Consider the following 72,089-nt stretch of genomic DNA (forward strand, 5'->3'; position numbering starts at 1 on the left):
CTAGAAAAAACAAAACTTTTAGGTTAAAGTCAACTAGCAAAATGTGTAAGCATTGTTACTTAACTTTCTGTGGGTTGAGATACAAAAATGTTAAATTCTTCTTTCGATATCATAACTTAAGGAATATTTTTAAAGCACATGGGACATACAGATACCATGAATTTAAACTCAAACTAAAATGCTTCTAATATTGTCACCAAACAAATTCTCATTTGAAACATGTGCTACACAGTACAATGATCAATAAGTCAAATGAAGATGAAAGACAATTAGATATATAATGTGGAGACAAAAATACCCATATTAACAAATGTTACTGTGTTGCTGCTTTGTATATCTCAAAAAATTAATTATATGAAACTATGTACATTTTTCCTTCCCCAAACACAAATGTATAGATATAATTATTATGTGTGGATGCAAAAACTCTTTGGACGCTCATATTCTGGAATTGCTGAAAACTGTAAAACATAGCTGGTCAACACTTACCTTCAGGAGATGACATTCTTAGTACTGCATATGTAACAGGTGTACAAAATTGCGAATTTTGATCATTTTCAGCCTTCACTTCCATTGACAGCTACAGCTATAAACCACATGAAGGTGAGCAGAATGGGGTACTTTTGTTAAAGAAGTTTCTAGAGTTCGAACATGATTTTTCTTTTGTGCTCATTACAGATGATGATTGAGGGAGGAAGTAATACGTTGCCAGACTTCTTGGAATATATATTTTCAATTTTCAACAGTAAACCTCTGGTGCATGCTGCCTCATTTTTGGATTCTGCAACTAGATTTTGTTGGTATCTGTAAAACACTTCCACTTACTAAACTGTTCTAACACAAAACCCACCCCACTTTCTTGGATATTCGCCATCTCTTATGATGATAAAGCTGAGTGACAGTCCCAGACTAATGAGCAGTACTCAGTGACCGATCAAAGAATTCGTTTGTAATGAATTTCAGCATGGCATCTGCTTTTTCTACTTAAGTTAGTCTGCCAGTTCTCTTTATGACACTTCCGATTGTTACTCCACTATATTTCAGGTTCGCTTCTATTTTCAGTGTTTTACTGCTAATAGTGCAATCAAATATTGATGGATACCACTGCCTGTTTGTGTGAAATAAATTACTTTTATTTATGTTCAAAGTAAAGTGGTTGTACCTGCATTAATCATCAATCTTCTGCAGGTCTTTCCCCAGAGGGCTGGCCACTTTTAGGCAGGTTTGTGCTTGGCTACCATGAGGCCCCACCTTTGTGGCATCTTTTCCCTTTTTGTGCTGCATATCTATCCTCTTGTAATTCGTTTTCCCCTCCCTTGGGAAACATGTCTGGGATGTTTTCGGAAATGTGTTCTGCGTATTCAGTATCTGATATCAGAATAGTCTCTCCACTGTTTTTTGTTTCTTTTTCCTTCCTTCATTCCCCTTCTCCTATCCTTCCTCCACTTCAGAGTTTGATGTTCAACTTCCTCTTCTTCCTCCCTGTGCACTCCTGAAGGCCAGCCCACACATCTGGCACATAACAGGTGACTGGGTAATACATAATTGCCAGCCCCTTTTTGACCGGTAGGGTTGACACATACTCCCTGGTACAGGCCAGCCCCAGGGGGTTGCTATTTTTCCAAATTGCTGATTGGTCCCTCTGTCAGGTGTTTGGGAGGTGTGAAAAATCACCTAAGGCAGGTGCACCTCTTTCTGAGGGGAGGGGTGCACCATTGGAGACGCTGGCAATCGTGGAGGATTTTCTCACAATGAGCCAATAATCACTTTTACAGTCAATGTCTACCAAATGTAAATGGAGTGAGGCTAATGATTCAAAAACCCTCCCAGTTGCTCCAGAGGTCCTCGTGGTTTCACATACTGAAGACGATCAGTTCTTTGCCAGGGTAAATCCATTTATTATTCAGAAGTTAATGGTTCTGTGAAATCCAGCTCTCGTTTATGAAATGGCTTTTTGCTTTTGGAGACTACTTCTGATTCTCAAACGCAACTGCTTGCATTTTCGCTCTGCTGTGGCTGTACTGTTCATTTCAAGGAACATCAAATGCTGAATTCTTCCTGTGGTGTTATTTACGCTAGGCTGCTTGATGGTCTGATCGAAACACAAATCCAAATGTAACTCTCTGATCAGGGTGTAACTGCAGTCCATCTGGTGATTAAAAATGTAGATGCATCCTTAGTGCTGTCTCGCACTGTCTCGCACTGTCTCGCACTGTCTCGCACTGTCTCGCACTGTCTCGCACTGTCTCGCACTGTCTCGCACTGTCTCGCACTGTCTCGCACTGTCTCGCACTGTCTCGCACTGTCTCGCACTGTCTCGCACTGTCTCGCACTGTCTCGCACTGTCTCGCACTGTCTCGCACTGTCTCGCACTGTCTCGCACTGTCTCGCACTGTCTCGCACTGTCTCGCACTGTCTCGCACTGTCTCGCACTGTCTCGCACTGTCTCGCACTGTCTCGCACTGTCTCGCACTGTCTCGCACTGTGAAACTATCACAGTCTGTATTGTATATTCTGTACCTGTTGGAGTGCTACCAGTGACATCATTACAACCATGCTTGAATGTTATGTCAATACCCAGCCAAATGTGTACCTGTGGTAGGGATGCTCAGGAGGGTGACTGTCCACCTCCTCCTTCCCACTGTATCAGCTGCAGTGGTGACAATGCCGCCACCTCCTGAGATTGTCCCGTGTATCCTGATCATCAGGATGTCCAGGAGATCTGGGTGAAGGAAAAAGTTCCTTACCCGGTTGCTCACAAGTTGTCGGTGAGCGACCCTACATTCTACCATGTGGCACTTGCAGTACTGTTCTTGCTACATTTCGCTCCCCCAAAGACATGGACACGCAGGTATGTGACCTCAAATTCAGCATTGCAGTTGTGAAATCACCCAGTGCCATAGTAGCATCCCTGTCTCCTCCTCCAGCTGTGCTACAAGCCACCAATCGTTTGCCTCAAGGGGCGAGGTCACCTGCTACACAACCAGTCGGCTGGAAAGGACAGAAGGAATAGGAATGAATACTCCTGCATGGTTTCCTACATCTCTCCAGCCAAGAAACAACTGAGTCTTACTCTGCCATCTGGAAAGGCTCCAGAAAATCAACCAATGGCAAATGCTCTTCTCCTTCACTGTCTCGGAGATCCTCTTAAATGGTGTTGCCCTGTCTGGCCAACCTCCATGTTGCCTGTTTGAAGTTTTTTGCTCTTTTCACTATTCTTTTTAACGCTTTCCCTAACTTTTTTAGCTTTTTAAATTCTACTTTCCAAATTTTCCTGTAGTGCAGGCCATTTGGGGTAGGGAATCTTACTGTGGTGGACTACCTCTCCACTGTTTGCTGTTGTCTTTTGCAGCTACCAATGAACTGGCTCTACCTGTCCACCTGAAATAAAGTGTGGTAGCCAGTCCCTCATGGTGGGGTTGTCATATACCCTCCTGGTGGTAAATCCCTGACGCCATAGAGATTGAATTGCCAATGCCTCAGCTGTGACCTCCCGTGTCAGCCAAAGAGCAGCTGTCTGTCCACTTCAGGGTACCAGAGCTCCAGGCAACAGATACTGTGCCAGGTGGCTTTTGCGTCGGTGGGGTGGCGCCCATGGGGATAGCCTCTCACCAGTGTGAGTGGCACAGAGGCAGATCATCGACAATGAAACAGATCAAACCTAATGGTGGTCTTGCCAACACAGCTGTCTCATCAGTCAGGAACATTGACATGAAGACGTTTAAAAGCCTACGGCATTTCTGTCACAGAATGTGCCTTAAGACCAGAGCTAGGCAAGGAGAAATAGACGTGGACAGTTTACTGAGTTCTTTGTTTATTCCTGCACTGCCAGCGGCTCTTTAGATTCAACGAAGCCAATATTTATCGTTGAAAATATTTAAGATCAGTTTGGGGACGTTGCAGCAGTAGAGAAGATTAGTAATGGGTCTTTGCTGACCAAAATGTCACATGCTAACCAATCGGGGGCACTTCAGGGCTGTGTCAAAGTAGGTGATGTACCAATCACCATTTCTCATCATAACAAACTAATAGAGTTCAAGGTGTTATCTTCCATCAGGACCTAACACTACAAACTGATGAAGAGCTGTATACTAATATGGCATAGCATGCAGTCCATTTTGTTCACCACATCCAGGAGGGACGCAGGAGCTTTTATCCTAGCCTTCCACAGTAACATTTTGCCTGAAGAGGTTAACGTCACGATTTGTAGGTGTGATGTCAGCCTTATTTTCTCCCTATGATATGTTTCAGATCCCAAAGGTTTCGACACGTCCTCCCACTGTCCTGATGAGACTAATTGTATAGCACATGGGTGGGCGTCCCATCAGTGCAACCCTTGGACCAACCTCCTCAATGTCTCAACTGCTGGGAACCGCACCCTCCTCATTCACCACAATCCGCACAGTGTTTAAGAGGGAAAAGAAAACTTGAAAGTATAAAACACTTGACTGCCTGTCTTACCAAGATGCAAGGAAAAAGTTTGAAACACTTGATCTGACTAACATGGTCCGCACCTCATGCCATGACAATGTCTTGCACATCATCTCCAGGCCACTGCACTAGAAGCTGTGCCCGTTACTATCTACCTGTTACTTCGGATGACAATATGTAACGTTTATCTACCCCCAGAAGGACCCTTCCGTTACCACAAGCTGTTAGCGGCACAACTCCCTGCCCCTTGCCTCTTATGCCCATAATCCTCTGTGGGGAAGTAAAACTATGTGTAACAGAGGCTGAGTACTACAAAATCTCCTTGCAGGATTGGACATCTGCCTACTCAACATTGGAGCTCCAACACATTTCAGTGCAACTTTTCAGCTATTTGTCTCGCAGTTTGCACCCCAACTATCTTATCACTAATTCAGTGTCACGCCCATGGATATCTTTATGACAGCGACCATTTTCCTACTGTTCTTTCCCTTTCCATTCGCAGACAGCTAAGACATGCTCAAGATTGGTCACTTCAGAAAGCTGATTGGCAGGCTTCCTCCTCTGCAGCCACTTTCGCAGCTAGTCATGTAATGGATATCGACAAATTGGTACAGAATACTATTGGTACTATTACTCATGCTGCAGCAGCAATTATACCTAATTCTTCTGGCTGGTGCCGACGACTGTCAGTGCTGTGGTGGTCTGAAGATACAGTCACAGCTATCAGGGAACAGTGCAGGCTACCTCAATGGTACAAGTGCATTCCCTCTACGGATAATTCAATAGCATTCAAGAGACTCTGGGTAAAAACACTGTTTTTGGTAAAGAAAAGGAAGCATAGGCGTTGAGAGCAATATGTCATAACTATGCAATCCCATTCTGCATCATTGCCCGCACCCCATGGTCGTGCGGTAGCGTTCTCGCTTCCCACGCCCGGGTTCCCGGGTTCGATTCCTGGCGGGGTCAGCGATTTTCTCTGCCTTGTGATGGCTGCGTGTTGTGTGATGTCCTTAGGGTAGTTAGGTTTAAGTAGTTCTAAGTTCTAGGGGACTGATGACCTCAGATGTTAAGTCCCATAGTGCTCAGAGCCATTCTGCATCATCCCAAGTATTGATCTAAACTCCACTGCATTTGCCGCCATACACCACGCACGGCACTTCCTGGTATCCTTGTCAAAGATGACATCTGCACTGATCCTGTGGTACTTGCTGAATGTTTTGCAGCACACTTCAGTGAAGTGTCTGCTTGCAGTAATTTCCATCCTCATTTTCTGGCCTGGAGCCACCTTATTGAGTGCCACCTGCTATTTTTCCATGCACACAGCTTTCTATCATACAATGACTCTAATAGTCATTGGGAGATTTGCAGCACTTTGGCAGAGTGTCGCGATACAGCCCCTGAACCTGACAAAATCCTCAACCAAATGCTCAAACATTTTCGAGCCAACAGCATGTAACATATCCTATAATTTTTTTAACTGCAGTTGGCAGGAGGGAATATTTCCTTCTCAATGGCGAGAAGGTGGTATTATTCCTGTCTTGAAGCCATGAAAGGACTCAAATATTTCAACTAACTACTGGCCAATCTCTCTAACGAATGAGCTGTGTAAGCTATTTAAACGAATGGTCAACCACAATCTTTGTTGGTGCCTGGAAGCTGGAGGCTATACATCACGATTCCAAAGTGGCTTTCAAGCTTTCTGGTCCACCACATATCACACAGTTCGTTTGGAATCCACATTGCGCAATGATTTTGCTCATCACCATTATCTAATAGTTCTCTTCTTTGACCACAGAAGGCATATGATACCAACTGGCAACATCACATCCTCTCTACGCTACATGTGGAGTTTGCAGGGCAGTTCGCCCATTTTTATCCAGAATTTCCTCTCTCTCCGATTGTTTGGGTCTGAATAAATTTGACTCTCAGCGATGACTGTGTACAGGAAACTGGAGTCCCTCAGGGATCAGTTCTGAATGTAATGCTGTTTGCTGTCATCAATGGTATCGTAAATGCAGTGGGCCCCATAGTCTCTCCATTACTGTATGAGGATGATCCTTGCCTGTACTGTGCCTTTGCATCAGTGTGTACTGCTGAGTGCCAGCTTCAGGGGGCTGTCTGGAGAGTCCAAGACAGGGTCCTGAAAAATGGCTATCAATTTTCCCCCTGCAGAATCACGAGTTACAAATTTTTGATGACTCTGGGCTGTACATCCACACCCGAAATTTATCTTCATGACCAGGTACTTAGTCATTGAAACATTCCGATTTTACGTATTTTATTCAACCACAAGCTAACTTGGCTGCTGCATGTCTGCTGGTTCAAGGCAACACACACGAAGCTGAATGCTCTGTTTTTGTAGTCTCTCATCATGGGCCTTGGACCACACAGTTCTTCTGAGATTTTACAGACCATTGACTTTATCTTGCTTAGGCTATGGATGTGTTACCTATTGGTTGTCAGCAGCATCTGTACTGAGCGTGCTGGACCCCATTCACAACACTGGCGTACAGTTGGCAACAAGCACATTGTGTATGAGCCGTGTTGACAGCCTTCTGGTGGAAGCCCGTGTCCTACTGCTGTGGGTTAGACAGTTGCAGCTTCTGGCAAGTTGTGTAGTCACTCTACCAGATGCCTACCCACCCATGTCACTCAACTCTGTTCCGCAGCCAGCAGTTTAGACTGTTTGCACATGGCCCGAAACTGGGTAGACCGGCTAGAATCTGCTGTGATATTCTGCTGAAGGACGTCCAACAGCTCCTGTTTGTGTTTCTAGAGCTCCCTCTAGACACCCCTCTTGGGCTGTACTATGTCTTGTGATATGGATGGACCTCTACTGTGCTCCAAGAAGGCTACTAACCGTATCCTTCTCCAACACCTGTTTATTTCAATTCTCCACAATTAGTCTAACTCGTTATGCATCTACACAGACAGATGGATCGAAAGTCAACGACAGGGTGGATCATGCTTTCACGCACACAGGGGGACACAATAAGCACTTTCTGATGAGTGGCTGCAGTGTATACACTGCAGAGTTGGTTGGCATCTCTCAGGCTTTGCAGTATGTCAGATCCCAGGCTACGACGAACTTCCTGATCTGTATCGATTCGGTAAGTCGCTTAAAAGGCATAACTCTGTGCTATCCCAAAAATCTTCTGGTTGCAAACATTCAGGACCTACTGGCTGACATCTACAGCTCTGGAAAGGTGGTGACCTCCATTTGAAAACCGAGCCACATAGGCATTCCAGGAACTGAACTCACCAACTGTCTAGCTAAAGATGCAAATGCAGGAGATCAACTTGATGTCAGGATGGCGGGAGCAGACTTAAAATTTTAAGTCTGACACAATAGTTTGAGGCTCTGGGAATCAGCATGACAGCGATTAAAGGGTGTGGTCTAAAGCTTTCCAGTTCTTTCAGAAAGATGCCATTGCGTTGTGCAGACTATAAATTGGCTACACGAGATTCACCCACACGTTTCTTCTACATTGGGAGAATCCTCCTCATGGTAGCTGCGGTAGTCTACTGACGATAGGCCATATTGTTGTTGAGTGTGCCCTGCCAGCCAATCTGTGCCATGCTCTCAGTTTGCCTACCCCACTACCTCAGATGCTTGCAGGTGACGTGACGTGACGTGACTGCTACTGCCAAAGTGTTGTATTTCCTGAGAGAGCGCGGATTTTACTCTAGCCTATAATACTCTTCCACTTCCAGTGTTAGGGGCAGCTTTGGGGACGAGAGCCTCCCCCTCTAGCAGGTACCCACCAAGTGCCTGCAGATTACTTTCTCCCCCTCTTACTTGTTGTGCCTTTAATCCCCCCACCCCCACCCGCCCCCCTTGTGCAAGATGCTGCTTGGGTTATCTCTCTTCCTCTACTTATTGTGGTACAACTTCTGTCCACCCTTTTAAACTCTTTGACTTGCTTGTATGGTTTGAGTAGGCAAGTCCCAATTGTTTTCGCTTTTTACTATTTTGACGTGAGTCTCTCATGTTAAACGAGGGCTGATGACTCAATAGTTGAGTCCCTTAAACACAGTCACCACCACCACCACCACCACCACCACCACCACCACACCTGTATCAGCAGGTAGCCCGTGATGTAACTTCACCCAATGCAGAGCTGCTGACATATTTCCTTTGGTTTAGGATGAACAGAGTTTGACAGAGCAAACTTTTAAATCTGGTTTTGTTAAGTGCTTCAGTGGTCAAAGGAAATGTTCAATGCGGAACAATCCCTTAAAATATGTCAGATTCACATGACTATCTTATCTGTTGTATCTCAAACTTTGAATTCATGAGAAATTATCAAATATCTGTGAGCCACGTATCGACTCGTGCTACACCTTGTGTTTAGATTGCATTGGTTTTCCTTTTCTTCCCCTGACATGTTTGTTTGATATATTGTCTGTCATCTGCGATTTTGCTTCCGGGAAACTGCTATGGAGGAAGTGAGATCTTTGACCGGTTGTAACCTCGTGTGGTGGCGCGTAAGTAGGGGCGTTGCGCACAGTGTGTGGTGGACACGGGAGGGCAGGGTGGGTCTCCAGCGCGAAGCAGGCGTGGTCGGTTGTACCGAGTCGCCATGTGATGTATATCGGTTGTGTGTAACGAGTGGGTCGAGTTGACGGAAGAGCTCCCCTCGTTTTGGTTGTATACAGAATCGCCCCACGAGTAGTTGCCGTTCATTTCGCCTTGGTGGGACGTTAACAAGCTTCTTCAAATCCTCCGTTTCAACACTGGAGTTTAAAAGGAGACACCTAACATGAAGGAGCGATCACTACCCGTCAACGTTGCAGAGAAGACGTGAACTCTGGTGACAGAGCGTGTTGTCGCGTGACCGTGGCGTGTTGGGTACGTTGGCGACGCGTGCGCGATCGGATGTGTAGATCCTTGCCATCGGAGGTCGTGTACTGCCTGTTCGAGCATAATGGCAAGTTAAGTTCGTGGAAGGTTTTATCATTAAGAAATAATTTTGTGTACCCAGCGTCTCTTCTGCCTTGTGGCCTCCGGCGATCGGGCTTACTGTCCCTGGCACCGGTGTAATTCGAGACAGTGATCTTTCCTCCTCCTCCTCTCGTTACTGCCCGATGAGAGGTATAGTTTTAGCAGTTTAATTGTACCGCTATTCTGTCGTGGGTTATGAGTAAATTCATGCTTCTTGTTGGTTGATCATGTGGTTGCTCATTCAGGACTGTGTGGTGTAATGTTTCCTTGCACGAGGTTAGCTCTAATTCTGTCAGCAAGTTAAGCCATCGTATAACAAGTTTTCGCTGGCTAAAAGTCTGTGCAGTGACCAGCCAGAGAGTGGCAATTGTGTTTGCGGGCGTATTTGAATTGTTCAGTATTCTGTCTAGCCTGAGCATCCCTGAGTGGGTGATTTGTGGCCGCCTTACACGGGTCCATCACATCTGTTATGTTCTAATGATATTCCAAGACACCTTTGTTTAAAAAATTTTAAAATTCCTCCAAGTTTGTAAATTCCTTTTATTGCCACTAATCGTGTGTTTGCTGAGACCTGTTTAATTTTTTAATGGCGGTGTTGGTAGCTTCACTACCTCACCATACCTTATTAACAAAGTTCCGTATTTGCTTTAGTAGCCTGTTTACTAATGTTCAAGTTTTTTTAAATTGTTGTATTGCTATAAATTACTTGATTGCTGTTAGCGGCGTGTTTAAAAGTCTGTTTATTGCCGTACTGCTACTTTCTGTAAGATACGAATAAAACATTTGTGAAAATCTCAACTCGACAGTAAACTACTAGAAGTTGGGACCCGTTTCCCAACTTGTGGTGTGGCTGGTAGTAACATTAATCACTGTGTGTATCAATCTGTTCTGTCAGAATTAATTTTTGGTCCTGCTTACAAAGGCTCAACGTTTCTTGTCTCTGCGAGGCTTGATTGGTCTGTTCAGGTCACATCAGAAACTATATCTAAGGAGTCTTGGTTCTGTCGTAAGGGGTCATTAGCTTATCTTCAGTTATATTCATAACAAGATAGGACCTATGTTCTGACTTTGTTGTTTATTAACTACTTCTTTATTCTTATTGTGGAACTAAATACTTGGTAATCATTGTTTTATGTATATTTGCTTTGGTAAAATAAAAATTTCTTTCAACAGTGTGCTGTAATTTATATTCAGTATATACCGTGTCATTTGCCTCCACTGCAATTATAAACGTTGAACTATTTTTTCTCTTTCAGTTATGCATTTCCTTTTTACTCAACTGTTTCCTAGTTTCATTTTTGTCATTTTGAGCAGTTTCGTCATGGAGACTTTCTCACTACCTGTCGACCCCCTGTTTCTGTATTTGTTTCGGTCATAAATTTCTTGCTCATTTATGCCAATTTATTCTAGGACTGCATCCACTTTCCCAATCCAGCTCACAACTCTTTTGGTACTACGTGGTTGGTGCATAAGGCCCTTGCCCTTGTAGTACTCCTTCCTTTTCCGTACTGCATGCCTATCCACCAGCGATTCTGTCTCCCCTGCCATGGAGGGACAAGGTGTAAAATAAGGTAACCAAAACTTATGAAAGTAACGTTTTTGTCTTTCTCTCCTTTCTTGTTCTGAGTTCTGCCCTTCCTTCACTTCAGCATTTGAGATCTTCCTTTTCTAGGTTGAACTGCACATGGTGACTGGGTAATGCATAACTATCAGCACCTGGGTCGACAGGTAGGTCTCACGTACCCTCTGGTAAATGCCAGTCCCAGGGTGGGGTGACTGAGCTGTTACCTTCCCAACTGCCCATGAGTCCCTCTATCTGGAGGTTAGAAGGTGTGACCTGAGGTGTGAACAATCACCTAAGATGGGTGTGCTCCCCTGTGTGCAGGCTCCCAGAAGGAAGGAGCGCACCACTGAAAATGCTGGCAATCATGGGGGATTCAATCGCGATGAGTACATAAACTCCACTGATGCAGCCTCCTCCTAATAAACGGAAATGGAATGAGGCCAAAGACCTGACAAATCTCCCAGTTACACATTGCTACTGCACTGGAGGTGGTCAGAGCTTCTCTATAGTGAACTTGTTAGTCAATCATAAAGGTGTAGACAGATGTGGTCCCACTAAGGTACTGCACTCGGTTGTACAATGGAACTTTGCTTCTAGAGATTGGACCGTGTCTCTCAAGCCCAAACTGCTCAAAGTTACAGTCCTCCACAGATACCTTGTTCATATAGAGGCTCATCAAACATTGAATTCTTCAGTTGGTGTCATATACACTCCGTTGCTTGATTGTACGACCGAGGGAAATATACAAAGTTATCTGTCTGATCAGGGCATAACTGCAGTCTATTTGGTTATGAAGAGGGTTGATGGAAACTTTGTGCATACTCGCACACTTTTTTTAAAATTCGATTGAGCCATCAATGTCAGAGCCTAAATACTGAACCCAATGCGTTGCTACCAATGTCAACATTTTAATCGTACTTGCAAGTCCTGTAAAAAGGCAGCCAAATAGGCAACTTGTAACAAGGATGTTCATAAGGGAGATGGCTCACCACCTATTTCCTGCTGAATCATGTGTACTGACAAATGCCGTTTCATCCCACAAGTGAACCATGTACCTCTGTGATTGAGCCATTGAGGAGACCAAGGTGAAGGAAAAGGTATCCCTCAGTGTTAGTCTCAAAGTGTTAGCCAACTCAGGGGCTCAGCATTTGCTTGTTGAGTATGGGCTTGGCTACTCTGGGATTCCTAAGCTGGGACTGGTAAACGCCACCAATCTTCTGTCACTGTAAGCTCTGGTCATACTTGAGAGACCACCGTGTGGCGCAGTGGTGGAATGTTGTGTGTTTCGAAGAACCGGGGTCTTGGTTTCACTGCCTGGACTGTGAGGAAGGTACACACCACTATTAAAACACTCTCAACACCAAGGTGTGCTACGTGCTGAGGAGATGAATGGCTGTTGAGGTAAAACAGTTTGTAGCAGGCAACCTCTGGGGCACCTCAGTTGTATAAGGCTTGCTCAGGCATACAGGGCTCTGCCTCGGTCGATGGTTGTTTCCCTAGCATCTTGGGCAATCCATATGGAACTTCTTATGACACTACTGCTGCTGACAGGATGGGTGTACCTTCAGGCAGCACCTACACCCATTCATCAAAGAGAGCTCCAATGGTCAGTCCTCCCGAAAAGAAGTCTCAGAATCACAGTAACAGGGCATTAGTGTGCCATAACACTTTAGCTTTAATCGAGCCAACATGGGGAACCTTTGAGAAGGTATCCCCCCCTCTATCTTCACAAGGCATTGGACGATATTGCCACATCTCTGAAGAGTGTCAAACAACTTTGTAAAGGAACACTTTTAATTGACACTGCTAATTCCAATCAGATATCGAAGCCTCTGGTATGTCAGGCCGTAGGTGACTATCCAGTCGAGGCTGAGTTGCATGACACCCTCAACTTTAGTAAGGGCACGGTCACTTGCTCCGATGTAGCGGATGTAGACCCTATGAAGGGGCATCATGGATGTGCAGAATCATATGAAGGGAGTCAATGGTAAATTGGAGAAATCGGTAACTTTTATTCTAATGTGTAGTACTCCAGAATTGCCTGGACATATCATTGCAGGCTATATCCATCTTAAAGACGGCGGCAGCGACGACGACGGAGCTACAGCTGACCATTAAGAGGCTGAAAACCAAGACCTGGTCAACTGCTTTTCGGTCCTTATTAGAGAAGACTACATGTGTCAATTTTAACTGTGTTCACTGGAGCTTTAACCAACCAGTGCTTACAAACGGAACAATATTATATCTTTTCAAGACACTGTGCGCTTTTTGGGTTTATTATTTGACTCGAAATTAACTTGGCTCCCACATTTGAAAGACGTACAGACAAAGGGTTTCCAGTCATTGAACATTTTGAAATGCCTTGGCGGAAAAACATGGGGAGCTAACAGCTCCCGCCTCCTGTAGTTTTATAGGGCATTTTTTCGATCATGCTTAGACTATGGCAGCGTGGTCTATGGATCGACCCGTCCTTACTACCTCCAGCTGTTAGATTCTGTCCACCATGAGGGCATTCAGATATCGACTGGAGCCTTTCAGACAAGCCCCATTCAGAGTATGTGTACAGAGGCTGGTGAACCACCATTCTGGATTCGGCGACATATCCTTTTGGCTCGGCAGGCGCTTAAAATCACAGTGTCACCTCAGTCATGGTCATTAAGTTCAATGAGCCAACCCACCTTTGAACGACTGTTCAGGAACTGGTCCCAAGCAACCAAGCCATTTGGTGTACGTGCTACAGACTGCCTCAAGGATCTGGATCTCTCAGGAATGAAAATACACACTCAGGCATGGAACGCAGTGCCGTCTTGGTGTCTGCAGAGGCCCAAAGTGATTTTAAGCTTGATACAGTACAAGAAAACTTGCACTCCAGATTTTGTTTTTACAACTTTGTTTTCTTCTATTTTAAGTGCGTACCATAGTTTTATCGTTATTTACACAGATGGATACCAGCAGCAGAATGCTCTCGCTTGTTCTGCCGTTTTCCATGATTGGGTTTCTAAAGTGCGTCTTCCAGAACAATTTATAAATTATGATGCGGAATTATATGGCATTCTGATGGCATTGGAGAGGGTTCACAGACGTCACCATACAAGTTTTCTTGTCTGTCCCGACTCTTAGTGCACTGCAAGCATTTCACCAAATGTACCTGGCAGACCCACTGATTCAGCTCATCCATGAATCCTTACAGTGGCTCCAACATTGTGGCAAGGTGGTGGTATTTTGCTAGGTACCTGTCCACATTGGGATAGAGGGTACTGACATGTCCAACAAAGCTGCCATGGAAGCATGTTGTGATGGAACTGTCCATCAATGCCCCATTCCACTGCACACCATCATCACATTTTCTGACATGCATCATGCATCAGTAGGAGACTGAATGGTTGCTAGTGGCACAACAAACTGCAGTCGCTCTAATCGACCACAAAGGCTTGGTGGACTTAATGTTAGTCTAGCTGCTGGAAGGAGGTTTTGCTTACCAGACTGTGCCCTGGGCATAGCCCTTTCACACATTGCTTCCTCCTCCAGTGGGCGGATCCACCACTCTCTGAAGTTTGTGGTGTGCCGCTTTCAGTTCAGCATTTTGTGGCTATGTGTCCTATATACTGATATTAGGGCAGCCCTCATCCTTGCTGGAGATATCGACACTAGTGTTAAGAGTGGTGAAATTTTGTGAACTGTCGGGCCTCATCCTTAAATTGGTGGGGAAGGGCACTAGGCTTTAATACGTTATAAATTGCTCTGCGTGTGGGGACAGCCTTCGTCCCCACCCATGAGATTTGTGTGCTGACTTTCCGTCAGGGCGCTGATGATCATGATGTCCAGCTCCACATCATCATCAAAATGTTAGCTGGTTTGAAAGCCTTGCATACCACTAATTGATAGCTACAATATAATTGTAGCTATGTCATGGCTCAGGAAAGATATGGCCATGCAGATCTGTGCCCACCAGTTCAGCGCTACATTTATGAAATCACCTGGTGCTCAATACACCGAAAAACCTTCGCCCACACCAGTGAACTCACTTGTGATGCAATCAAAAGAATAGAAATTGAAAATGAAATACTCCTGAGATGACTTTTTGTGCCCATCACGTCTGCAAATGTCTGGATCTACATCTGACAAACGCAGAGTTACTAATAAGTCGAACAAGGACAAAACTTTCTTCCCCTTCTGCACCTCAAAGATCCTCTACAACAGTGACACTGTGGCACCTCCTTGCAGTTGACCTTCATTTCACCGGTGCAAATTACCAACTGATGCTTCACCCTGGAGTCAGCTGACCGATCCAGGTAGGTTATTGGTACTTCTGAAGAAAAATGGAACAGGATCCTCCAGACTCAGAACCCTGTAGTAGGATATAGCCAAAATCTGGCACTCAGCAGCCCCCAATAAGAGAAAGATCTAATATGGCTGTTCGCCAATGGAACATTAATGGTGTCAGACATCAAAGGGTCGACCTACATCTGCTGTTGCATTCGCAATGTCCAGTTGTTTTATGCCTCCAAGAAACTAAATTATGCCCTCAAGGCTGCTTTGACATCTTATATTTAACTCCACTGCATTTCGATCTTACGTTCAAGGAATGAATGCCAACTCACAGGGCAATCTCAATGATCATTTGGGACAACATATAGAGTCAAACCATTTCACTGAATACTCAGCTACAATCTGTTTCTGTCCATCTTTCTCTTCTCAGTTATACATTTTCTCTTTGGCACACATACTGCAGCTTACCTGTCAGCTCCCCCAACCCTTTCTGCTCTAAGAACCTGCCCAATAGGGTCTCTGCTGGCAGACATTCTCAGCCAGCTTACACTGTTCTCTAGATTCTGGTGAACCCACATTTCTTTCAGATTCTTCACACACTTTCTCACACATGGCCATTTTGTTCTGTACTGTACAGCTTGCCTGCTGTCTAGAATGGTCTGTTCTCTGACACATGTTCGAGCAACCATTTCCCATGTGAAGTTTGTCTAACTCATTTCCCGTCTGTGCGCAAGACCAACTGGCAGCTTTGTAAAGCTGATTGGAGGCTTCACTCTCCACTGGCAACCTTCTATAAAAAAAAAATTCACGATATGATGATCAGGTAGAATACCTTGTGAGTGGTAATCTTACTGCTGCAGAATGTTCCAACCCCCAAGTCTCTTGCCTACCATGATGTGCCCCAGTCTGCTGATGGACTGAGGAATCCTGCAATGTGTTAAAGCATCAAGACAAACTATACGTGTCTTTGAATACCATCACACGAAGGTGAACTGTGTTTATTGTAAGCAGTTTTACGCAAAGTGTAGTCCCATTATCAGAGATAGGGAAAAAGCTAGTTTTACCTCTTTTACTAATTCTTTCAACCATTTTGCTCTCTCTTCTGTTGTTTGGGATAGCCTATCTCGGATTTCTGGATAGGAGATACATCTCCCGATTCCTGGCCTGACTGTGGCAAATGATTTCATTGTGGACCCTATCAATATTTACAACATTCAGGTCGTTACTTTGAAGAGATCTCGAGCTCTGCCCATTACCATCACCCTTTTCCTCATAGGAAACGAGCAGAGGAGTCTCAGGAGATATCTTTTCCCCCTCTGGATAGTGAATCTTACGTCGCCGTTTTTACTGTAAGGAAGCTAGAGCATGCTCTAAAGTCATCATCATGCTCTGCTACAGGACCGGACGATATTAACATTCAGATGTTACAGTCCCTACCTCATGATGCAAATACTTGTTCGTTCATATGTATAACAACATATGGATGGATAGCATGTTTGCTGATCATTGGCATAAAGCCTCTGTAGTCACCATACTCAAGCACAGTATGGACAAACATCAACCATCCAGTTACTGCACGATTTCTCACTGGCTGTGTGCACAAGGTGATGGAACCCATGATCAGTGGTTAGCTGGTATGGTGGCTTGAGTCTCAGAACTTGCTAGAAAATGCACAATGTGGATTTCGTTAGCATGGTTCTGCAGTTGATCATCTTGTCACTCTGTCAACCCATAATCTGAACATTTTTCTGCGGAAAAGCCAGACTGTAGCTGTGTTTCTTCATTTGGAGAAGGATTATGATACCTACTGGAGGGCAGGCATCCTGCATACAATGAACATGTTGGGCCTCTGAGGCTGCATGCCCCATTCTATTCTCGAGTTTTAAAAAGACGACGTTTTCAAGGTACATGTGGTTTTGGCTTTGTCAAGAATTCATTCAGGAGAACGTGCTGCCTCAGGGCACTGTGCTGAGCGCATCACTGTTTGTCACAGCAATTACCCATATCATGGACTGTCTCCCACCAGGCATCTCAGGTTCTCTTTTTGTGGATGACACCATGAATAAAGATGGTCAAGATATCGCTGAAGTCATTGCTCAAGTAAAGTAGTTCATAGAGAGATGCGATTTACTGTAGCTCTCAACAGACTTTTTTAGTTAAGTGACGCCTTCTGAGATGTCTCAACTATATTTACTCGTGGAGTATCGTCAACAGCTTCCATTGTTGTTGTTGTTGTTGTTGTTGTTGTTGTCTACAGTCCTGAGACTGATTTGATGCAGCTCTCCATGCTACCCTATCCTGTGCAAGCTGTTTCATCTCCCAGTACCTACTGCAACCTACGTCCTTCTGAATCTGCTTAGTGTATTCATCTCTTGGTCTCCCTCTTCGAGTTTTACCCTCCACGCTGCCCCCCAATACTAAATTGGTGATCCCCTGATGCCTCAAAACATGTCCTACCAACCGATTCCTTCTTCTAGTCAAGTTGTGCCACAAACTCCTCCCCAATCCTATTAAATACTTCCTCATTAGTTATGTGATCTACCCATCTAATCTTCAGCATTCTTCTGTAGCACCACATTTCAAAAGCTTCTATTCTCTTAATGTCCAAACTATTTATCGTCCATGTTTCTCTTCCATACATGGCTACACTCCACACAAATACTTTCACAAATGTCTTCCTGACACTTAAATCTATACTCGATGTTAACAAATTTCTCTTCTTCAGAAACGCTTTCCTTGGCATTGCCAGTCTACATTTTATATCCTCTCTACTTCAACCATCATCAGTTATTTTGCTCCCCAAATAGCAAAACTCCTTTAATACTTTAAGTGTCTCATTTCCTAATCTAATACCCTCAACATCACCCGACTTAATTCGACTACATTCCATTATCCTCGTTTTGCTTTTGTTGATGTTCATCTTATACCCTCCTTTCAAGACACTATCCATTCCGTTCAACTGCTCTTCCAAGTCCTTTGCTGTCTCTGACAGAATTACAATGTCATTGGCGAACCTCAAAGTTTTTATTTCTTCTCCCTGGATTTTAATACCTATTCCAAATTTTTCTTTTGTTTCCTTCACTGCTTGCTCAATAAACAGATTAAATAACATCGGGGAGAGGCTACAACCCTGTCTCACTCCCTTCCTAACCAATGTTTCCCTTTCATGTCCCTCAACTCTTACAAATGCCATCTGGTTTCTGTAAAAATTGTAAATAGCCTTTCGCTCCCTGTATTTTACCCCTGCCACCTTTAGAATTAGAAAGAGAGTATTCCAGTCAACACTGTCAAAAGCTTTCTCTAAGTCTACAAATGCTAGAAACGTACGGTTGCCTTTCTGAATCTTTCGTCTAAGATAAGTCGTAAGGTCAATACTGCCTCACGTGTTCCAATATTTCTACGGTATCCAAACTGATCTTCCTCAAGGTCGGCTTCTACTAGTTTTTCCATTCGTCAGCTTCCATTTGTCCACTGAGAAAACTGTTTGGACTTCTGGAGGCAGAAGGAATTTCTTCCACCGTCCTTACAACTCGCTTCTATTGCTCTTCTGTTTGTTGAAACCACGAAATTCGTGGGCTCATGCTCAATAGGAAACTGTGTTGGCAGTGTGCTGTATCTGATGTCTAATTTTTCTACGTGTTTTAAACAGAACATAATGGGGCGCAGGTTAGAAAATCCACCCCTGCTTATATCAATCCCTGGTCTGATCAAAAATTGATTATGAGTGTCTCGTTTACTCATCTGCAGAACCATCTATTTTATGCCATCTCAATGCAGTCTACCATGGAGGCATAATTTTGGCCACTGGAGCTTTTGTACCTTAACCCATTGATGGATGTCTATGCAGATGCTACTGAACGGATGCTGTCATACAGTCATGACCTTCTTCTCAGCAGATATGTGTGCTGTCTGCCCGCTGTGTCCAACTGTCCATTCTGTGTGTCCTTTTCTGAGAACTCCCTTGTCTGCCAGTGAGATGTTGCCTCCCACAGTTACCTTTCATATAATGCTTTGGAAGCTTAAGCTTAAGTTACCAGTTAAATTTCCTTCGGCACCTTAGCTTTATGCAGAGATATGCATTCATCTTGGACTGTTTTCTTCCCTAGGACACTACTGTAAATTCAACCTATCACGGTTTCTCGAACTTTACATGTGTTTGAGACAGCACATTCATTTATACTGATGACTCCAGGACCGTTCACCACGTCAGATGTGCCCTTACCAATGGTAACGAACATTTGATACTAGCTTTTAGAACAGTGCTCAATTCTTACTGCACAGCTTTCCACCCAGTACATCTGATGGCAGAGGTTTCACCGTTATATATTCCAATTCACGTAGTGTCCCCAGCGCCTGTGTGTGCTATGCACATGCCACCCCTTAGTGCAATGAATCCCACAGATTCCTACATGCAGTTGCTAATGATGGGTCCCTGGTCATGTCGTGGTGTTAGGGAATGCAGCTGCCGATGCTACTGCCATGGCTGTTGCCTAAATACCTAGGTCTTTTAGCTATTCTGTCTCTTCAAATGATCATCTTTTTTGTAGCACACAGGAATAATGTGTCTCTCTGCCACGAACACTGGTGTTTTCTACATAAGTCTGGGAAATAAACACCTCCCAACAGCTCGGACGACTTCCTCTCTCCCCTCTAGCTAGGCTGCATGTTGGTACTGTTGTTGCATACACAGTAATTTAAGTGGAGATCCCTATAGCACTCTGTGCTAACTGCAGTCTTTGATAGCACGCCATTTTCTGACATCCGATTTTATAACCGTTTATGTTTCAATTTATGTTTACCATCTGAATTATCAGAAGTTTTAACACACACTGCATGAGCTGTAGACTGCGCTTTACTTTTTATTCGTCAAAGCACTATTGTGAAGGAGCGTCCTCCTCAAAGGGAAAGTGATCGTTTGTAGCTTTCCCTCTATGTTATCACACGGATGCTTCTACCACGACGACGACGACGACGACGACGACGACGACAGCCTAATGCAGCTGGGTTTCTGTTTTAATAGTTAGAAATGTTGTAAAATTTTTGGTTGTATGCTAATACTCATTCCTTATACATTCACATAGAACATTAGCCATTTTTCCCTAGTTTTGTCTCTTAATTATTCCACAAGTGTGTATACTTCCGTGTTGCTTCATAATTTACATTATTTATACTGTTGTTGCATTTCCTAATACCTTCCACCGTCTTCTTTTGATGTTTTCATTATCTTTAATTGATCCTAAAATCTGAGTTTCTGTTGCATATGCACATTATTGCCAAATGACTGCCTTGTCATGTTGAACTTATGCAGTTCTAGGGAATGAATTTTTTTTATTATACACTTAAAGTGATATGCAAAGTCAATTTTTAATAACTTGCTCTGGTACCGTCTTTCTCCCCTCCATTTGGCTGGATGACCTGTCCTAGATATTAAAATTTGTCTTGTTCTGATATTCCCATTCTCTGTGCTTCACGTTTTCGTGTTACCTCTGTTTCGTTGTGACAACTAATTATTGTTCTTGGTGATCACTTTTACAGATCCACATCTGAACAAGAATAGCGGTCATTAGCTTGCGTAATGCCTGTGGTAATTTCAAACGAGTGAGATATTATTGCATAATTTATACTTTAGATTCTGTGTTTGTTAGCGATTCTTTTTAAGGTCTCATGTGTTTCCGTGTGTATTTCAGGCACTTCAAAAATTTAGAATAAAGTGGGTCTGTTGTAGAGTCATACACCTTCTTAAAACTTGTAAATGTACATCAGTATTCTTCAGCTTTTTGATCCTGTATTGCAATGTTATTTTCAGATTATCGATTTTGTATACACATGATGTACTTCAACTGAATCCTGCTTGATACCTCTTGTATTTTAGAGTTTCTACTATTACATTATTTCCTTCTGGTGCTTAAAAGTGCTTTATGTGATTCCAAAATTCTGTTTGTCTTTCTTTACTGGAGGTTTGAATGTTTCTTTGATTACTTAAGGTTTGCTAAACTCCAGTATATCATTGCTTCCCCAAAGTTGAATAATGCATCTAAATATTTGGCTACAATCTTGCATTGTTTCTATCGATCATGCTAAAACAGGAATTGTTTGGCTGAAACGTTGGTAACTTCTTTATAAATAATTGATAACTGTCTACTAATTTTGTCCTTGAAGCAATAATCAAACGTAATTGCTATCTCATACTTTCTCTTAGCATTTCTGGTTATTTAATTTGTTTCCTTTTTGTTATTACTATATTCTTCAAATTCTTGATAGTTTTCATGTTTACTATTTTTTCATGCAATTAGTATTTATTTAGCTGCTTGGCCACACACTATTCTCCACCACTGGTGTTTTCTTATACTTTTCACTAGGATCACTTCTTCTACTGCACAGCTTAATTCTTCCCTTATTTCTTGCCAGTTTCATAAATATTTTTTTCTAGTAGGCTCTTCTTCAAAAATAAGTGTGTGTGTGTGTGGGGGGGGGGGGGGGGGGGGGGCGGGGCAGGTTTTTGCCCGCCATTCGTAAATGAACTGTGTGAATGCATAATCATTCCTTTTAAAAGGATACTATCCTCATAATAACTGTGTTTACATATTACATATGTGTAATAAGACAATGTCCTTCTCATATATTTGCCTATAAAGTGTAACAGATTCTATAAAATTCATATCTTACTGCACTCTTTGATTTCCAGTGTGCATGCTAGACATGTGACACATTGATGTAGTTCTGAGTGAATGGCAAAATGGCAGTGACTGGGCCAAATTACTCAAGAAATAAGCATCAAACGAAAAAACTACAAGGAACGAAGCTCGTGTAGCTTGGAGAGGGACACCAGATGGCTCTATGGTTGGCCCGTTAGATGGCGTTGCCATACGTCAAACGGATATCAACTGCGTTTTTTTTAAAAATAGGAACCCTCTTTATTTATTACATATTCGTGTAATACGCAAAGAAATATGAAGGTTTTGGTTGAACCACTTTCTTCGCTTTGCAATAGATGGCGCTGTAGTAGTCACAAACGTATAAGTACGTGGTATCACGTAACATTCCGCCAATGCGGACGGTATTTGCTTCGTGATACATTACCCGTGTTAAAATGGACTGCCTACCATTTGTGGAAAAGGTCCATATCGTGTTGATGCACGGCTGTTGTGATCAAAATGCCCAACGGACGTGTGCTGTGTGTGCTGCTCGGTACCCTGGACGACATCATCCAAGTATCCGGACCATTAGCCGGATAGTTACGTTATTTAAGGAAACAGGAAGTGTTTAGCCACATGTGAAACGTCAACCACGACCTGCAACAAATAATGATGACCAAGTAGGTGTTTTAGCTGCTGTCGCAGATAATCCGCACATCAGTAGCAGACAAATTGCGCGAGAATCGGGAATCTCAAAAACGTCGGTGTTAAGAAAGCTACATCATCATCGATTGCTCCCGTACTATATTTCTATGCTCCAGGAATTGCATGGCGACGACTTTGAACGTCGTGTACAGTTCTGCCACTGGGCACAAGAGAAATTACTGGACCATGACAACTTTTAGCACGCGTTCTATTTAGCGACGAAAAGTCATTCACCAACAGCGGTAACGTAAACGGGAATAAAATGCCCTATTGGGCAACGGAAAATCCACGATGGCTGCGACAAGTGGAACATAAGCGACCTTGACGGGTTAATGTATGGTGCGGCATTATGGGAGGAAGGATAATTGGCCCCCGTTTTATCGATGGTAATCTAGATGGTGCTATGTATGCTGATTTCCTACGTAATGTTCTACCGATGTTACTACAAGATGTTTCACTGCATGACAGAATGGCGATGTACTTCCAACATGATGGATGTCAGGCACATAGCTCGCGTGCGGTTGAAGCGGTATTGAATAGCATATTTCATGACAGGTGGATTGGTCGTCGAAGCACCACACCGTGGACCACACGTTCGCCGGATCTGACATCCCCGGATTTCTTTCTGCGAGGGAAGTTGAAGGATATTTGCTATCGTGATCCACCGACAACGCCTGACAACATGCGTCAGCGCATTGCCAATGCATGTGCGAACATTACGGAAGGCGAACTACTCGCTGTTGAGAGGAGTGTCGTTACAAGTATTGCCAAATGCATTGAGGTTGACGGACATCAAATTTGAGCATGTATTGCATTAATGTGCTATTTACAGGTAATCACGCTGTAATCGTATGCTTTCTCATAAATGATAAGTTCACAAAGGTACATGTATCACATTTGAACAACCGAAATAAAATGTTCAAACGTACCTATGTTCTGTATTTTAATTTAAAAAACCTACCTGTTACCAACAGTGCCCGCATCTCGTGGTCGTGCAGTAGCGTTCTCGCTTCCCACGCCCGCGTTCCCGGGTTCGATTCCCGGCGGGGTCAGGGATTTTCTCTGCCTCGTGATGGCTGGGTGTTGTGTGATGTCCTTAGGTTAGTTAGGTTTAAGTAGTTCTAAGTTCTAGGGGACTGATGACCTAAGATGTTAAGTCCCATAGTGCTCAGAGCCATGTGAACCATTTGTTACCACCAGTTCGTCTATAATTGAGCCATATTTTTGTGACTATTACAGCGCCATCTGTCACAAAGTGAAAAAAGTGGTCCAACTAAAACATTCGTATTTCTTTACCTACTACACGAATATGTAATATGAAATGGGGTTCCTATTTGGTTTGACCTATGGTAGCGCCATCTAGCGGGCAAACCATAGAGCTATCTGGTTTCCCCCTTCAAGTTAGATAAGTCTCGTTCTTTGTAGTTTTTTCGTTTGACGCTTATTTCGTCAGATATTTGGCCCTGTCACGATCAGTGGACCACCCTGCATATATTTATTAGCAGATCAGGCAAAAAATGTTGTCTTTACTAATCTGAATATGAAATCTCCTAATAAAATTGTTTGTATTCTGACACTTTGGATAAAACTTCTATACATTATCCTCTGAGTTGTTCTACTTTGTCTGTATTGTTCATTTTATCCTGATTTGTAAGTGTGTGTACGTTAATTATTAACTCACATTTACACATTGACTTATGAGGTGAGAGCCGTTCTAAAAATGGAGTTGAGTTGGTACTGAGTCTAGTATAGTTTTGTTAAATGAATTCAGTTCCTGGAGCCTACAATGATCTGAATGTGGTATTTTTTGTCTTTGAATCTGTTATTTTGTAAAACAAATATTTTAACCCAGCACTAGGACAATACTACTGAACAATGGTAAGGACAAAAACAGGCAGATGCCAAGTGTTTTACCAGAATACATATTTTAAGGATCAGATAATAACAAAAAATTAAGTGAAGACTATTTTCTAATATCCCTTATGTTTTCTGAAGACATTGTATCCTAATTTACGCCACTGAATGACTTGTGTGTAGCCACAGGACACACGCTACATAAACCAATAGGTGAAGTTCCCATAGAGTTTCAATGACAACAAAATCTGATGTATAATATTCCTTAATCTAAAGTTAACCTGTATGTATGTATTTCAGGATGCCACAACTGTGGTGAAACATGTTTGCGTGATAAAACAAAACAATTTATGTACCTGCAGAAAGACGGATCAGTCCTTATTTCATTATTATTTCTCAGTAGTTTGGGTTTGTCAACGTTTGTTAGTGCTTGTATGTTCACTGTTTACAGTCAGTACTTTATTCTGTGTTTCAACGTATTGTTTGGGCTCAGAAGACACTCAGACTTATCTTTGCATGTTGATTTGGACTTAACAGAATAGAACAGTCCAAATGCATCGCTTGTAATGGTGAACTAAAATGTTATGCTGGAGAACTTTTATGAGAGGCATACGATCATTACAGATGGATGATGTTTCTGGTCACTTTTCTTTTTGAAGTATTGAGTGCAGAGTGTGGTTACAGCTGAACCACTGGCTTGTATAGTTATTTACAGTACTAAAAACAGTGTTGACATGAAGTGTGAATTTTTGCTTTCATTATAATCTATAATATTTCATTATAATGTATAAGTGCTTCTATTGCTTTTTGCAAGCATTTCAAACATCTTTCAGAACAACCCATTGTTAATGGTTGGTTATAGAAGTGTACTTATTTACTGTGTCATCACTATTTAGTCACTGATATTTCCTTGAAATATTTCAGGTGGTAGCCTCATAAAGATATCCATCCGCTAGTACATGGTAAATTTTTATTACACACTGCACATTTTTTGAGCAGTATAATTATTTTGAAAGTACTTCAAATGTAAAACATTCTTTTGTAAGTGTTCATTATTGTCAATAAGCCACAATATTACAATGCAGTGTGGTCAGTAACGCATGCTGTATAACAGCTATTATGTGATTGTGTTCATTATTAATAAGTGAGAACTTGTACAATCCTTATAGAAAAACAGAAGCACATGAGGAATGACAGCAGTTGTATTGTGCTTACTGGAACTTTACATGTTAATCCCCGATATTCGTTTTGATAGGTACACGGTAATTTCATAATACTGTACAATGCATAACATGAAATGGTGATTGGTTATATATAAAAACAATGGGGAGAAGTGTCTGACCATTCAGACTTCTGAATAGTGTCCAACATCACTTTGATTGCTGTGCCACAATAATGGACTAGAAAGCACACAAGCTTGTAGTACTGTTTGTTTGCAGGCCACAATAAAAAGGTATCTTAACGTTCATAAGGCAACTGGAGACAACTTCAGAAAGGTTATGAATACTCAGCCAGTGAATTACCCTGTTTATAGAAACTGCAGTGCTAATTTTCTGTCAGATATTACTAACTGAGGACGCTTAGAATGGCTGTCTCCCAACTTCGGACTTACGGACACGGAGCAAGAGCTGTTGACAATTTGAGACTCGATGACCTTCAGTGATTCAATAGTTAAATCAATGGCTAATATTTTACCTGGCCGTGATTGTCAAATGTAGACCAGTTGTTTAGACACAGATTGTAGAAGGAAAATGTATTTATTATATAATCATAACCAATGATTCAAGTACAGCTACTAGAGAGAAATATGATGAATGTTACAAATAAGTTTATAAGGCAGGTGGTGTGAATGGAACAAGTTAAACGTCTTTTACATTATGTTCATAGTCTCAATTGTCCATAAAAAAACATCAAATTGAACAGAAGCAAGGCAATAGACATAAATTCTGGAGTTTAAATACCTTTTGGAAGGGAGAGAGAGCTCTGACTAATTCAGAGGTCAACTTTTTGTGCATAGTATATGGTTTTAATGACACACAGACAATTCTTGTTCTGTGTGGAGCACAATTTAATCGTTATTAGAGCTCATCCTCTTTACCAACTAAAGATCTCTCTTGCTGGTACATGATATTTTGAGAGGTGTTAGCCACCCTTTTTCTCGGCTTAAACGGTAATTGCCTGCAAACAGTTGCACAGGAAGATGGGATTCATAATGTTTCAAAAATATTAGTTCCAAAATATTTTATGGAAGAGGACATCATTAAACTATACAGTAGAGCTGCATGTTCTCAGAAAATATAATGACCATAGTTTCCCCTTGTGTTGACAATCACAGTAGCAACAAATAAAAAACATCTAGGCTAATGATACAATGCCATATCATTCAACCGGCCGCGGTGGCCGAGCGGTTCTAGGCGCTACAGTCTGGGAGCGCACGACCGCTACGGTCGCAGGTTCGAATCCTGCCTCAGGCATGGATGTGTGTGATATCCTTAGGTTAGTTAGGTTTAAGTAGTTCTAAGATCTAGCGACTGATGACCTCAGAAGTTAAGTCCCATGGTACTCAGAGCCATTTGAACCATATCATTCAATAACTGAAACTGCTGTCCGTCCTCTTACTGGACAGTTTGCAGGCGCTCTTTACTAGCCAGACATTAGTGTGGGCTCTCCCCAGATACCGTCGATCTGCTTTTTTTTTTGGGCGTAAGTTACTGCATTTTATGGAGGCATATAAGCCACCCCACTTCCTCAAGGTAATGGTTCATGTGGGAAGAGGGTTTTAAATTAACTGAAATATGTGATGTCACAATATTTTGTCATGGAGAAAGTGATTGACTTTCTCATTGTACATGTGATTCTGCAACATGCTGAACATCAGTAATCTTTCCACATCTACATCTACGTGATTACTCTGCTATTCACAATAAAGTGCCTGGCAGAGGGTTCAATGAACCACCTTCAAGCTATCTCTGCCGTTCCACTCTCGAACGGCACACGGGGAAAACGAGCACTTAGTTTTTTGTGCGTGCCCTGATTTCTCTAATTTTATCGTGATGATCATTTCTCCCTATGCAGGCGGGTGCCAACAGAATGTTTTCGCAATCAGAGGAGAAAACTGGTGATTGAAATTTCATGAGAAGACCTTGTCGCAACGAAAAATGTCTTTGTTTTAATGATTGCCACTCCAATTCACATATCCTGTATGTGACACTATCTCCCCTATTTCGCGATAATACAAAACGAGCTGCCCTTCTTTGAACTTTTTTGATGTCATCCGTCAGTCCCACCTGATGCGGATCCCACACCGCACAGCAATGCTCCAGAATAGGGCGGACAAGCGTAGTGTAAGCCATCTCTTTGGTAGCCTTGTTGCACGTCCTAAGTGTTACGTCAATGAATCGCAGTCTTTGGTTTGCCCTACACACAATGTTATCTGTGTGATCGTTCCAATTTAGGGCATTTGTAATTGTAAACGCTAAGTATTTAGTTGAATTTACAGACTTCAGATTTGTGTGACTTGTCGCGTAATCGAAATTTAGCGGACTTGTTTTACTACTCATGTGAATAACTTATTCAAGGTCAATTGTCACTTTTCGCACCATACAGATATCTTATGTAAATCATTTTGCAAGGCGTTTTGATCATCTGATGACTGTTCAAGTCGGTAAATGACAATATCATCTGCAAACAATCTAAGAGGGCTAGTCAGATTGTCTTCTGTGTCGTTAATATATATCAGGAACAATAGAGGGCCTATAGCACTTCCTTGGGGAAAGCCGGTTATTACTTCTGCTTTACTCGATGACTTTCCGTCTATTACTACGAACTGTGACCTTTCTGACAGCAAATCATGAATCCAGTCGCACAACTGAGGCGATACTCTGTAGACACGCAGTTTGGTTAGAAGACGCTTGTGAGGAACGGTGTCGAAAGCCTTCTGGAAATCTAAAAATATGGAATCAATTTGACATCCTCTGTCGATAGCACTCATTACTTCATGAGTTTAAAGAGTTAGTTGTGTTTAACAAGAACGATATTTTCTGAAACCGTGCTGACTATGTGTCAATAAACGTTTCTCTTCAAGGTACTTCATAATGTTCGTAAACAGTATATGTTCCAAAACACTGGTGCAAATCGACGTTAGTGATATAGGCCTGTAATTCAGCGTATTACTCCTACTTCCCTTTTTGGGAATTGGTGTGACTTGGGCAGTTTTCCAGTCTTTATGTACGTATCTTTCTGTGTGCCAGCGGTTGTATATAGTTGCTAAATATGGAGCTACTTTATCAGCATACTCTGAGAGGAACCTGACGGGTATACAATCTGGACCGGCGGCCTTGCATTTATTAAGTTATTTAAGCTGCTTCGTTACTCCGAGGATATCTACTTCCATGTTTCTCATCTTGGCAGTTGTTCTTGACTGGAAATTAGGAATATTTACTTCGTCTTCTTTGGTGAAGGAGTTTCGGAAAACCGTGTTTAATAATTCTGCTTTAGTAGCACTGTTATCAGTGACTTCACCGTTTTCAACGCGCAGTGAAGGTATTGATTGCGTCTTGCGACTGGTGTACTTTATGTATGACCAGCATCTCTTTGGGTTTTCTTCCAGATTTCGAGACAGAATTTCGTTGCGGAAATTATTGAAAGCATCTCGTATTGACGTAGGCGCCATATTTCGACCTTCTGTGAAACTTTGCCAACCTTGAGGATTTCGCGTTCTTTTAAATTTGGCATACTTTTTTCGTTGCTTCTGCAACAACGACCTGACCAGTTTTGTGTACCGTGGGGCATCAGTACCATCACTTATTAATTTATATGGTATATATTTCTCAATTGCTGTTGATACTATCTCTTTGAAAACATTCCACAACTTTTCTTCACTTACATGATCAGATCGGAAGGAGCGAGACTTTCTAAAAAAAAAAAAAAAAAAAAAAAAAAAAAAAAAAAAAAAAAAAGAGCATTTTATCAGCTTTTTTTTAATAGATGTACTTTGCGTTTCTTTTTGATGGTTGTAAGTGTTACAGTATTCAGCCTAGCAGCAACTGCCTTCTGGTCGCTAATTCCTGTATTCGTCACAATACTCACTTTTTGTCCAGTGCCAAAAGGTTGTATGCTTTCGCAACCATTTACGCTTCGAGTGGGCTCATGAACTAATTGTTCAAAACAATTTTCTGAGAAAACGTTCTGTATAATTTCGGATGACGTTTTATGCCTGCCTCCGGCTTTAAACATATAATTTTTCCAGCATATCGAGGGTAGACTAAAGTCACCACCAACTATAATTGTATGAGCGGGTACTTACTTGGAATGGGACTCAATTTTCTTACACTTAATATCATTGAATACCACAGCTTCTGTAACTTTAATACTTATTTACTTATTTATTTTTCTTTATTCCCTCAAGGATAATCTTATTATGATATAGGATTTGTGAAGGTAATGAAATGAAATGCAAATTAATAGGCCAGTATATACAGTACCCCAACATACATAACATGCTTAATGGAGACACGACAGTTGTTCAGCTATGTCCTTCATGTAGCATTCGTCCTGCCATTTGCCATGTCGATGCAGGAAAACTATGGAAAACTCAAATCAGGACAGCCAGACAGAGCACCTCTACTTTCATAAATGTGAGGTCAGTGTCTTAGCAGCAGCACTGTCTCATTTCGTAAGTCTCTATTGTATAATGTTCCTAGACTTACATACAATTTGTTTCAAGGAGCTTGCAGTATAAAACAGTATCTTCATTACCATGCACATTGAGGACACCCAGAACGAATCCTAGACGCCGAATATGCTGGTGCGGTATCTCACAAGTAATTTTAGGGGACTTACAAAGGCATTTAATGATGGCTTGTAGAAAGGAGGTGGTGCATAACTGACGAAAATTATGTTTAACAAAAATGGTAATATGGAGATCAGCGTCACATTACTATTGAGCATTTGTTCATCTATGTTAACAGAAATAGTAACTACTTGCTTCATCAGCGATGAGATGATACCACCTGTCTCAAGCAGGATATGCTAATAAGCTGTTCAAAGTTTTTGTGCTGTGGCACTTAACTGTGTCGTTTGGGGAACAAGAAACCTACGGAAAAAACAGAAAACTACACAAAAAGCAGGAATATAATGTTACATGCCGCAAGTTTTTGGTAACTGGTGCAGTTATGCAGTTCTGAGTTATGAGTATCCAGAACTATAGAATATTTGCTGTGTCATTCACTTCTGTTATGGGGAAGGCCATTAAGTAGAGACATCAGTACATTGAATGTTGAAGCTTTCACCAGCAGATGTCTTGAATACATCCAAAGGTGGACCAGCAAGATAATGTTCCTATCAGATTTGGAAGATGAGGCAGCAGATATGGTTGCTGCTCAACATTGTTTCCCCAGCAGACAAAGACAGAAAACACTTGAAACCTTAAGCCTCCACCTCAATTAATGGTGGAAAATCTGCAGGAAATAACAATTGTCAAAGGATTGTAACTAGAATCTCTCAGAACATCAAATACAACTTTCCTACCATAAAATCACAATTGGACTCTGACCATTAGTTCCAAACATTGTTGCTTCCATGTTCGACCCATAATGCTCCCTAGCAAAACCCCCAAAGTGTTGTTATCTCCCCAATCCTGTGTAACAATGACACAGAAGCTAGCCATCAGTCAAATAATTGCTATACTTCACTGGCACATTCATAGTTTAAGAACAAATAGTATAACCGAAACTTTTAATTCACAGAAGATGGCTGTATTTTACTTCAATTGCCTGTTTTCAAACCTTGTGATACTCCTTTGCTATCAGGGCACAGTCTCCAGTTGTTTGTCAGTGGTTGTAGAGACAGTGCTGGTGGGACAATGTTGTTCTGCTTGCAGCATATCTGGTGACTGATGTCACCAGACAAAAGCTGTCTGAATACCTAGGATACTATTCAATAATATCAGTCTATCAAGTTTTGATTACCATCCCAAGATGCCATATTAACAATGTCCTAAAATTGTGACAACAATTTCTTCCCAGGGGCCATTGTGTGAGGCCTGAAGTTACGAGTAGAGCGATTTCCTAACTGAAAATGGTTGTGTCCACTGCCTACAAGCGAGAAGCAGACATAATGATTTATTCCAGAATGAGATTTTCACTCTACAGCGGAGTGCGCGCTGATACGTAACTTCCTGGCAGATTAAAACTGTGTGCCGAACCGAGACTCGAACTCGGGACCTTTGCAAAGTCTCGGTCCGGCACACAGTTTTAATCTGCCAGGAAGTTTCACAATAATTTATTGCTGTTATGATTGGTCACCAAACTGCTATATGAGGCAGGGGTGGCACTAAACACTTAGAGCATAGCTCAAAGAATGCCAGAGACTGCCACGAAAAACCTAGGCATCACTTTTTATTGCTGTGGAGAGAGAATTTGGAGAACAATTACAAGCGTGTTATGCAGGCAATTGCTCTTTCTTCCTATGTATTTGGATTTTACATTATCAGAAGGTAAATAAACCCCACCAACCCTGAAATGATGAAGACCAATAATCATACTGCAGAAACCTGAAAATGCCAAATAAATCTTCCTGGCAGTTCTTAATAAAACGTGGATAACTAGAGGCCTTTATGCTGTATGCAAAGAAGCAACCTTGTTTCCTCTCCTAGAGCTGGAAAGGATTGTGTATTCCACAATAGTTGCCATAATGTGGCACTCACCAGCTAAGTTTGGTCAGCCTGTGGCATAACTGGACTGTCGAATCCAATATACTATTTACTGACTTCCTCCTGTTATTCAAAACATATTGCTCCACCTTGAACAAACGGATTGCTGGAATACACTAACTTTCCCTATGCTGAAAATATCTTCTTGTTGTGTGCGAGTAATTGTAGCTGTGTCGCTCTCAATGAAAAATGATGAAAACTTGATATTTTGAGCCATCTCCAACGTGGGTTCAGTAGGCATCTGCTCTCTGCAACCTGGCCTATCTGGAAACAGCTGAAGAAAAATTACACGTATAGGCCACATTTGACGGATAAATTCTTTAAATGCAGAATAGAAAAATGATTTGGTACTTGGCGACTTGGGGTTTTAGATGTAAGACTTTTATTGGAGAGGGTTTTTTATATATGGTCAGAGTGACACAATGTGTAACTATACTAAGCAATGTATACTATTAACCAGTTTGATGAGTAACTGCAGACTTTTTGAGTAGCAACCTGCAGTTACCCCCATTCCATTAGTAGAGACTACATCATAAAACAAGGAAAATCTACAGTCTTTATATTTCCTGAGGACATGCAGCTCTATTGTATAGTTAGGTAGATAACAGGTGTGCATAAAAGGCAATGTCAAACCATTAACTGTAAAAGCACACCTGCAAATTGACTGATGAATGAATGTGAAAGAGAGACATTTACAGATTGTTTCAACACTACTTCTGGTTATTTTATTTATGAAAGGGTTTAATCTCAGCAAAATTTTATCCTTCTGGTAAAATCTCTTGGTTATTATAAATCACTAACATTTACTGAATATGTGGTTTCATGTACATACTTTGACTTCTGGTTTATGATCTTCGATTTTGTGGACACTGAAATATTGTACCTATCTGTCTTATAAATCAATATTAAACGTTCGTCTCCCTATTCCGCAGGTGGATTCAGAATAATGAAGGTTGTGGCATTTCATTTGAAGAAGCTGTAAACGAAGAAGTGGTTCACGATGAATTGGAAATAGACGCAGACAAGTCAGTTCATTTAGCCATGTTTGGACCTCATACACAAGGACTGACCTCACAAGAGGATAACTCGTTTGACACCAGATACATTTGCAGTTTGAGGGGAAAGGAATTCTGTGAATTTAACTGTGATTTCTGCCTACAGAGCTTTCATTCAAAGTACCAACTCTTAAGGCATGTCTTCATCCACATTGATGGTGTACAGCCACCTGTATACATTTGTAAATCATGTGGTGAGGTTTTTCCCAGCAATAACAAGTTGATCAAACATTTGGAAATCAGTAATGGTGACCAAGATTTAACTCCTGTCAATAATGAGGAATTTGACTACAGTGATTGCCATAAGAACTTATTCTTGGAAGGTGAACACAAAGTTGCTTTAACTGATCAGACAGGACCGCAGTCCTCATCCAAGGAAACTTTGAATATTTCAAGAAAATCCTTCACTAGGATATGTAACACACATACTATGACACACAATGCAGAGAAAGGAAACAGACATGATAATTATGGAAGCTCATGTGAAACAGATAATGTTAATGACCACACTGTCCTACTTACTTCAAAGAGACTACACAAATGTGATGTGTGTGGCAAGTCTTTTATTCGGTTGGCTCATCTCAAGAGGCATGGATTAACACACAGTGGAACGAGACCACACAAGTGTGAAATTTGTAGCGAATCTTTCACTCTGTTGGGTTCTCTTAAAAAACATTTTATGACACACACTGAAAAGAAACGACACTTGTGTGATATTTGTGGCAAATCTTTTAATCTGTTGGGTTATCTTAGAAGGCATTTGTTAATACACATGGAACACAGGCCACACAAATGTGATGTTTGTGGCAAATCGTTTGTTCGGTACAGTTATCTCAGGAGACACATTTTAGTACACACTGGAACGCGACCACATTTATGTGATATATGTGGCAAGTCTTTTACTCAATTAGGCCATCTCAAGAGCCATGTTGAAACACACAATGGAACGAGACCACACAGGTGTGATATCTGTGACAAGTCTTTTACTCACTCGCGCGATCTTAAGAGGCATTCTTTAACACACACTGGAAGGAGACCACACAAATGCGATTTTTGTGGCATATCTTTTACCCTGTTGGATTCTCTTAAAGAACATACTTTGATACACACTGAAAAGAAACGATACCTGTGCGATATTTGTGGCAAATCATTTTCTCTGTTGCGTTATCTCAGGCGCCATGCACTAATGCATGCAGAAACGAGACCACAATTCATATGCGAAATTTGTGGCAAATCTTTTACTGATTTGGGTTATCTCAACAAGCATGTATTAATGCACACTGGAATGAGAAGACACAAATGCAATTTTTGTGGCAAGTCTTTTATTCATTTTAGTCATCTCCGGATCCACTTCTTAATACACACTGGAATGAGACCACATGTGTGTGACATTTGTGGCAAATCTTTTACTGTGTTGAGTAATCTCAAGAGGCATGTGTTAATACACACAAGAACGTGACGACACAATTGTGAAATTTGTGAAAAATCTTTTACCCAGTTGGGTCATCCTGAGAGATATTTAATCATAAGTATTGGAAAGCTCAACATAAATGTGATACTTGGGACAATTAATTTTCAGTAGTTGGCGTCTAGAGGGTTTATACAATAATGCATATTTGAGGAAGACTGGACCTTACGATGTGTCAGAAACGTGAAGAGTCTTGAAGATAGGTATTAGAGATCACAGGAGATGTGACAATTTGACAAATCTAGTTCTGCTGCTTGACACTTCAAGGAATTTCATAATTAAATATTACAGAGAAATCACACAGATGTGTGTTTTTGCTATTAATGTTGTTGTGTTTCTGTTGAAACAGAAACCAGAAATTTATCATTTTGAGAAATCGTTTACCTGTCTTGGTAGTATCATGCAGTATTCAGTGCTCTAGATAGGCCGATGAAATGCAATGGTTTGTTGCTTATCATTCATATGATATCTCGAGATTCAGGACTCTGTACATACTAGCCAATGTTAGGCCACTGCCTTCACTAGTGCTACTCATCACAAAACGAGAAAGATTACAAAAATGTGATGACTATGCAGATTATTTTACTCAGGTATCCTTTCTCAACAATGGTGCTGTGTATGTAATTAACCCCGTCGACTGCTGAAGGTGCCATGGACTGTAGTGTAATCCGGCTACCTGAACTATGTGCCTGTCCCTCGGAGCCGCCACCAGTACCGGAGTGGCCCGTGTTGCCCAAACCACCTTGCACGGAATACTTCTGGACTGCTTACACGTCGCGCAGAGCCAGCGTGAATTTATGGTGACTTTGAGCTGCATATCTCGGGCAATAGTTTTGGTAAAGAAATTAAATTTGGCCATGTTGTACAACTTCATGCGTTCTCTTAAGAAGAATAATAATGAAATGAATTTTACGAGCCATAGTGAGCCAGAAAATTGTAGATAAAATCGGCCAAAAAAATAGGTACCTGAAAAAATTTCGAAGTTTGGCTTCTTGCATCTCCTGGACGACGTGAAACTTGGCATGTAGAAAACTAACAACACAAGGTTCTCAAATACAAAGTTTCATTTGCATAGCACTCTCTGGTACTGAATGAATTAAGCGCAAAATTCAAGATTTTGTAAAAACGTAAAAAGTGCGGTATTTTCATTTGATTTTGCTAATAAACTATGTACTATAAAACATTCCAACCTGTATAATTGAAATGAAAGTTGGACACATATGTAGTAGAGTGAATGCATGATGAAAATGAAATTTAGAGTGCAATAGATTGATAGCACAAAGATACGGAATCAGTATTTTTATTCCCCTACTATTTTCCAATAATCTACAAATTAGTCGAAAAAAATGTTGATTTTTTTACGAAAAAATTAAAGCAGGGTATATTGAATACTTCTTTTACAAATACTGTTTTCTGTTAATGCTTTAAAGCCAGTCTCATTCGAACAACCAATTTTAAGCCACTTGCCCTCCCCAGAACAGTGAGTTTAATTTCCAATATTGGCTAACAGAGCAAAGTAGCAAGAAAAATCGCACTGCGAACAGAGTTTGGCATGTTACTTCTCGTTGGTCAAAGGCGTTTGAAATCAGTTATGCAAAACAGGTTTTGTACAAGTAGACCGAGTGTGACTGTATATGTACTACTAAAAATAAAAGAATATAACTGTCTATGTTGCGTGTTAATAATTTAAATGTATTGTGTGTAGATTAATATATGGGTTTTGTTACACTGACACTTGGCGTAATTACGTTTGCCACACTTCAGACATTGTGCCATGTCAATCACCAAGTCCGTTCATTTGGCAGCAAACTGTTACATATGTAGTCTGAATAATTTTACACCTCTTGCATCTATTTCCCATCCGTATTTTCGATCCGGGCTTTGGAATGGCACTGGCCAAGTTAAAAATATTTATATTTCTTTCTACTTTTTACTAATTCATTCAGAAGTGTCAATAAATTTTCTCCGATTTATTTCCCAATGGTTAATAAAGCTTCTTTGTATGATAAGTCTCCAAGCAGGGTACAACATATAATGGAATGTTGCTAGTTTTGCATTGGTATCTATTTTCCTGGTGCACTTTCTATTTCATGCAAACCATACATCTGCACATTAGCGTACTTTCTCTGTGAATGTTCACTCACAATAACAGCCGGAAAATGTCTCCCTGTGAATCACAGAGGATTCTATTCATGGTAGCGCCTTACCCTAGCAGCTTTTTTCCGCTCTGTAACATATTTTTCTACAATCTCCCTTACGAGAGAAAGGTGAAACTCTACAGGTGCCATTTTTCGCCCTGTTACCGACCGGTAGAGAGCATGAGAATTTAGAATGCTCAAATCCAGAATGTGAAAAAAATATTTCGTGTACCATTTCACCGTGTGAAGCACTTATATCACAGAGTTCAGTAACATGCCACAACGGTCAACTGCACCAATACTCGAATTCTGATCTACAATAGATTGCGGTTTCTTTATTTTTTCGCCAGTATTTCTGTCAATCTTTGTTTCAAGCATTTGTGTTGTGTGACTTGTGGTCATCATCCACACCTCTCTCTTGTCGCACCGCTTGACAGCAAGGATCTAGTCAGTGGACTTAAACTCAGTTTTCTCCTCGTTTTAATTTGTTGTGCAGTGTCGGCATGCTGCGCCTGTTCTTACGAACAGTGCCACATGCTGCTGTTCCATGGCTGTGACGCCAGAGGAACAGGTCCAGGCTGGAGTACCAATCATCGAAATACAGAATATGATCCTGTTCCAAATACGGCCCCATAACAGTTATCACTACGTCGCCAGTTTTCTCTAAATTGTGGAACCCAGTTTCTGTTGTTGCGCCTGTATATACAATAAAATCCAAAATATATCCACACTGACAGTCACACAGTACAAATGTCTTTATTCCGAATCTACTTCGCTTGGCCGGAATAAATTGCTTGAAAGACAATCGTCTTTTGAACAGCAAGAGACTTTCATCTATTCAAAGCTTGTGATGTGGACGAAATGAATTACGAAACGTCTTACGAACTTTGTCAACAGTCGCCGTAATTTTAAATAGATTGTCACCTCTAGTACTCGCAAGCTATCGCTGAAGTGTAGCATTCTCAGAAGTAAACATAAACGGTCTCGGGACATAATTTTGCTGAAACCTGGTGTGTTCAATTGTGTAACTCTGGACCAATAATCACTTAATTTTAACTTCTTAACTTGCACCATTAGAAGGAAAATAGCATAGAAGCAATACATTTCCTCAAGTCCAGTGTCTTTGCACTTTCACAGTCGAGAATTCGGATTCTGTAGTATTTTCTCTGGTGTAAACGTAAAAACGATTTGTTTCGTCTGCAATAAACTGCAACAGTTCCTCAGACATAAGTATCACAAAAAAAAATTGGAAGAATGCTTGGGTCAGTATCAAGTTGGCATTTGCGTCCTGAACTATTCATCAAAGTAATGACTTAATGGCTGGACATCGGTTTCTTTCCAGTCAAACATGTCACTTAAGTTCGCTCTTTTCCGAACCGTTTCACTGTCACTTTCTGGTTTTTCGGATTCACAGGAACTGCTGACTGTAATTCTTGCTCTCCCCTATGATGGAAGGGACTGAGTACTACAGCTTCGAGATTCTGTTGATGCCTCGTCACTGCTAGCGGTCTCTTTATCTGCGCAACCACGGCGATGTGACATTTATGACACAGAAAAAAAAGAAAACTGACGAAAACACGGGAAGCGAAGTCGAATTCTGCAAAAAGGGAACACAACAACAAACATATACGCGCTCTCGAACTATGCAGTCAGACCACTGAACAGCTATTGGAAGAGCAGTGCGGAAAGACTGCTCTGTGTGTTAACACATCTGTCGCGCTCACGTAGCTGTGGCTCAGCGCGCCGAAACTCATCCCTTGTGGTGAAAAGGCTGGTGGCACAGTGCGTGTCAACATATCCCTAGCGCTGCAGGTAAGACCCTAGGACCGCACTTACACACGTCGGGCGCGTCAGGGGCATGGCGAGGTGTGACAAGTGAATACGTCGCCAGCAATCAAAGGGTTAATTGCGTGTACTTTTATGCTAACCCTCCGTTACAGAATTGCTGATAGTTGCAAATATACACTAATGAGCTTAAAAGCCTGTTGGTTGACTTTTGAGGCATGATGCAACAGTGACTGTGCATGTTGAGAACTTTGCAAGTTGTTTGTAGCTTTCCAGAAGTATGTTGCAACATATGTGTGTACATAAGGTAAATTGTTCCCATAAATTACGGGCCTGTAATTGGTGGCCACCTAACTGGCACCCATTAGCTCTCCAGGTATGCTCCACTGAGTAGTGATAAGGTAAAATGTAGAGGCAACACATAAACAAGAGTTATTATGTTTCTGAAACCACTCTAATGCAATTCTCACTTCATGACATGGACAGTTACCCTCCATAAAGATGCCATAGTGCAGAAATTGCGCATGAGGGGAGCCAGATGGTTGCAGTGACGATCGTGTAGCCTCATATTGTAGCCACATGTCCCATCAGCCCACATGGATGTACCCAGCACCATAATATAGCCCCCATGTACTTGCATCCATGGCATGGTCGATGTATCACATAGCTCTTTTCCCTGGATGATGGGATATCTGGACACCACCATTGACCTGGTGTAACAAGAAATCTCTCTCATCCAGCTAGGTGACACATTTCCATTGATTTGTGGTCAAGTTCTTTTATCCTGTGTCCACAGAAACTGCAATTCATAATGTTGTATCAGCTTTGGAATGTGTGGTGCTTGTGTGTTGTGGAGACCTGTATTCAACAATGTGCACTAAACGGTAAGTTCTCAAACACTACTGCCTGCATAAGCGTGGTCTAACATTTGGGAGTACACCAGACTACAGTATCACTAACATTTTCGTATGTTCTGCAACAGGTTAACAGAAAAGCACCCTTGTTGATCCGATTTCTGAGAAACGTTAACGAACTAGAAACAGCTAAAGTTAAATGGCAATCGAGATACAAGTTTCCATGTGCGAAGGGGCCCTAGACTGCACTCACATACCTATAATGAAACCTTCTGCACATGGAGACGAATACGTTAATCGAAAGGGCTTTCCATCTATAAACGTGCAGGCGACGTGTGATAACAGTGAAATGTTTACGAGTGTTGATGCTTCATGGCCTGGCTCTGTACACGACGCTAGGATATGGAGAAACTCAGATGTGTATCGTGTATTGCGAGAGAACCAGTGCAACGCCGTAATTTTAGGAGACGATGGATATGGCATTGCACCGTGGTTAATTACACCCTTTCAGAATCCCGAAACACCTGATGAGAGGGCATACAACAGACTTCACTCCAAGGAAATGGTGATAATCAAACAGTGTTTTGGACAAGTGAAAAGGCGTTTCACCATTCTGCAAAATAAAATAAGGCTTGCCCAAACAAAAATCCGCAGTGTGATAATAGCCTGTTTTGTTTTGCACACTGTAGCAAAACCCATAGGGGATAAGGACTTGGAGTCACCTAGTGAGGACAATCTTCCATTACTGGGATAAGAGAAAGCAGCAAACGTACGTGTACGTGGAACAAATAGAAGACGGGAAATTGTAAACGTAATACATCAACTGTAGTGTATGGGAGCCTAACATTGCATAATTAAACCCAATTTGTATATTTTTTGTAAGTACAATAATTTTTCCCCTCATGAAAATAAAGCACAGTGCTCTGATGTTACATAATAAAATGCTGTTTAGTGTTTTTTTTCATTCCCTTTCATCGATTTTACTTTCAACAATAACTGTTTAACATGTAACTATTCAAACTGGAAAAGAATTTTTAGATACTACAGTAAATAGCTTTGGACACAACAGGTTAACGTAAATTCCTGGAACCTTAATGTAATTTCTGTACTGTAACTTCAGCAGATTGATGGCCACAAGTTTTTGTTTTACTTTACTAAAAATGTTTCAAGGATGTGGCGAACCAATTGGTTGGATACAACAATATAGGTGCATACATTTTTTAACATTTAAAATTGGATTATATTACTCTTATTGTTTCATTGAAAAGAAAATTGTACTGAATAATTTTTGTAGAGGATATGGATTTTGGTAAATGAGAAACGTAAATGAACATTCACTTAAAAAGATGTTTTTATTAATAAAAATCGGTGCTGTAATAAGACACTACACAATTTGTTTTATTGTTTATCTTCACACATCAATTTCTGCTGCTCTCTTTTCAGTATGTGTAACTGGTATAATAGGACCATTCTTTGCAACTCTGAATTGGACAAATTAACTGTCTCATCTGTTTCCATACTCAATCTCCGCCAATTAGGCACTCTCTCATGCCCCGAAGCTGGCTATTGAGCAGGTATGACGACTTCGGGGCCCATGAGATCCATATGGTCGGCTGCAACAATTTATGGTAGCTGCAAAATTGATTCTTGTTCATAGGATGTATAGTCTGTGTCAGTTACCTCCAAACGTCCTGGTGAAGAGTAGGCAGAGGTGGGACCACCTACTGCACAAGCTCCTAATAAAAATAAAAAAATAAAAGTGATAGTAGGGTGTCGTGATTCAGTTTCTAGTTAGTATATATACCAATAAGGGTTTACGCAGAAATGTGGGAAGGGTTCGTCCAATTTCATGCATAGTGCACTGTGATACTTTACAGAAAAGTCGTCTTATATTAGACGAATTTTATTAAACATTTTCTCTTTCACATGTTAAAAATAAGTATTTTTTTTCTTCAAAGCATTAAGATCGTAGTAAAAAAAAATCGGAAAGTATGGAATTTACCAGGAACTATGTGGATAGTTGGGTTGCAGTCATCTCCATCCAAAAACTTCAAAAAAATGTCTGTTCCCAATTTTTCAGGGAAATCTTAATATTTCCCATCTTAGTTATATCCGTCTTGGCCTTGATACGGGATTTCATCTTGTGCAGTTTCTTCATTATCTGCTCATCTGTAATTTCTTTCGCGAAACTAACCCTGTAACGGTGTTGTATTTCTTTAATACAATCTGCCTTCTCTCTTCTTGTTGCGGCCAGAGTTTGCGATTTACTGATGACTGCTGGATAATCTTTTATAATGTTCAAGAAGGCTAATTCTGAATCTTCCATTTCGGCACAGAAATAACGTGAGAAAAACTTTTGGTATCACAAAACACACGCAAACGAAACAAATTGAGAACCAAAGTTGTTGGATTTTAATCTCTTTGGTGAGAGGGGGTAGAGAGAAAGTACTCCTGGGTCAGAGATAATACTTCCTAGTTTTTATTCATACGAAACTGGGAACGTTTTTTGAGAATGTTCTTTTGCTCTGAGTATCAGCTCTGGAGAATGTTCTGGCTTTTATTCATACAACCCATCACTTCACTTTGTTGTTTATTTGCGCATTTTCGTTTTGGTTTGTGTTTGTCTTGTGCTATTGGTGGTTGATCTACTTTAGTAATAATAGAAATACATGTTGTTTCCTCAGTAATGCCTAGCTGAAAGTAAATGTATACAAATTTAATATGGTATTTCTCAACATGAAGCTATTGACTTGAACAGAAATTAAGTAAACAAATCCTCATTAGAATATTATAAGGAGGACTGTAATTGACAAAATTGGTTGTAGTGAGCATTAGTTGAGAGAGCATTACTACTTTCAATATGAAATTACTATTAATAGGTTGTATTGTGCTATTAAGAGAGTAATGCTGAAACAGACATCATTATATCCTCCGCCTTAGCAGAGCGGTCAGTTCATCTGACTGCTACGAAGTGCACCTAGGTTCGAGTCCCAGCCATGTTGGGGATTTTCTACACTCAAGGACTGGGTGTTGTGTCATCATCATCATCATCGAAAATTGTAACAATTCTGTTATTATACATTCTGAAATGTCTGTTAGTGATCAAAAGAAATCAGAACAAAATGAAAAGCAATACATACTACCATAATACGATACATGGAAATGAAAAGATCTCCATTTAAAAGCTGTAACAATGACCCGAAGTCAGAAACATGTATATAATCAAGGCACAAGCTTTTCAATGCACTACCAAAATATCGAAAAGCTGGAAAATGAGGATAAATTTAAAACTGTTATAGAGAATCATGTGCTTGACAAATTTTATTACAGTGTAAGTGAATTTATATGCTCAACTGTATTAGAATATAAGGAACCACTTGCTTAACAAATGTCACTACAGTACAAGTGAATAGTTCTGCTCACCTGTATAAGAATATACAATATCATAAATTTGATAAATGAAATCACAACATCAAGGAATAGTTCTGTCAAGCACATAATAAATTATGTTATAAAAACACTTATTAGTTGTATTTTGTATTAAACACAAGATAGATTCATACAAATTCAGCACAGAAATTTTTTTTTGTAAAGATATTATATAGTTGTTGAAATGTATCCTGACAAATCCTATATCACAAATTTGAAATGATGATAAATAAATAAATTAATTAATTAATAAAAGTAAATAAATATGGTTTCTCCAGGCAGGGCCTCCTGATCCTCAATGCTATCCGATTGTCATTCATAATATCATTGAGTGACTAATCATTACCACTACCATCATACAGCATTATCATCATGTGATGTTTTTGGCCATTTTTAAGATATTTCTATGACAAAATGTATCTGGCAAAGGCCATGAGTGGTGGAACCACCATCTTTAAGTATTAAACATGCTTATTTTGAGCTTGATGTAATCTGTCATTAGAAGCACATAGGTTCTGTGTGTGACAATTACTTGGTAACTGAATGACAAGTTACTAATATTAAAAAAACACCATCAGTATCATGGTCTTTTGTTTAATAAAACATCATTCATCAACACTGCAGCACAAGATAGTATTATTAGCATGTTTCCAACCTAAAAGTACTAAGAAAAATCAGTTATCAGACACTAAGTGACGTCTCTGTTACATAAATGAGCTCAGCGACAACTGGCACTTCCATCTGCAGGTTAAAGGCAGCACAACATATGTTTGGAATTTCTTAATTGTACTGAGTCTTCTTTAAAATATAAAATTTAAAAAGTTGCAGATTCATGCTGACCATTTGCATTTTGTGCAGTGTTTCTGCTATTAAAATTTTCCTTTGTCAGTGCCCTAGTGATGGTAACTGTGTTAAGAGGGCTAAATTAATCAGTCGATTCATAAAAAATAAAACGGGTGTAATGGATAAGTTAATACTGGGTGTCACATATGGTTGCTGGTGCAGCCTACCCATTTCTTTATTTTCCTTATAAATTTCTACCAAATGGAGCTATGAGGTTGCACATCCATGGGATGTCCAGTGAAGGAGTACCCGATTTCAGGATTAAAGGTCTTGAAAAGTGAGATTAATATAAAGGTGCAACAAAAAATTTTGTACAGAAGATTCGAAATAGGTAAGCAGCTAATAGACAGAGGTATATGACAAGCAGCTCATACATTATGTGTGCATAATGAAACTCGTCATCTGAAAGCAGTCTTTAGTGTCACATTGAAATCCTGTAGAGATGTCCACCGCCCACAGTACAGAGACGCCACAAACAAAGAGAACAATTTGTCATCGTATCCTGTAGTGTCTAAACGGAACTGGATTAAGATAGCTTACAGATCGCTATTCCAGTATGGTGGAATAGTCCCAGAAGGCAGTGTCATTCAGTTTACCCCACAACAAATACACAGTCAGTTTGGGCGAATATGGAGGCCAATCCATCTCTACAGAAGTATATTTGCAATAATCAGTACAGTGATTCCATTCCCAAAGCATTCATTAAAGAAGCAAAACGCCTGTTCAATGTGATGTGGTTTAGCTCCATCTTGCATTAACCATTTGGTGCCTGGTCAACCCTCTGTTGTGCGGCGACAGATCACCCCACAATTTCAACGTAACATTCCCTATAGATTGTTTCTCGCATGAAAAAAAGGCCAGGAATACTTATACTTCGTACTGTAGCCAAACAATACTTCAGGAGAATATAGTGGTTTCGTTTCGCACACTTGGGGATTTTAGGAACCCCAAACTTGCAACTTTGCTTTTATTCACAATTTCATTCAGATGAAAGTTTGCGTCATGCGTGAGCCCGATGCAACCAACATCAAGTCCTTAATTTTCAATGACTGTCAGATTACTGTTCACGAAGTAAGCACCCTGCACACAGCTCATAGTAGTGGCTTTGTATTTTAAATGGAAACCTGTAGGCTGTCTGAGCATTTTCTGCAGCCTGGAACACTTCAAATCAGTATCTGCTGCTATTCTTCATACGGATTTCCTTGGATGTTTCTGAATAATTCCAGAAAATGTAGTTACATTTTTCAGGAGTATCTATAATTTGCGTGGGGCAAACATTCATTTGCTAGATTATGAGCTATGCTGCCTGTCCATTGGAATATGGCGAAGAGCTTGTGAATGTCTTTTTACATCGGGTTCTCTTGGAGCGCTAAATCATGTTTGAAAACTGTGCCTTCTTGCTGTAAGACTGTGAGCGAATCTGTTGTATTCCAGCACCAGAAGAATGTGGTGTTCTATGTATTACACGAGTTCAACTTCTGCCATCAACACGCTAATGATGTCTTAAGTTTCAACAGTAGTACTGATCCCTCTGACCTGTAGCACACATACTTACAGGCGCTACATATTGCAATTATAGCGTCATCTCTTACTAGCTTTTCGAAGTATTTCGAAACTTCTATATTAAAGTGAAATTTGTTGCACCTATAAATTGAGCTTAGTTTTCGACATATTTTATTTTGAAATCATGGACTCCTTTGGTGGATGCTCTGCTAAGTATTCATATTGCTACCAATAGTTAGTTTCTCTTCAGAGAGTGTAAAGACCGTCTGAAAGAACAACTTCCACAGCAGATAAACGAATAATTTAATCTGAATAACTGCCCACGAAAAAAATTATTACTGAGATCTTAGTGAAGACAGTAGGGCAAAAGACGTCTTTTGGAATAATGATAGTAACATTGAAACACATACACAACAATGCATCCTCATATTCAGATGGAGAACAACAGTCACAGCTTAAAAACCATTCGCTTTGCAGGTACGAATTTGGCCAACTTACTGCCTTAGTAGACTTGCATCCTCAGTGCCGAGTGGAGATCGGCAACAGCAGCAGCTTGTTGGCTGTACATAGTTTGTTTACATCGTTTAGTTTAGTGCTATTCTAGCTTACTTATGAGCAGAAGTGAACAATAGCTGATTATACAGGCGTTGTTAGTAGTGCTGTAAATTTTTCGTGCAAGAATTTGCTTGTCTTTCCATCTTTTATGTTAACCTTTAAGTACACGGCTGGGGTCTCAGCAGACCCCACGCTACATCTTTGGTTTATAATTTCCATTGTTGGCGCACTACAGACTCGTCATTGTAGGTATTCCCAGTGTGCCGCTGACGCTTGCAGTAGGTGGACGTGCGCAACGCTCTCGCAACAGTAAGTGCCTGTTTTTCATTGTTGGGGTGGCTGTAGACCACACGCGTGCTTTTACGTTCTACTTATTTACAATATGCTAATACGGCAATTTCCTCTTGTTTCAGTATATTTACAACAATGGCTCGCTTTCTTCGTGATGAGGATATTGCACGACTGTTGGAAGAAGGCACTGACTCAGAAGGTGAAGACGCAGGCGTAAATGACCCAGACGAAGATGTTGATATCAGTGGTCATGGTTCGATACACAGTGAACACCTTTCTGGTTCAGAGATGGAGCTAACTGAAGGATCTTCTTCTACTGAAGAAGACGAAGAAAGCTCAGGGAATTATTTTTACGGTAAGAACAGATTCAAATGTAGTAAATCTGCCCCACATTCATCTCGTGTACGACAGCGCAATATTGCACGGAACTGAAAAGACCTGCTGCTTGTAAACGTGAAACGTCGCCTGTAGAGAGTTGGGAACCATTATTTACCGATGATGTGATTGAGACTATCGAGCACTGTACCACCAAAAAACTTGAGGACAAATATTCACCTCCATTATTACGGCCGTATTATGCCAATAACATTGATTGCTGTGAGTTACGAACTTACCTTGGATTACTTCTGTTTACGTCGATATTCAAGTCAAATCATGAAAGTGTTAGATCGCAACGGGCGACTAATTTTATTGGAAGGGAGATTTTTCGAGCTGTAATGGGGATGAACAGATTTTTATTCATCCATTTCAATGTAACCTTTGATGACATCAGCACACGAGAAGAAAGAAAATCTACAGATAAAGTGGCTTTCATACGAGGAATTTTTGGAAAGTTTATTAGCAATTTTAGCGCGAACTATTCTTGTTCAGAATATTTGTGTGTTGATGAAGTGTTGGTAAAATTTCGAAGAAGGTGCTCATTCAGAATGTTTATCAAAAGTAAACCTGGAAAATATGGCCTGAAACTGCAGTGTACTTGCGATGCGAAAACTCATTTCTTACGTAATGGGTTTATATACCCTGGAAAACCGTTTACCCAAAGAAATATCCCTTTCGCAGTGCCCACACAGGATGTGCTGAAACTTGCAGAACCATTTTACGGAAATAATAGGCATATCATTGGAGACAGTTGGTTTACGTCTGTTGAGTTAGTAGACGAATTATTGAAACGAGGACCAACATATGTGGGTACTGTACGAAAAAACAAACGAGAAATTCCTCGTCAGTTTTTGCCTCATAAGAGAAGGCCCATTGAATCACCATTATTTGGATTTGTTCGGGACAAGACCTTGGTATCATTCGTTCCAAAGAAGTATAAAAGTGTAGTCTTATTATCTTCCATGCATCACGAAGTGTCTGTAAACAACAATCGAAGAAACCTGCAATTATAGACTTTTACAATGCGACTAACGGAGGAGTTAATGCCTTCGATTTGAAATACTCAAATTACTCTTGATCACGAAGAACAAGATGACGGCCGAACGCAATCTTTGCTGCAACGCTTGCTAACGGATATGTCCTTTGGGTAGGTTCTGATCCAAATAAAAAAGTCAGCAGAAGAGAATACATAAAGTCCACTGCAATGAGTCTTGTAAAGCCATACGTTTGCAGGAGATTAGAAAATAACACAAAGCTGGCCAAAGATGTACAAGAAATTAATTATGTGCAAATTGGTTGGCAGATAGCAAATGTTTTCAACGCCTAATGCAAATGAGCCCGGTCCTAGGGCTCCTAAAAAGCAAAGGTGTTGTATTTGCCCGAGGTCGAAAGTGGAAAAGAGCTCTCTAACATGTAACACTTGCAAACAATGTATTTGTAAGCCTCATTCAAAGGCAATCAATTTTTGTTTGTCCTGTGAAGCCAAAGGAAACGAATGATTTTGTAGGCACATAATGTGGTGTTCTTTTTTTTGTAGTTAGCCACTGAGTTCGGTGCTAGCTGTGGCCTGTGACACATCTCCAGGGAATCAAGCTACGTATTTAGCATTCATTGTATTTTCTCAACAGTATATATTTAATTGCTTGCGTGTGTTAGTATTTAAGAAGTTTAGACTCGTGTTTTTTGTTCGTTGTAAGTAGTCCAAACACTAGTCCTGCCTAATCTTTACTACTGTGATGTAGTTCAACACGGCACAAATAGTGAAAATTCTAGATGCCTCGAGCTAGTGATGAATGCTTGCGTTAGATACGTATGCAACATTCGGTTGTATGATCATATCAGTCCCTCATACTCCCAGCTAGGTTGGATACGCCCACATAAGGCACGCGATCTCCACACGATGTGCTTACTTCATCGATTTCTTAGCCACTGGTGCCCCCAATACTTTTCTTCTCACATTAAACACCTATCATCATTCCACAATCGCAATACCAGATCGGATGCGTCTAGCATCTTGGCTGTACCTTTACATAACACAAAATCTTTCTCCATCTCAGCCATACGACTATGGAACGCGCTCCCCTGTGATCTGCGTCTTATCCAGAACTACTCAACATTCAAGAGGGAACTCAAAACTTACATATTAGGGACGGTATAGCCACCATTGTTGTGCCCCTCTCATCTCTTTCTTTCTCCAGCACAGCCTCGAATTTTATCATTCTGTTTCTCTTCCTCTAACCTATCTACCTCTTATATATCTCTTTCACCCCATTCTATCGTCTTATGTCTCTGCTCGATGAGAATAACTCACAAGCTGCAACAACATAACGAGAAAATTCTCAACTAACAATAGGACTAACATTCACAAAAGAAAAGTATGTTTACTTTCATATACATAGTCATTACTATTATTATCATCATCATCATCATCATTATTCTTGATTGTTATAATTATTTTTTGATTGTTATAATTATCATTGTACTACTGTTATAATCGCTATTTTTTTCTTTAACCTCAATACTGTATAATACCTTATATGTCCTTAATGTTCTGTAGAAACTGTAACTCGTTCAATCTGATTATGCCTGGTTAGGTGTAAGAGAGGGCCTGAAGGCCCTAATCTTGCCAGGTAAAATAAATGTATAAATAAATAAATAAATTCAGGCAGTCTGTAGCTCAGTTGTCATTTCTTCTGAGCAACCAGTAACATAGTTCATTGATGGATCAGCGTTCCTTGGTCACACATCAGGAGGGTAGCAAATTGCTTATCTAGGTTTCTGCCAACTTTTACTGTTTTCCTCTTGAGTTAGTTCCACTAGGGTGGGTAAGATGTGTGCCTGCTGTGTGTGGATGCAGGAGGAGCTGGCTGCAGTTCATGAATGCAGTTTTGGCTGCAATCAGTCACCTTCAGGGTATCCCCATGGAACGCAGAGGTGGCATGGGACACCCCAGGTGCCACTTGTTTAGCCTAAGGTCTCTGCTGCCAAGGCACCCTCTGATGTACCTGATGCACTGAATCTGCAAGGTGAGTGGTGGGTGGTAATGCATTCACATATCACTCAAGGTGGAGTCCGCCCCTGGTAGCTGAATGGTCAGCGTGATGGATTTTCAATCCTCTGGGCCCAGATTCGATTCCTGGCTGGGTCGGGGAATTTTCTCCACCCAGGGACTGAGTGTTGTGCTGTCATCATCATCATCATCCTCATAGACTGCAGGTCGCTGAGGTGGAATCAATTTGAAATACCTGCACCTGGCGAACAGTCTGCCCAATTTGGGAGGGGGGGGGCACTAGCCATACGAATAAATAAATAAAACTCTGAGGGCTAATCTGAGGCTGACCGTATGGCCTCACCTATTCACTGTGCGAGTGAACAGGTGGTCGTACCTTGAGCAGGGTCTGAGGAGGACCACATGGGCAGGGGTTAGCTAGTAGTTGCATTATGGAGCCCCTTAGAAAGATAGCATTCAGGGCTGGAAAGAAAGCCAATGTGCACTCAGTATGTCTACCTGGGGGGCCCCATCTGAGTTCTGGAGGCAGCCTTGTCTGTGGATATAGAGCATACAGGATGCAGTCGTCTGCAAGTTGTGGCTCACACTGGCACCAATTACACCTGTTGCATGTAAGGCCATCCTCTGTTCCTACAGGCAGCTGGAGGAGGTGGTGATTACTGCTGATCTTGTGTATGGGATGGAAGCAGAAGTAAAAACTTACAGCATCGTTCCCATAGTCGATCGTGGTCCTTTTGTTTGGAGCCAAGTCGAGGGTCTCAACTAAAGGCTCCATCGTCTTGTGGCACTCTGTTCCTCACAAATGAAAAAGAGACCATATATTCCAAATCCCACATATGGCTATAAATATCAGCACTACAATCACACTTGTCAATCTTGTGACAATGCAGCCAAATACAGTCCTTGTGGCAGGGATGCTCATGAGGGTGTGTCCACCTCCTTCCCCTCCCAATACCAACTGCAACGGTGATCATGCTGTTTCCTCCTGTTCAGGTGATCTGGGTAAAGGTTCCTACTCACATTGCTCAGAAAATATTGGCTAGCTGCAAACCTTGCACACCACCCACTGCCAGTTATAGTACAGATCTCACTACGTCATGAGCTATGAATGACATGGCTACAAAGACTTGTGACTTTTTGCTTAGTGGCACAGTTGTGAAAGCATCCAGCTGCCAGGTCACATCCTCATCACCAACTGCTACAGATGCGCACCATACCAACAAACCTTCACCTGCTCCACCGAAATCGTATGCCTCACAAACAGAAGCACAGAAATCCAAAATGGAGTACACCCATGATTTTCTGCGCACATCTAGCCACCCAACATCTGGATCTGCACCTGAATAAACGCTAGCTTTCTAAGTGGTCAAACAAAGGCAACTGATCTGCCCCTTCACCTCAACATTCTCCTTCAGTGGTGTCATCACACGACACCCACACCCAGCCACCCTCCGTTTCAACAGGATGCACCAACAAACAGTCCACTGGCCAACTGAAGGGGAATACCGACACTTCTGTCGAGCTAATGCACCAAGATCGTCCAGTCTCTGAACCTGATTATAGTGTACGTTCGAATTCTGGCACTTGGCAGCACCTTGGTGACAGCCCCTTTATTTGACCGATTTCCTGTATATCACTGGACATAGTTACTCTCCAATGGAATATTTATGGCGTCAGATTCAATAGGGGTGAATTACAGCTCCTTTTGCGATCATACTATCCCATTGTTTTCTACCTCCAGGAAACAAATGTGCACCCTCACGATTGCTTTCATCTTTCACACTTGCTTCAGTCCATTTTGAACTTTCCCCCAACGCAGGGAGAGTCACGTTGCTCATACGAGATGATGTCTACAGTCATACCATTTCCTTGCATACCCAGCTACATGTTGGTGCTGCTGTCTGTCTTTCCCTTCCCAGTTTCATCTTCTCATCTTTTGCTGTCATCAGGGCAGACATTTTGTCACTTACTATTCAACTCCCTCTTTTCTTTTTGCTGCTCGGCCTTTCATCCCCTTTGGGGTGTTGCGTGCCACTGCCAGAGAGGCTCTCTCGTAGTAGATACCTTCAGCTGGACCTAATATATTGGAAGATTGGTGCACCCTCATTTCTTTCTGATTCCACTCACTCCTTTCCCCACTCACTCCTTTCCCCACTTGGACCATTCGACATATACTGTTCAGCTTGCTCGTCGCCTCGAGTGGTCTGTTCTATGACACACTGAGGTGACTATTCCCCCTGTGTCGTTCGTTTGCTAACACCTAACCCATCTGTGTGTCCCACCAACTGGCAGCTCTCCAAAGCTGACTGGCAGCTCTACTGCTCACGAGCACTTTCGACGAAACTCCACTTCCTCTGCATTGGGGACCAGCTAGGATACCTTACAACAGCTATCCTTACTGCCACGGATTGTTCCATACCTTGCACATCTTCCTAGCTGCGTCATGCCCTGGTGGACTGAGGCACACTGCGACACAATCCACGTGCAGAGACGAGCTCTGTGCTACAAACTGTAAACAGATTTGTTAGCAGTGTTGCTGCATTTTCAGGGATATTTGGCTTTCTTTTCAAAGCTTGTTTAACAGTTCTGCTCCCTCTTCTTTTTGGGATAATCTCAAATGGCATTCAGGAACCGAGGTTCATTCTCCAGTTCCTGTTGTGACCACAGCAAATAGTGTCATTGTAGACCCTCTTTATATATCCAACACCTTGGGATGATATTTTACAGATATTTCGAGTTCTACCCACTACCATCCTGCCTTCCTCCTTCTGCAACAGGCAGCAGAGGCAAGAATGATATCTTTCTCCTTCCAGAATTTTGAATGTTACAACACTTCTTTTACTATGACGACCTTAAAATACCCTCTTGTACTAGTCACCTGCCCCAGGACCGAACAGAATTCACAGTCTTGATGTTGCAGCACCTCTCCTGAGGGCCTAGTTTCTCCTCCATACATATAACCACATTTGGACAGATGGCACATTACCCAGTCGCTGGGGTGAGGCCATTTTCATTCCCACACCTAAGCCGGGTAAGGACAAAACACCTTCCTTCCTGCTACCACCCAGTTTTCCTCAACAGTAGCATTTGCAGGGTGATGGAATGTTTGATTAATGGTCGGCTGGTGTGATGGCTTGAGTCTTCGAATATCCTCACAAACATCCAGTGTGGAGTCTGTAGGCACTGCCCCACAGCTGATCATCTTGTCATCCTGTCAACTCATATTATGAACATGTTTGTTGCGGAAGTGCCAAACAGTGGCCCTTTTTTTGATTTGGAGAAGACATATGGCACCTGCTAGAGGACATGTACCCTCTATATCATGTACAAGTGGAGCTTATGGAATCGCTTGCCCCTTTTTATCTGTGAATTCTTAAAAGCCCATGTTTTAAGGTATGTGTGGGCTTCGCTGTGCCTACACTTTTATTCAAGAGAACAGGGATCCTCAGGATTTTGTGCTCAGCGTCATCTTATTTGCCATAGCCATTAAACCTATTACGGATTGTATCCTGCTAGGTTTATCAGGCTTCCTTTTTGTTGATAACTTTGCAACCTATTGCAGCTCTCAACGAACCTGTCTATGTGTCGTCTTTAGTGATGTCTTGATCATCTTAATTCGTGGAGCACCAACAATGGCTTCCACTTTTCCGCTGACAAGACTGTCTGTATGAACTTGTCATCGCTGGGAGTTTCTTCCCCCCATCTCTAATCTTGGCCCATGCCTTCTTCCATTTCTTGAAACAGTGAAATGCTTGGGACTCACGTTTGATAGGAAATTCTGTTTGCCATACCTGGCAGTTCGTTTTACTCGCTCCCTTAATGTTCTACATGTGTTGTGCAGTATTTCCTGGGGAGTGGATCAGACCATCCTCCTCTGTTCATACCAACCCATGTCTATTCGAAACTGGGTTATGTATGTTTCATATATTCATCCACATGTGCATCTATCTTATGTCACCATAACACCATTCATCATTGTGGCCTTCTATAGTAATCCCGCTGAGAATCTGTATTCTGAGGCTGCTGACACATATTGTCTTCCAGTGGGATGTTCTCCTCAGTCTTACTCAAGCTGTCTGTCTTCTATGCCAAGTCACCCATCTGGTGCTCCCTTATATGACAATTCCCTTGCCATCGGTATGGGCTGCACCTATCTTCTCTGTTACCTCCCTGAGTTCTCTTTTGTTTGCTGCTTCGACAGCGTTGCTTGAAGCACCTTGCCACATTCCAAATGGGTGTGAGCTCTTCACCACCCTTGCTTTGAGCCCAGGTACCTGTTTATTCGCGTCCTAAGAACACTACTTCTGGCCTGGTGTATTGCAGAGAGTCTCTAGCATTTTGCACATGGCTTGGGGACAATTTCTTCATCTACACTGATGGTTCCAAGACTGACCATGGTGGCTTCTGTGCCTTTGTGCTTCACAGTGGTCCTTCTCAATATCGGCTTCTTGATCAATGTGCGATTTTTACCATGGAGCTCTATGCCCTCTATCAGGCCACCCAGTACATCTGGTGACATGGGCTTCCAAATTGTTTAATCTGCTCAGATTCTCTCACTGCTCTTTAGAGACTTCATGTGCTGTACTCAGTCCATCCTTTACTACAATTGATCTAAGAATGCCTCCACTTGCCTACAGTGGGGAAACCCAGTGTTGTTCCTGTGGATTCCTAGTCACATCAGCTTGCCTGGGAACAAGGCTGCTGCTTCCGAAGTAAGAGTGATTTCAGGTGTGCCGCAGGGGAGTGTCATAGGACCGTTGCTGTTCACAATATACATAAATGACCTGGTGGATGACATCGGAAGTTCACTGAGGCTTTTTGCAGATGATGTTGTGGTGTATAGAGAGGTTGTAACAATGGAAAATTGTACTGAAATGCAGGAGGATCTGCAGCGAATTGACGCATGGTGCAGGGAATGGCAATTCAATCTCAATGTAGACAAGTGTAATGTGCTGCGAATACATAGAAAGATAAATCCCTTATCATTTAGCTACAAAATAGGTCAGCAACTGGAACCAGTTAATTCCATAAATTATCTGGGAGTACGCATTAGGAGTGACTTAAAATGGAATGATCATATAAAGTTGATCGTCGGTAAAACAGATGCCAGACTGAGATTCATTGGAAGAATCCTAAGGAAATGCAATACGACAACAAAGGAAGTAGGTTACAGTACGCTTGTTCGCCCACTGCTTGAATACTGCTCAGCAGTGTCGGATCCGCACCAGATAGGGTTGATAGAAGAGATAGAGAAGATCCAACGGAGAGCAGCGCTCTTCGTTACAGGGTCATTTAGTAATTGCGGAAGCGTTACGGAGATGATAGATAAACTCAAGTGGAAGACTATGCAGGAGAGACGCTCAGTAGCTCGGTACGGGCTTTTGTTAAAGTTTCGAGAACATACTTTCACCGAGGAGTCAAGCAGTGTATTGCTCCCTCCTACGTATATCTCGCGAAGAGACCATGAGGATAAAATCAGAGAGATTAGAGCCCACAGAGAAGCATACCGACAATCCTTCTTTCCACGAACAGTACGAGACTGGAATAGAAGAGAGAACCGATAGAGCTACTCAGGGTACCCTCCGCCACACACCGTCAGGTGTCTTGCGGAGTATGGACGTAGATGTAGATACTGCTACAAAGACTGCACCTCTCTTCCCTTGGCCCGCTACTCATTCTGTTCAATCGGATGATCTTAATGTGCCGTTGGCATTTAGTATCACTTTTGGGTGCACAATGGCCATCTCTCCTGGGGAACAAGCTCTGGGACGGTAAATCTCTCCCAATAGTGTGATCGACTTCCTCTTTGCCCTCACATTGCGAGGTGGTCCTTCTATCCCAGATGCCTATAGCACACTATCGTTTCAGTCACCACCGTTTATTAAGTGGTTACCCTGCTCCACTGTATGCCTACTGCCCTCAACCCTTGATGGTGTGCCACTTTCTGATTGGTGCCCATTTTTTAACTGTTTACATCTTTGCTTGGAGTCTACTTTATAAGGTGTTTTAGTGAACAACACACGTTCTCTCAATTGCATCTTAATTTTTATTCGCCGTAGCAACATGGCAAAGAAAATTTGATCTTCTCTTCCTCCCCTACAGGGACCTCTGCCATCTCAAAGATGTTTTGAGAAAATCTCCCTAGGGCTGTCGTTGCTCTTAGCTGCTGCTCATTTAAAGTTGCTCGATTGGGTTCTTGTCTACTTAGCAGCAGTACTTAATTAGTACTCGCTTTTTCTTATATTATGACACAGGCGCTTATGGCCATAGCATTTTTGTGCCCTACAGCACCAACAAAAAGAAGTCATGTCTTTTAAGTATCTAGGCGTAATGTTTCAGAGCGGAATGAAATGGAATGAGCATGTGAGGATTGTGTTAGGGAAGGCAAATGATTGACTTCGGTTTATTGGGAGAACTTTCGGAAAGTGTGGTTCATCTGTAAAGCAGACGGCATTTAGGATGCTAGTGTGACCTATTCTTGAGTACTGCTGAAGTGGGATCCAATGGACATTGGAATGAAAGACGAGGGGGAAGCAGTTCAGAAGCAGGCTGCTATATCTGTTACTCGTAGGCTCGATCAGCATGCAAGTATTATGCATATGCTTCAGGAACTCAAGTGGAAATTCCTGGAGGGAGGAAGACATTCATTTCGAAGAACACTACTGAGAAAGTTTAGAGAACTGGCGTTTGGAGCTGACTGCAAAACCGTCCTGCCGCCACCAACATACGCGAAGATAGGAGAAAGTGGGGCTCATACAGAGGATTATAGATAATCATTTTTTACTCGCTCTGTTTGCGAGTGGAACAGGAAGAGAAGCAACTAGTAGTGGTGCAGCGTACCCTCCGCCACGCACCGTGCGGTAGCTTACGGAGTATGTATGTAGACGTAAATGTAGACATAGAGCTCAGTTTGCTATTCCTATTGATAAGAAGAGTGAAGACGAGGTGTGAAGCACCAGTACTTAATATGTGAAAATTTTACATATACCTTACAAGATGAGAGAGAGCAGTTGATGGCAATTGTAAACTGGCCACTCCTTTGGTTAAATGAAGGCTTGATTTACGTGACATCAGACTTATAAATTGTGACAGCACAGTAGGGCAAGCTTAGGCCCAAAATACATGTCTAACTACTGAAATACCTAAGTGCATGCCTACAAACATGCACACTATGGAAATTGCCATTACTTCTGCCCATTAGCCCACACCAAAGTAATAATCTAACGATGAAAAGTTCTCTTGGAAAGACTCATTTTAAATAAACTGTGTTTTATTATTCCCTAAGTCAGTGCAATATGTTGCAACAGGGTCTAATTGCGCTCATTCTACTGTCACAATCACTCAGTTCTGAAACTTCCTGGCAGATTAAAACTGTGTGCCCGACCGAGACTCGAACTCGGGACCTTTGCCTTTCGCGGGCAAGTGCTCTACCAACTGAGCTACCGAAGCACGACTCACGTCCGGTGCTCACAGCTTTACTTCTGCCAGTATCCGTCTCCTACCTTCCAAACTTTACAGAAGCTCTTCTGCGAAACTTGCAGAACTAGCACTCCTGAAAGAAAGGATACTGCGGAGACATGGCTTAGCCACAGCCTGGGGGATGTTTCCAGAATGAGATTTTCACTCTGCAGCGGAGTGTGCGCTGATATGAAACTTCCTGGCAGATTAAAACTGGCAAAGGTCCCGAGTTCGAGTCTCGGTCGGGCACACAGTTTTAATCTGCCAGGAAGTTTCATATCAGCGCACACTCCGCTGCAGAGTGAAAATCTCATTCTGGAAACATCCCCCAGGCTGTGGCTAAGCCATGTCTCCGCAGTATCCTTTCTTTCAGGAGTGCTAGTTCTGCAAGTTTCGCAGAAGAGCTTCTGTAAAGTTTGGAAGGTAGGAGACGGATACTGGCAGAAGTAAAGCTGTGAGTACCGGACGTGAGTCGTGCTTCGGTAGCTCAGTTGGTAGAGCACTTGCCCGCGAAAGGCAAAGGTCCCGAGTTCGAGTCTCGGTCGGGCACACAGTTTTAATCTGCCAGGAAGTTTCATATCAGCGCACACTCCGCTGCAGAGTGAAAATCTCATTCTGGAAACATCCCCCAGGCTGTGGCTAAGCCATGTCTCCGCAGTATCCTTTCTTTCAGGAGTGCTAGTTCTGCAAGTTTCGCAGAAGAGCTTCTGTAAAGTTTGGAAGGTAGGAGACGGATACTGGCAGAAGTAAAGCTGTGAGTACCGGACGTGAGTCGTGCTTCGGTAGCTCAGTTGGTAGAGCACTTGCCCGCGAAAGGCAAAGGTCCCGAGTTCGAGTCTCGGTCGGGCACACAGTTTTAATCTGCCAGGAAGTTTCATATCAGCGCACACTCCGCTGCAGAGTGAAAATCTCATTCTGGAATCACTCAGTTCTATCTGAGGCTGCCATTGCTATTCAGTTCTGTACGGTCGCCTTTGAAATACATTTTCATCTGGTACAAAATTAAACTTGTTCTTCGAATTATTCACTTCTGTATTCAAATTTGTACACCGATTTTGCTTATATACTGTTTGGCATACTCATTATTGCCACACTGACTTCAAATACTTTACCTTATCTCTGTTTGATTAGAAGTGCTTCTTAATGCACTTACAAATCATGTGACAAAACTTTCTGCACGTCGCTGCACAATCATGCGCAGTACAAGCACCTCTGACACCTTGTAGACTTGGTCAGACTGGACTGATCCACTGACTCACTGATTTTATTTATTTACTTTTTTATTTTCACCATAATTAATTTTATTTAATTTCTTATGTTCACCTTTTATAAAAAAATATTAAATTTATTGTCTTAATTCACCTTTTGCTAGAAAAATTTAAATAATTTATAAAAGTGAACATGATATGAAGAAATATTCATTTATATTAATTTTTATAAAGCTGCATACCGTGAGAACGTAGCGAACAGAAAGTCATAAGCTACAGCACATTTCTCAGTTGCTTAAAGATAATGTTGCACCAACATTACTGACAATGTCAGGTGAGGTTGTCTTTGCTGATATAATTACGCAGAAGGTTTGGAAGGTAGGAGACGAGATACTGGCAGAAGTAAAGCTGTGAGTACCGGGCGTGAGTCGTGCTTCGGTGACTCAGATGGTAGAGCACTTGCCCGCCAAAGGCAAAGGTCCCGAGTTCGAGTCTCGGTCAGGCACACAGTTTTAATCTGCCAGGAAGTTTCAAAATCAGTGTGCAAAAGTCCAAAGACCTTCAGTGCGATGTGAAGAAAACCCCCAAAGGGAATTTTCAACTTCTCTGTTTTCTCATATTCTCATCCTCCAGAGGTTTTCCACCCAAGTCCTTTTCAGTGACTTTCTATAAGCTGCTCTTTTTCTGCACCTGGCTCCGATCACCTTTGAGGGGGCAGACCTCCTTCAGCAGCATGTTGACGATTGACAATCCCCACTGCTTCGGTGGCCAGCCCACTCAAGGCCTGGGGCTTTCTGGGAGGAATGTTTTCGATTGCAGCTTGCGTATATAGCTGGTATTCGAGTGACAAAGTACATTCTAAAAATTATGTTTCCACCATTTTATGTCAGATGTAAATAAATTATTTTCTTTACATTTTCGTATTTCATTTGAAGTGATGAAATGTAAATAACATGTAATGTTCCTATGTAGCACTCAAAACAAGATTTTAAAAAGAATATTATATGTTAAAAACGAACAACATTCCCGTATTGTTTTAAAGGGCGCCATCTCTGAATGAACTTGCGAACTGCTTAGCGAAAGGCGCGAGAGAATATGTATGTGAGACAAAGCAGAGTCAGTCAGCCCAACCAGCACGTTATCTCATTTCCTCTGACACCAACACTGTAGCGAGAGTCACTCTAGGTCAGTATTATCTTATCTAGAGGCCACACGCTGCCAGATAAATACGAGCTGCAAACACTCAGAGCTGTCAGTTGCTTGAGAAGCCTTACACATGCAAGACCTATGTTCTTTTCTATGGTTGTGTGGGGGAACAAACATCGATCTCACGCAAATATTAACAGATTTTGAAAATTCAAAATAATAATATGTTGTTGTTGTGGTCTTCAGTCCTGAGACTGGTTTGATGCAGCCCTCCATGTTACTCCATCCTGCGCAAGCTTCTTCATCTCCCAGTACCTAGTGCAACCTACATCCTTCTGAATCTGCTTAGTGTATTCATCTCTTTGTCTTCCTCTACTATTTTTACCCTAAACGCTGCCGTCCAATGCTAAATTTGTGATCCCTTGATGCCTCAGAACATGTCCTACTAACCGGTCCCTTCTTTTTGTCAAGTTGTGCGACATACTCCTCTTCTCCATAATTCTATTCAATAATTCATCATTAGTTATACGATCTACCCATCTAATCTTCATCATTCTTCTGTAGCACCACATTTCGAAAGCTTCTATTCTCTTCTTGTCCAAACTATTTATCGACCATCTTTCACTTCCATACATGGCTACACTCCATACAAATACTTTCAGAAACGACTTCCTGATACATAAATCTATATTCGATGTTAACAAATTTCTCTTCAGAAACGCTTTCCTTGCCATTGCCAGTCTACATTTTATATCTTCTCTACTTCGACCATCGTCAGTTATTTTGCTCCCCAAATAGCAAAACTCCTTTACTACTTTGTGTCATTTCCTAATCTAATTCCCTCAGCATCACCCAACTTATTTCGACTACATTCCATTATCTTCGTTTTGCTTTTGTTGATGTTCATCTTATATCATCCTTTCAAGACACTGTCCATTCCATTCAACTGCTCTTCCATGTCCTTTGCTGCCCCAGACAAAATTACAATGTCATCGATGAACCTCAAAATTTTTATTTCTTCTCCATGGATTTTAATACCTACTCCGAATTTTTCTTTTGTTTCCTTTACTGCTTCCTGAATATACAGATTGAATGACATCGGGGAGAGGCTACAACCCTGTCTCACTCGCTTCCCAACCATTGCTTCCCTTTCATGTCCCTCGAGTCTTATAACTGCCATCTGGTTTCTGTACAAACTGTAAATAGCCTTTCGCTCCCTCTATTTTACCCCTGCCTCCTTTAGAATTTGAAAAATATGTTTATTATAATTAACATTAAATTTTTTTTCAATTTTTTCCTCTATCTTTCTGAAAATACTTCAAAATGAAGTGAAGACATGAACTTAAGATTTCTATAACTTTTCCTAATTTTTTTATTCATTTAAATAGTTAAAAACTTTCAGTAAGTATTCCGTGCTGTACATCGTAACTTAAATTTTTCTTACCTAACATTCTAACATACACTAAAGTATCTGAGGGAATTTTTTCATTAAGATTTGCACAAAGTTTCACAGCTGTTTTCTATAGGCCACTTTCTGACTGCCTGTATGCGTTGGTTCAGAGGAAGGGGAAAGCCAAGGCCACACCACCATACCCTGAAACGCACTGCAGTATTCAAACCAACTTTAGGGTTGAACACAGCTTTACTTGTTTCACAGAGTAACATATTCAACACAAAAACACTTCACAGGTGCATGCCCCAGTTCGACTGATTCCTTCCCCCCCCCCCCCCCCCCCCCAACCAACTTGAGGAAGTAGAGAACACGCGCGATATGGTGGCCAATGCGGAGTGACCCATTATGGTTTAATGCGTTGGGCGAGTTCATTCGTTTGTTTGGAAGGGGAGGCAACTGACAAATGTCTGCCCCTTTTCTGCCGATGGGCGACAGAATCGAGGCGCATGCTTTGCAATCTTTCTGACAATATTTTACAGAAAGTATTCGGTAAAAAAATAATTTTTGCTTTAGTTATAGTTTTATGTGCCAGCTGCATGATGATGTGCCCATCATTCCGTTAAAGGTCATAGCTCCTGTGATATTTCTATTTAAACAAGACACTGCGAGAAATGTGGAAAAGTTTGCAATGAAAAATAGGGGTCGCTATAATTTTTACTTTGGTGCATATTACATAATACATTGCTGTGTACGAAATTTAGTTAAAATATTGGGCTTTCCTTTAGACTTGGGTGAAGGTTTCTATCTGTCACCAATCTCGAGAAAACTGATCTGATATAGCATACTCACTTGTTTTCGCGTGAGCCACCGATAAAGCCAGAACGAAATGACCACAAACTCCTCACATCTGATAAGTGGTTTCAGTTATTGAGGTGAGATTTTGTTGAATGATGACACACAAATAGGAGAGTATTTTCCCATATGGTTATTATGTAAAACTTCATTATCATGTTATTCCACTAACTACAGACTTTTTCGATGAGAGACCATATTCCTCAACTAATAAAAGACTCTTTGAGAATTCTCCCGCAACTGTGTCGGCACAAAATGTTAAGGTGACACTGTGTAAACTTCACTGGGTTTTGGCAAAACAAGCAAATTTTAACATGACAACAATTTACTCAAAATTCGACACTCATGACACTTCTCTGAATGTTACAACAAGGCAGGCGAAAATGAATCGCTGCTTTTGTTACAACTTGAGCAGAATTCAATCTAGATACCAACCACAGCAGAGGTGACAGCAGATCTTTTTGAATGTTCCCCACGCAAGTGTGGGCATGAAGGGTCTCCACATAATATTTACGAATAATTTGTGCGTAGGCTTTAGTCCAGAACGGCACTTCCCCTACAGCGCCTGTCCAGCCTCCACGTGCGTGTCCTGCCGACAGCGCATCTACAGGCAACAATATTGTGCACACACCCCACTCTGTGCAAGCTGCATACCGTGAGAACGTAGCGAACAGAAAGTCATAAGCTACAGCACATTTCTCAGTTGCACCAACATTACTGACAATGTCAGGTGAGGTTGTCTTTGCTGATATAATTACGCAGTTCTCGTGCTTCTAGGGCAGCAAAATGAGTCTCTAAACATTCATGGTGGTGTCTGATTGTTCTATATCGTGTCTCCCTACCACTTTCGCGCAACGACGCTCTGAGCGTGTTTTTTTAGGGAATTAACTAGTTTGAACCTGGGACCTGTTGCTGGTAAGGAGACGCCAGACCACACATGACATGTAGAATTCAGAAGAGTTTAGTGAGACTAGCGATGATATAACCAAATACTAAACGATCTCAGCGTCAGCTCCACTGCACTCCCTGTAAAAGAATCTTAATACTAAATAAATTTAGTGGAAAGGGTTCAAGGCTTTCCTATTTTTAGTTAGCTGGTAAAATAACGTCGAAAAAGCAGTTAAGTTTACCATTGGAAATCTTATTCTACTCACAAAACATCGTTTATAAATTGCACTATTGATAAAAGGAAATGTTTTAATACAGGATGCTAAAAACCAACTGCGTTCAACAAAAATGTGAACGAATATTCCCTAAATGGGTTTCCAAGTTCTACAATCGATCGAAGGATGACCTATGCCATATCACATCTATAATCTAGGTTTAAATTAAGTTTCACAAAAGAGAAAACTATCAAAATGGTCTACAGTGACCCTCAATTATCTTTAATTACTTATCTAACCTGACGTAAATTACAGTGCCTGATGTGGCTTCTCAAAAATGCGGCATCGCGTGCGTTCATTACCTTGTCGGTGTTTAGGCAGCGTCAGGGCGACAGCGGCCGGCTCACCAGCCGTCCAGCTCGCCGTCTCGGAACCAACTCTTCCCTTCTCCTTACTACAATTTACCGAAGTTAGTTTAAAAAACTATCTGGCTATGTTTTCATCTGACCAGTCAGGGTCTCAATGTTAACATTAAGCTCCGTCTACAAAAATTCTGTCTATCCAATGAGGAACGTTGTACTTTTCGTGGTGGGGCAATGTTTTTTAAAGTTTGCAACGTAACAGAGACGCTAAAAAGTCTCGCGTTAAAACGTGCGGGTGGTGTGGTCCTTTTAGCGTTATCGTGAGATCTATACTGTTTTTCTGCAGGGCTCTAGCTTTTAACATGGGCTGGGGGTGGTCCTTGACATACCTGAGACGCGAAACAGTCTCACGCTAAAACGTGCGGGTGGTAGTTGTACAGGTAGGCTGGGCCGTCCGTCCCTTATCGTAGGGCCTTCTAGCTCAACACGGTTCTCCCCTCGGCTTCTGTCCTCGTTTCTCCCCTCGGAACTGCGTCTGCCTCACGGTGGGAAGGTACGACATGCATTTAGGCATTCTTGTGTTACTCTGTGGTATTCCATTTGCTCACTCATTACTCGTATTACTTTGGTTAATTTAATGTCACGATTTATTCGGAGCTATGTGACATATTAGTAGATTTGCTTATCATGTCAGGGTTTTCATGTAAGGTGTTGGATTTGCCTGACACCTTACAAGTGAACGGAATTAGACACCGGGTTTGTGTACATAAGAGTTCATAATACTTCACCACATGGGCAAGTTTTTTTGGAAGACATTTTTCACGTCTCTACACCAACTGCATTTATTGCAGTAATGCCTTACACACCTGGATTGTAGTCCATGAGCAGTGGAGGCTCACAACAAACTACAGACATGTTGTAGCCAGAGAAATGTCGAAGAAATCAGGTCACGAGTTTTGCATGATCCTATGACATAAAATGAAGATTTCATTTGGAATGTCATTTGAGAAGTGAAGCTAATGTGATGTGACGATAAAGCAGCTGTTTATCGTCTCTCACTGTAAATATCGATTTCAATGCCCTGATCAGCTGACTGAAGTATCGACCTTCATTGCGATTTCAGTTTGCTCTGTACCTCTGACTTCAGTGTCATGGCGTAACGTCGTCTTCTTCTTTCCTCCTATTGCCACTGCCTTTATCCCACATCGTGTGCAGGGTCGGCAGGGTTAAGTACAGATTTGGCACGGTTAATGGTAAGAGGCAGCCGCATGTCCTTCCTGCCATCACCCCATACCACCCCAGCGTGGAATGACTGCAACCAGCTGCCTGCGTCAAGTGTAAATCGTGGAATAATTTGAATGTGTTTCAAATGTGTGCACGGCGTGTAACTGAGGCGGGGCGTGGCGACCAACCCAGTATTCACCTATGGGGATTTGGAAAACCGCCTAAAAAGCACAGCCAGGCTGGCCAGCACACTGGCCCTCGTCGTTAATGCGCCACGTGGATACGATCCGGGGCCGGCGCCATGGCGTATCGTGTACTCTGCTAGTAAAGTACGGAATTGGCTACTCAATACTGGTGTAGTACTGTACTGTTGAATCACATTTAACTATGTGCTAAGAACTACAGCAGAACTGATGATTCCTCAACTCTTGCCGAAGAAGACTGTGAGTTCAAACCCATATATTGTTATCGTTATAAGACAAACTCAAGAAATATAACACCCCATATCCTTTTCGCATGTGTAGAACGTACCAGTATTTTCTTTAGAGTCGAAAAGGCGAATCTTCGAAAATCTTACTAAAGTCTGTGATCAGATGTTTGAAGGCAAAAAAATAAGTAAAATAAAATCAAATAAAAGCAGAGAGAGAGAGAGAGAGAGAGAGAGAGAGAGAAAAAAAGAGAAAGGGAGAAAGAGAGAAAGAGAAAGAGAGAAAGAGAAAGAAAGTTGTTCTGAATACTGATTTACAAGAAAGAAAAAAGTACTTTTGTGAAATGAATGAGAAAGAATTGGAGCAATAAAGAGCACTGGATTTCAAATTTACCTGTTATTCGTAACACTTCTTAGTCACATATAACGAATAAGCGTTTTTACCCGCATTCGTTATTCAGCTTTCGCACAAATTTCGCCCAACTCTCGTGGCAAATGAAGTGCATCGCACATGCACAGACTGAAAATTCGCAGCCTGTGTGTTCACGTGGATGTATCAGCGTGAAATCTGCGTGGCTGCCAACAAGCGCTCGAGCTGTTGTCTTCATTAATCTTCGGCTACTTCCGTCAACGTTCGTGAAATGTATTCCCACACTCTCTTTCTCTCTCGCATACCACAAGTACGTGCGGGCCAATTAGATAAGGCCACTCTACACTGGAAGTATGAGCTTGCAAAAGTACCCACAATGCACGGGTTCCGCCGGCCTCTGCCGTGTAGACGCGGTCACTTGCCCCACATTCACGCGTACGATCGCTGTTAGATGGAATAGGATTTTTCCTATTCTCGCGCGTATGAAAGTGCTTCGCGCATGCGCCGACGACCAAGTGGGGAGCGCAAGTGACAACAGCGCGAGTTTCTTTGTGAACTGTGTCTCCTGCTCAATCAAACGTTGTACAAGGTGACACACGGGACGGTTTTTAATGAAATAATACTCACCAATTTTAAAATTAATGCATGTTTATTTAAACAAAATCAAAGCTCATTATTTACCATTTTAGTTAACAAAGTTATTTGTGAAAAATAATATCGTCAACGTGATGTCCATCATTTCGAGTGCAGGACTCAAGTCTCTTCTCAAACTCCTCCATCACATGCACTAAAATCTCTGCAGGTATGACAGCAATTTCTTGAATGATTGCATTCTTCAAGTCGTCCAAATTTCGTGGTTTGTGGTTATAGACACGGTTCTGAAGGCACCCCCACAGAAAAAAGTCACATACTGACAAGTCGGGAGATGTGGGAGGCCAAGGAACATTGCCAAAACGTGAGATAATCCGGCCATTTTTTTCTTTATTGTGATTTTAATACCCGTAGAAAAACAGGTAGGTTGGCAGCAGCACAATACGCCGCTCTTCAGCCAAAGATATTACAATGGGAAAACAGAGAAGACACATGAGTTGGAACAAAACGTCGTGGAAAAAACAGGAGACACATGAACGTAATAAACATGAAGCCGTTCACACTCGATGACAATCCACACTACAAACTGTTGACACGAAGCACAAACACTGAAGATGTCGATGGCACTGGTGAACGATGGAGAGTGACGGTGAACACTAAACACTAAACATGACGACACACACGAGACACTAATGGTGATGGTCTCTGGCGCACGAATGTGCATATAGCGTGTGCGAGTTCGGGGACCTGCCAAGTGGGGAAGTAGAGTGAGGGGGGGAGAGTGGGGAGAACAAAGATGCCAATGGCTGAGGAGATGGGAGGAGGAGTAGAGGGAGAGGGGAGGAGAAGCTAGGGGAAGGAGTGGGGAGAAATGGAGGAGGATGAGAAGGGGGGAGAAAAGGGAGGGAGGGTGCCCAAAGGAGCAAACACAGGAAGAGGGAGGGAGGATCAAAGTTAGTAGGAGGGGTAGATGGAGGGGAGGAGGGCATCATCAGGAAGAGCGAGCTAGCGGAAGCCGCCTTGGGAGAGGGTAAGGAGGGTGGAGAGATGGAGACTGGGTGGGACGTGGGAATACAGGCATGGCAGCGTGTGGGGGTGGGAGAGGATGGGCGAGACAAGCGGGTGAGGAGGATCGAGTTTTCGGGAGGTGTAGAGGATCCGTATCCGTTCAATAATCCGGCCAGGAAACATGCGTCTAAGAAGTGTCACTAAAGTGTTTGCAATGTGGGATGTTGACCCCTCCTGCTAGAACCAAAAGCGTTTTAAAGGGATTCGTCATCTTCTTTGTTCTGGTTTCAAGAATATATCAAGCATACAAATGTAACAAACCCAATTAACAGTAACTGTGGCCTCGTTCTCAAAAAAAAAAGTCCAATAATGCCAACAGAGCCAAGAGCACAGCAGACTATTACGTTTTCTGAGTGTAGAGGACGCCGGTGGTTAAGGTGTGGATGCTCTGGAGTCCACTAACGTAGGTTCTGCGTATTCACGGTCTCGTTTAAATGAAAACGAGCTCCATCGCTCATCCAATAAAATTTCATTTTCATTCGATCCTAAAAGTCACTTGTATTCTGTAAGCGAAGTCTTCTCGTACAGCAAAATCAGTTGTTCGACAATGAGTTTTTGTAGGGATGGAATTTTAATTCTTCTTGCGAAATTCGTCTAACAGATTCACGATTGATCCGTAACTCACTAGCATAACGTCTAGCTGACCGTCCTGAGCTTCTGACTGCCGCTTGCCTTACCCTTTCAACATCTTTCTGGTGTCGTTACTCTGCGCCTCGGGCCAGGATGCTTCTTATCCAGTATGTTTCCAGTTGATCTGAAGTTTCCCACCCATCTGAGGATTGTGTTACGTCTCAGAAGAGCTTTATGTCAACTGACATTAAACCGCTTAGGAATAATAGGTTCACCACTTTTCACGAAACTGTCAAAGGCAGACACTCGACATTGCAAGTCCCACTGCTCCATAGTGTCTGAGTAAATGAAATGGCGTCTTTGTGTGGATCAGATCTATCCCCACCACAACCACCTCCCATGACCACGCCCTCATTGCTACACAGTTCAAAACCGTCCGTCTCCCGTGTGTCACCCTGTAGTTCGTTAACCCCATTAACAGTTAATCGGTAGGACATCTGCTATAAGCATTCACTAGAATTCAGACAATAAGACGCCTGTATGAGGAAGTGAATGTATATCAGTGATCCAGATCTATCTGGAATTGCTCGTAAAGAATATAAGAGCCATGAAGTGTCTTCCCACAAAAGGAAAACCGTGAGTTAATATAGGAAATTAACACTGGCAACAGAGAAGCAACATTTCTGTTGGTTTGTCCGTGATTTCCAGCTTATATAGTGAGGTCGTTTACACATGCAAGTGACTCAGTTTCATATAAACTGCACGCAAAAAAAAAACTAAATACAGTGTCAGTGTCCGTCTAAAAATACAGTGAAATATAGTAATCATTACAAAAGCGCATTAAGTACTTGATACTCAGGAACTGTGAAATGGAGCCACCGATTCACTTGCAGGAAGCTGACAACAAAAACAACAGACAGGGAGAGCAGATGACTAGACAGCCATGTACCGTGTAAACGCTTTTTTTGTAGTTGGACCGTCTGTCGCGTGGAGCGCTGCAGGAGATGACGATTTTCTTGTTCGTGTAAATAGACGACCTGCTTCCCCTAACCTAACCAAACCTAAGCTAAGATGACCCAATACATGTCAGCAACTTCTCTCTCTCTCTCTCTCTCTCTCTCTCTCTCTCTCTCTCTCTCTCTCTCTCTCTCTCTCGCTTACGGGAAGCGGCAAAAAGCCGCGAGTAATGAGTAGTATAATGGGCAGGAGTACTATGAATATAGTGCGGGACAGTATCCGTTTATCATCTGCATTTCTTCTTGATGTAGCAATTTAATGGCCAGTAGTGTAGATTAAGTTTTTAAAAGCGGCTGAAGGCCAATACATTTAATACAAAATAACTGCAATAACCTTTCAATTGGCAGAAGGGCCAAGCTTTATGACCAATAAGAAAGCTTACTCCAAATGCCTCAAGGCCTTCGTTTTAAAAAAAAAAACTTCAACCAATTTTCCAAGGCAGAAGGCCCAAAGCTTCTAACCTTAAGTAGTATTTAAGCCCAAGTGATGTAAGACTTGATAAGTAAGAATCCAAAATTTTAAAGCAGCTGAAGGCCCGTCTTTTTAAGAACAGCACAACGACAATAATTTTTCAACAGGCAGAAAGCCCACAGCTTTATGCTCAAATGTGTAATACTTGATAAGTAGGGTTCTTAAAACCTAAGGTGGCTGAAGGCTGATGCTTTTAAAAACAATACAATAAATTTTCAACAGGCAGAAGGCCCACACAAAAGCTAATAAGAAGGCAGTATAGGAAACAGAGTTCAGAAGTTTCCAGGGGGCTCGGTCTGCCCTTTAAATCTTAACATTCACTTAGGTGAGACAGGAAGTTGGCCCAACTCGATCTGCCGGCAACACAACCAAGAGACAGTCAGGGACCCACCGACAAGACGACTTTCTAACCACCAACCAGTATACGAGAATTCCAAAGCCAAAACGTTACAGACACAGCTGCCCACAACCAAAAATACATTAAGCTATCAAAACTATACACCATGTTGGACAGCGACAACAGGTGAGGAAAGGACACTGCCTGAATTCACGTCAGCGACCACGGCAGGTAAGTGGAACACTAAGGGCCACATGTGCATTTGAATTTCAAACCAACAGATATAGTTAATTCCACCACACGGCGGCTAAATCTTCACCAGCTCGAACACTCGCTGTTGCTCCCAGGAATACCGCCAACAGCGAACCACCAACCAAGGAGACAACGTGAACAGGCGTGGCTTCGGTAATTAAATCACCACTCAACTTTCATGTCCTGGGTCAGTGAGACACGAACCTCGTATCACTCGGAACAGCCCCTGCACGCTCCAACACTGCGTAGAGACTGCCAACGGGCCCGGCCGACTGCGCCGCGCAGAGATTTGCTTGCTGATCCACTCCAACCGACCGACTAGCTGCACACAGTGAAGCCCGAACTATAAACACCAGACCAAAGATGGTATACGGTGCAAATATCGATACACACAACTGCTGCCACACGTAAAAACAGAAAGAACCACAGCATAACTGCAATAACAGTGGGAGACCAAATGCAGAGTAATAGCCAAGTTTTAAAGTAACACACAAGCCGAGGTCAGCATGGCACACACAGCATCACCTGCTGCAACTGGTTGAGTATTTGGATCCATTGCCAGTGTCGATTAGGCATCGGTGAGATGCAGGTCCTCTGGGGACACTAAAATCACCTCACTCATAGAGTGAGATTAGTAAGAGGCCATACATCGGATTGGAGAATGTTTGATACATTGGAGATGCAAGAAATCTCTTTATGAGCTTCCATTCCCACCAGGATCTGCTCAAAAAGGATGGTTACATTGCTTCTACGGAAATGTGGAGGACTGGGAAATTGCAAACTGTTATTCTCTTGCTAGGTGGACAGAGTATAAAACCTATGGAATAACATCATTTAAAGGTAATTCGTTGGGAAAACTTGTAAACACAAATTTCTGCACAGAAATTCTGCAGGAATGTAGGGCAGAAAAGCTGGTAGCATAAACCTACACAGATGAGACATGTGCAGTATTTTAACAGTGATATGCAGGAGATAAGAGGTAAAATTAAAATCCTCATATGCTCTCAGCTAAAAAAAATTGCAAGAACGAACGAAGCTAACTGTTAGGGCCATAAAAGAAACAGTTTACAGGAAATTTTTTTTTTATTTATCTTGGAATACCTGTCGGTTTGTACCTATCAACTTACTGGCTGAAAAACGAAATACGTGATTTAAATTCTAAGTTAAACATTACGCTGAGCGTTATTAAAACAACTGAAATTAAGCTCTGTCCCAACAGGCCATGAAGGCCCAACGGTGCCAACCGGCCGCCGTGTCATCCTCAGCCCACAGGCGTCACTGGATACAGCTATGGAGGGGCCTACAGTCAGCACACCGCTCTCCCGGCCGTATGTCAGTTTACGAGACCGGAGATACTACTCCTCAGTCAGGTGTCTCCTCAGTTTGCCTCACAAGGGCTGAATGCACCCCGCTTGCCAACGGTTCTCAGCAGACCGGATGGTCACCCATCCAAGAGCTAGCCCAGCCGGACAGCACTTAACTTCGGTGATCTGACGGGAACCGTTGTTACCACTGCAGCAAGGCCGTTGCCATACTGAAACTACAACAAACGGAAACAAAAAAAGAGTTGTTTTCTGTGGGTTAACTTACAGGGTGTTTCAAAAATGACCGGTATATTTGAAACGGCAATAAAAACTAAACGAGCAGCGATAGAAATACACCGTTTGTTGCAATATGCTTGGGACAACAGTACATTTTCAGGCGGACAAACTTTCGAAATTACAGTAGTTACAATTTTCAACAACAGATGGCGCTGCAAGTGATGTGAAATATATAGAAGACAACGCAGTCTGTGGGTGCGCCATTCTGTATGTTGTCTTTCTGCTGTAAGCGTGTGCTGTGCACAACGTGCAAGTGTGCTGTGGACAACATGGTTTATTCCTTAGAACAGAGGATTTTTCTGGTGTTGGAATTCCACCGCCTAGAACACAGTGTTGGTGCAACAAGACGAAGTTTTCAACGGAGGTTTAATGTAACCAAAGGACCGAAAAGCGATAAAATAAAGGATCTGGTTCAAAAATTTCAACGGACTGGGAACGTGATGGATGAACGTGCTGGAAAGGTAGGGCGACCACGTACGGCAACCACAGAGGGCAATGCGCAGCTAGTGAAGCAGCTGATCCTACAGCGGCCTCGGGTTTCCGTTCGCCGTGTTGCAGCTGCGGTCGCGGTCCAAATGACGCCAACGTAAACGTATCGTCTCGTGTGCCAGAGTTTACACCTCTATCCATACAAAACTCAAATGCGGCAACCCCTCAGCGCCGCTACCATTGCTGCACGAGAGACATTCGCTAACGATATAGTGCACAGGATTGATGACGGCGATATGCATGAGGGCAGCATTTGGTTTACTGACGAAGCTTATTTTTACCTGGACGGCTTCGTCAATAAACAGAACTGGCGCATATGGGGAACCGAAAAGCCCCATGTTGCAGTCCCATCGTCCCTGCATCCTCAAAAAGTACCGGTCTCGGCCTCCATTTCTTCCAAAGGAATCATTGGCACATTTTTCAGATCCGAAAAGATTACTGCATCACGCTCCTGACATTCTTCGTGAATTTGTGGCGGTACAAACTGCCTTAGACGACACTGCGAACACCTCGTGGTTTATGCAAGATGGTGCCCGGCCACATCGCACGGCCGACGTCTTTAATTTCCTGAATGAATATTTTGATGATTGTGTGATTGCTTTGGGCTATCCGAAACATACAGGAGGCGGCGTGGATTGGCCTCCCTATTCGCCAGACATGAACCCCTGTGACTTCTTTCTGTGGGGACACTTGAAAGACCAGGTGTACCGCCAGAATCCAGAAACAA

The sequence above is a fragment of the Schistocerca gregaria genome, chromosome 11, assembly GCF_023897955.1.
Source record: "Schistocerca gregaria isolate iqSchGreg1 chromosome 11, iqSchGreg1.2, whole genome shotgun sequence".
NCBI classification, from domain to species: Eukaryota; Metazoa; Arthropoda; class Insecta; order Orthoptera; family Acrididae; genus Schistocerca; species Schistocerca gregaria.